This window comes from Monodelphis domestica, chromosome 4 (assembly GCF_027887165.1).
Source record: "Monodelphis domestica isolate mMonDom1 chromosome 4, mMonDom1.pri, whole genome shotgun sequence".
NCBI lineage: Eukaryota > Metazoa > Chordata > Mammalia > Didelphimorphia > Didelphidae > Monodelphis > Monodelphis domestica.
The window spans coordinates 432,736,066-432,792,940 of NC_077230.1; the positions used below are offsets into that span (position 1 = coordinate 432,736,066).

The following is a 56,875-nucleotide window of genomic DNA, read 5'->3' on the forward strand; positions in this document are numbered from 1 at the left end:
CCTGGTTGCAAATGGGTACAGTGCTGTATTGCTGCTATTGTCCTATAGGTTGTGAGACATGTCACTTTAATAGAGCCTTGCTGTGATTCCAGAACCTGTTAGTTTTTTTTGTTGTTGTTTTTTGGTCAGGATTTTATACACATTAGATTTTTATTTATTTTTTATCATTTCTGTACTTATTTTTATACAGAATTTAATTTTTACTTTTATTTTGGAATTTTTGGGGTGGTTTTTTGTTTTGTTTTTCTTTTAACAATTGTTTCATATACCTCATAATTCAGTCATGTATCCCAGTGTGATTCTGGTGTTGGTCAACCCCTTATTGGGGGGGGGGTAATTATCCTAAAAATCCAAGATTTAAAATATTTTGGAGAAATTTCAGGAAAAGAAACTTGCCAACACCCCAAAATCAAGAAAGTGGATCCTTTTGGAGAAGGTGCTATAAAGATGCCTGAAGAAGCCACACACTGCATCAAAAGATCCAGAATGAACTTTGGGATATAAAGAACTGAATTGAAGGGGGTTGAACATACTTATTCTAAATGTAAACTCTTAAGCCAACAGGGACTGCCCCCTAATTGGCATTTTGCCAATGCGTCTATCAATCAGTTTTTATATTTTACTTTCATCTCTAACTATTGTAACTCCCTCTTAGAAAAAAGTAATATTGTATGTACTTTTAGCTACAAGGTATTTAGAGTTATAAAATAGTTACATTTAAATGATCCATTGGGGAGACAAGTCTCCCAAAGGATCACAGGGGGATTGTGTTAAGGAAGTTTTATCCCCTCCCCCTCCTGAGGAGCTTTACCTGTCTATCAAACATTCCTGAGATAACACAGTTGCACCAGTTTTGCATCCCTCTATGTACTGTACATCAATAAAAGTCAAGGTTTTGGAAGAATCGGGGGAGAACCGAGAAGAGAACAGAGCAAGCAGGTGAGGAGGGGAAGTGAGAAGAGACATGCAGGCTAGGGGCCATATGGTCAGGTTACTTAGGAATGATTGTCTACCCTCCCTGATAAACTTTATAAAATATATATCTGGGTAGAAATATTATTCAATTCTTACATATGAAATGATGCAGAATAATTAAAACAGAGCAAGAATGTGCACTCTATGAAAACAGGAACATCACTGAAGACAATCCCCAATTTCAAAAGGTGACAGAAATAAAACTACTTTGCTTATGAAAGTCAATGTTACATATTTTGCTCAAGAAATTACAAATAATCAGTTACACTCTCAATTTTTGTTTAAATAGTTAAATATTCATATTTACTTGCAAAAAGTTTATCCCCAGGATGAATTCTCTTCTACTAGAAAGTTTTTTTCTCTAACCAAATGGGTCCCCACATTCATTTCATTCACTCTATGAGTTTCTTGATGCTTTATGAGAGTACCCCTTTCATTGAAAGTTTTCCCACAATTATTACATATAAAAGTTTTAATTGAAGTATGAGTTCGCTGATGATTACTAAGAGTTCCCCATTGCCTAAAGGCCTTCCCACATTCATTACATCCAAAGGGTTTCATTCCAGTATGAATTCTCTGATGGCTGATGAGGTGTCCCTTCTGACTGAAGGCTTTCCCACATTCATTACATGCGAAAGGTTTCACTCCAGTGTGGGTTCTCTGATGGCTGTTAAGGTGACCCTTCCGAAGGAAGGCTTTCCCACATTCTTTACATTCAAAGGGTTTCACTCCAGTATGAGTTCTCTGATGGCTAATAAGGGTACCCCTCTCACTGAAGGCTTTGCCACATTCATCACATCCAAAAGGTTTCACTCCAGTATGAATTCTCCGATGGTTAATAAGCGTTCTCTTAGCAGTGAAGGCTTTTCCACACTCTTCACATTCAAAGGGCTTCAGGCCAGAATGAGTTCTCTCATGGCTAATAAGGTATCCCTTCTGATTGAAGGCTTTCCCACATTCATTACATTCAAAAGGTTTTACTCCAGTATGAACTCTCTGGTGGCTAATGAGGTTTCCCTTCTGACTATAGGCTTTTCCACATTCATTGCATTCAAAGGGTTTCACCCCACTGTGAGTTCTCTGGTGGCTCACCAGGTATTCCTTCCGAATAAAAGCTTTCTCACATATATCACACTGAAAGGGTTTCATTCCAGTATGAGTTCTCTCATGGATGATAAGGTAAGCCTTTCCACTAAAGGCTTTCCCACACTCACTACATTCAAATGATTTCACTCCAGAAGATTTCTGCTGGTCAATCAGTGATCCACCATCACTGAAGCCTTTTCTACATTCATTATGTTCAAACAGTTTCACTCCACTGTGCGTTCTCTGATGCTTACTAAGTATTCCCCTGCTCTGGAAGATTTTCCCACATACATCACATTCAAAGGGGTTTTCTCCAGTATGAATGTTCTGATGGCCATTGACATTTGATTTCTGGTCAAAGATTTTCTTTCCAAATGCATTACACTTATGGAATCTTTCTTCCGTGTCAGCTCTCCAGTGGGGGAAAAAGAGTGGTCCCAAGTTAAAACGTCTAATAAGCGTGCTACATTCAGGTATATTTGCCATATTCAAAGTTCTTTGGGGAGTGACTGTCACTTGTGGAGACTGTCTCTCCTGATGGCCCTCCCATCTCTCTAACCTAACTTCCCATTGCTCTGAATCTCCAATCCTGAGATACCAATTACTCTCCACTGGCAATCTTTCTCGGGCCAATGTTCCTGGACAAATGCCCTCAGACAGAATGGAATCCTTATCCAAGGCCTCACAATTTGGGCAATCTGAAATAAATAAAACGGTGTCAGACAAGTAGGACAGGTTCAGTATATGGAATTCAAAGGAAGAGAAAGGTGTACACAGTAAGAGATCCTTGGGCGTCATTCACAATTCTGTATATAGAAATGCCCATTGTATTTGATTTTGCTTTGTTCAGAATAACCAACAAACTTGCAAAGAACTATAAACACATGAATTTTAAATAATTAACTTATCAATAATTATATTAATTATTAAATAAACTATCAATAATAAATAATTTAATAAATTTAAATAAAAATGTATAAGCAGTCACTCTCCTGTTCGGGTAGGGGGCAACTTTATGGTAAGTGTCTCCTGAAGTCTCTCCCTCGAAAGGTAAAAGTACTTTAGAAGTGCTGGCTAAAGTGCGAACGTTTAAGAGGTGAGATGAAAGGCACGCGAGCAAAGGGGAACAGCTGAACCTCGCAAGCTCCAGGGCAATGAAGCCCTCAGCGGCTACGTTCAATAGAGGAAATACTCTGCAGACAGATAGAATAGAGGAAGAAAAAGGAGAAACGGAGGAGATTACGCAACATGAAAACTATCTGCTGATCCGGGAACATTCCAAGTAGAAGCTATTTTTCTTTTAAAAGGAAAAACGTTGCCTTAAATATTGGAGAAAAGCTGAGCAGTGCGGCCCTCCTCCCGACAGCTGAGGTCTCGACATGCAGAAAGGACTTGTCCGGTTAAATGTGGCCAAGGTAGGAACTTGGCTTGGTTGACAAGTATCTGTGATAAGGGGGGTCTCCCATGCCTTTTTCAATGCAGGATGTGGGGTGGGGACATGTGAGGAGAGGAAGGCAACATGCTCGTTCGCTTAAAAAAAATCATAAAAGGAAAGGAATAAAGCATGAAATATGAGGTTCGTGAAAAGACACTGTGCCAAAACCCAAGGAAAATAGAGCATTCAGGCATCCAGGGAGCCAAGCAGGGGTACGAGTAGAACTCAAGAGATTCCAAAGCACTTCAGCCCAATTTCTGGAGCCAGAAGGCACTGAAAACAGGTCCAGGGACATACAAGAGGGGATACTGAGGCTGCAAACAAATCCTCCCACATCTTCCAGAAGAGCCCTCCTGTTTATGGGGGTGGGGGTGGCTTCATGGTGCTTCCCCCAAGTGACCGCTGACCAGCTTCTTGCTTCCAGTGACTCCCCTTCCCTCCTCTGTCATGCACCCACCTGGGTAGGGGCTCCTGAGGACTCCAGCCAGGGCCATCCACGGTGCTTCGCCTCTCTCCAACAAGGAGATCACATCGGGTTTGGATGCTGTAAGCCCTGCTCATGGGGAGAAAGAAGAGAAAGGATTGGGACACGGGCCTTCTCAGAGTCCAAGCCTGGCCTCTTCTTTCTTCCTCAAGGAAAAGAAGGAAGTATAAGAAGCTACAGAGAAGGAGCAGCTAGGAGCAGCCTGGCTCAGTGGATAGAGAGCCAAGAAGAATTAGAAGCAGCCGCTACAAGGAGGACGGTGTCAGGACCTCTGAGTTGCCGTCTACAAACTGGACACAAACCTGATTGGGCTCCAACAAGGCCCCAAGGTCTGTGAAGAGGGCAGGACCCTAGCAGTGCTCTGGGGTCTGTCTCATGGCTTTACAGAGAATCTCTAAGGTAAGGGAAAGGCCCAGAGGGAAGCCACTCGCTCAGGGCCAGCCCAAGGAAATCACGAGATTTCCCCTCATGGGAAGGAAAGAGACCTGGCACCTGAGAAAGGGGAGCAAAGCATTCGGGTTCCGGGCTCTGGGGATTCTGGACTCTCCTGCACATTAAGGAAGTCCCCCGGGGCGGAGGCCGTCCTCACCCACAGAGACCAGGTGCTCGTAGTTCTCCAGCATCACCTCCCTGTGCAGGGCCCTCTGAGCGGGGCTCAGGCATCGCCACTCCTCCAGGGAGAAATCCACAGACACGTCCCGGAACGTCACTGGATGCTGAAACGGCAAACGCAGGCCTGCTCAGCCGGGGACCATCACAGGCCCAGGGAGACGCCGAGAGGCCACAAGGGGTAAAGCTCTCCAGAGATTGTACAACGAACTCGGTCCTTTATGTCGACTCTTCCATGCCTGGGCCAGAGGAAGACGCAAGGAGGAAAGTACATCTTAAGCTCAGCGTATGCACACAGAGCTCGAGCTTCTCTCCCCTCTTCCCATTCCTGTGGAGGCTCCCCCTTTCTCCCGGTTACCCCCAGCTCACAACCCGTGTGTCCTCGTCTGCTCCTTCCTCTCTCCCCACTGAGGTCTGCGGATTTTCCCTTCATAACTTCTCTCAACTGTGCCCTATCACTGCCCAGACATCCTGCCACCAGCCTTATCACGTCACATCTGGACTGTGGCAAGAGCCAGACAACTCGATGCCCACTCAGACATCAAAGTGGTCCCCTTAAACCGCTGTGGCTCACTGTTACCCCTTCAAACTACTCTAAAAGCTTGCTCCGTGTTCAATGCCCTTCACAGCCTGCCCACAGTCCTTACGCATTCTACTTCTGCTCCTCCCAAACCATCCACCTTCAAATCCGGGCCTCTCACTTTGCCCCTCCTAGCCTCATCTCCACCTCCTAGCCTCCCTGACTCTTTCAAGCCTTTTGCAGAAGAACTTCCCAATCCCTCTCCCTTCCAGTGCCTTCCCTTGGTTCTTGCTCCCCAGTTACCCTAAGTACATCTCGTATGGATGGCTTTTTGTTCAAGTACTCCATCATGGCCAATTCTTCCTAAGGAGACTAGGGTGGTTTTCCATTTCCTTCTCCAGTTCAGTTTACAAATGAGGAATGGAGGCAACTAGTGTCTGGGGACTTGCCTGGGGTCACCCAGCTTATAAGTGTCTGAGGCTGAATTTGAACCCATGAACTGGAGCCTTTCTGACCCCAGGGCTAGTGCCCATGTATGGATGGTTGTTCATAGTGCCTTCTCAGTGGGGAGAGCAAAGCCTGGCTTGGGCACGAGCACACATTCCACAGGGAGGTACCAGATATCCCGTGAGGGGAAGCCAAAGGTAGGATGTGAGTTCACACTGAGGAAGTCAGGAAAAGTGAAGAGGCTCTGGGTCATGGAGGCCCTTGTGCAAAGGCCAAGAGGGAAGGGGAAGAAGAGCTCAGGTATGTGGCACAGAATTAAAGAGGAGGAAGGGTCCAGGCACAAAGAGCCCCCGTCTGTCCAAGGGAACCGCCGGAGATGGTTAAGTGGGAGGCTCCGACCTGCGCTGCCTTCAGACAGGTGAGGATTCGGAGTCACCAGGATAGGGAAGGCCGCAGACGCCCCAGCACCAAGTACATCTGCCCAGGCTGGGAAGAGAAGATGCAGGGAGGAAGAAAGAGGGGGAGAAGGGACATGCTACCCCCCACCGCCCCAGGGCAGCAACGGCCCGACTCCCTCAATGGCTCCCGACCTTTGTCAGAGGGAGATGGGAGAGTGTCAGGGAGCCCAGAAGGCAGACAAGGTGCAGGTGGGCCCCAACCCCGGAGAGCTCAGACCAGGCCGGGCCAGTCAGCCTTCTGCGCGCTCAGCAGGACTCTCCCCATTGGAGCAAACATGAAGAAATACTGCTAGTATTGAAAACTATACAGGATTTCTAGTAATAATCAAAAGAGGGAAAAGGAAAAGGCTTCTTCAGTCAAGTGAGCAGAGCAAAGAGAGCCAAGACTCACGGCTGCAGCACTTTACCGGAAGCGCACGCTGAGCTTCCAAACAGGAAAAGAGGCGTAACTTCAAAGGATGCTGGCAATGTAGCTCAGGCACTGCAGGTTTTCCATCAGCACGAGCATCAGGCCCAAAAGGTTCACAAGGGGGCCAGCAGTGGCCTGGAGGGCAGCACGAAGGTGGCCACAGACCTCCCGGAAGACCTAGGAAGAGCCAAGGAGCCGGCAGGGAGGCAGGGTTGAAATCCAAGAACAATTCAGGCGTCACTGGCCCTTGTGGCAGTGGTTCCTCCTTGGTACCAAGGGGAGCCAGTCCTGCCCTGCCCAGCCCCAGGGCGCCTGCAGGGTGTAACGAGGGGCTACTTCGAATGGTAGTTGATAATCTTCCTTTCTCCCTCTTGCCTCCCCCCTTCTGGGGGATCCTCCTTCTGGATTCTCTAAATCAACTCAGGGTGACTCTAGGATGTCTCCAAGGAAATCCCGTCTCTCTCCTCTATCTTCAGTGAGGGCTTGTAGGCTGGGGAGGCAGGAAGGAATGGAGGGAGGAGGTTGGGGTTTTCTATCACTACGGTGAGTCAGGTCGGATGGAGGAAGGTAGAATGTGGTTCAATTGGAGAAACGGCTGACAGGGTTGGAAGTTGAGTCACCCTCTCAGCAGAGCAAGTCAGAGAGGGAGGCAGGGCTGGACTTTGTCCTTCTTTCTTCTGCCTTCCAAGGCAAAGACCACCTTCGGACTTGTCTCCAAAACCCAACAGAGAACCAACTTCTTCCCTCTTTCCAGCCAGAAAGTTCCAGCCTCCAGATGGTTGCCTCCACCTGCTCTTCGGGTCACATGCCAGGTCGTCAGTCCTGGCTAGTCCAAGCTCCTGCTACAGACCATTCGCAATTTCTCACTTCCACAAGGGGCTTCCTGGTCACCTTCAGCCTGTGTTCAGCCCCCTGCCCAGAGCTGGGGGCCAGGCGGGCCACAGAGGGGTCTGATGGGCCCTGGAGGGAGGTCAGCGGGTCTCCCCGAAGCCCAGACACCCCACAAACCTACCTGCAACTAAAAAATGGAAAGCAATCAAAATGGTCAGTTAGGCTGCAAAAGAGAACTCGTGAAACCAGAGACCAAGGCAAGAAAAAGCCCCCAACCGCGGGGAGAGCCCAATCATTGTCACTCCGACATTCTAAAGACAAAAAGCCAAATTAGGCGCATCTAAACCCCAAAAGCTGAACCCAGAGCCAGTGGAGGGGGCTGTCAGGGCGCCGAGACTCTTCCTGAGAGGGAGGAAACCAAATTCTTCCCGCCTTGGAGCGGGCCCTGGTCCAATGCCCCCTCGGCCACTTCCCGTCTGGGAGACCCTGGACAAGTCACTCACCCCCTGGCGCAGCCCTTCCGAAGGACCCCCAAGAGGCTACAAGTTCAAGCCTAAGGAACCATCAGACCAGCCCATCAGACGGACAAAGATTACTTCAGAGAGCTGGAAAACCCCCGATAGAGGGGGGAGAATCAGGAAGACCCGGGGCCCAGGCTGAAATCTGGGGAACAAGGCAGGCCGCCCCCCACAAGGACCGCCATGGCCTTCTCCATCGCCCCGGGGCCCCCCAGTTTGCTCGAGGCAGAGACCCCTCCCCCAGGGGCCCACGGGAGTCCCCAGGAGTGATGTTTGGAGGGGAGAGCTGCGGGCCTTGAACGACAAACAAGGGCTTAGGGAGCAGGAAAGGTCCTTTCACAGCGCTCTGGGGAACAGAAGGGCGGGGCCTGTAGGGGCCGGAAATAAGTGACCTATCAATCCTCCCCCCCCCCCCCGCCTTTAGGGGTCCCAAGGGCGCCCCCCGGGGGCAGGGAGCCAGGGGATCCAGGGGCCCGCCCTCCCTCCCGGCCCGAGTCACGGAGGGGGCCAGCGCCTCGAAACCTAGCGGAAGGGAGAGGGGCGCCTGGGAAGGGCGGAGAGACAAGGCGGGGTGCCAGAAACAGGGCGAGCAGCGCCACCTAGGGGAGATTGCTTGCGGAGGCGGAGCCTTCACCCGCTGCCTCAACCCCCACGTCCCCCGCAGGATGACGTCACCTCTGCAGTTCATTTCCCCCTCCCCCCCACTAGAGGCCTGCGCTCTAAGGCGTCCGAGGCGCAGGGCACGCAGTGGGCGTTCTCACCCCAGTCACTGAGCGAGGGGCGGGCCAGAGGCTGCGCATGCTGTCTCACCTCCATCCTGGGCGCCGACAGAGGGCGCCCCAAGAGGCTCCTTCCAGGGTGAGCAGGTCAGTCTCTGCGCAGGCTCAGTCCCACCAAGACCACCCCCACTGGTGTCTGCACCTCTCAATCTCTCCTGCCCAGATTCCTCGCCCCCCCCCCCCCCCGTTTGATCTGACAGGACGCTGAGGCTCCCGCGCATGCTTAGTTTCATGCAGAGCACATTCCAAGGCCTTCCCGCAGAGTAGGCGTCTCAGCCTCTGCGCATGCGCTGACTCACGCAGGTGTCGCCTAAGCCGGTGCAGAGACTTCTCTCGTGAGTCCCCATCTCCCCTCCCGTTCTTCACCGAAGGGCCGAGGCTCCCACGCGGACTCACTAGGAGCCGATCTCCCAATCGGAGCAGGAGCACTAAGAGGCCAGCGAGGAAGACGCGCGGCGTCTCCGCCAATCAGAATCATCGATAGCTCTGCCCCGCCTCCAGCCCCGCCCCAACCTCCAAGCAGGTTCGGCTTCCTAAGGCGCACACAAACGCCCAATCACAGGCCCTGTTGCTCTCGTTTCCTCACCGCGCCACCGAATCACAGTCCTGGATCCTCCCCAAACTCCGCCCGCCCCGCCTCCGAGCGCAAAGCCCAGACCCCATCCCGCCCCCAAAGCCCACCTGAGAGGGCGGAGAGGTGGGAGCGTGCCATGTCCCTGGGGCTTCGGGGCCGGAGTCTCCCTCTCCCCAGCTCGGAAGAGGGGACGACAGCGGGGAGAAGGGGGTCCCCCCTGGATCTAGCACGTGGCGGAAAAGAGCGAGGGGGGCAGGAAGAGCCCCGGGCTTGGGATGGAAGAGCGGCGGATGGACGGGCCGCGGTGTCCCCCTCCTGGGGGATGGTCCCTGGGCAGCCCGTGATCCGGAGCCCAGATAAGGGCCACGGGTAGGAATCTGGCCGGGAGGAGCCCGCTGGAGCCTCGGAAAGAGCACATGACAGCTGCGCCGCAGCGAGGGGCCCAGGAGTGTCCCCTTCAGAGCCATTCCACCGAAGCAAGGAGCTTGTAGAGACGGGACTTAGGTGACTTACCCAAGGTCACACCGCCAGGAAGTGTCCCAGCCAGCATTTGAACCCAAGTCTGCTTGGCTTCAAGTATGGGCTCTACCTATTGCATCGCCAAACGGCCTGCAGTGGAGGCTGGGAAGAAGAGGGCAGGCAGGCAGTGCCAGAGAATGGGCAAAGAACAACTCCAGGAAACCGGCAAGGAGAGGGGGCCGGGGTAGAAGGCAGTCAGGAAGGGTGGAGCCTCAGAAAGTCCATCCTTCCTGGGGCATCCCTGTGCCTCCTCCCTCTGGCTCAAGGTGTGCCAGGACTTGGGTCCGGGGTTCATCGCCAGGCCCCTGGAGCAGTGGTTATAGGCGCATTCATCCCAGGCCTTCTTCGTAATTCCTCTGAAAGTGCCCATTTGGTCACTTCTGGTGGCCCCCCAAGTTCTCCAGTAGGGGGGCCCCTCCTCAGTTTCCAGTCTGGCTGCCCTGGAAAGATTTGTTGCTGCTGCCCAGCCCTCACTTTTGGAAGGCCCAATGGCAGCCTGGGGGTCATGCTTGTGCATGGACTGGATTTCATGGGGCATCCTCCTCCCTGCCCAGATCCTGTCTTCCAGCCCCCCTCAGCCCCTCTTCCGCTGCCCCCAGGGCCCCTGGATCCCATGCTTGGGTAGAGATCCCTCCTGACTGGGTCACAGAGGCCTGGCGGTTCCCCTCAGTCTGATGGGGGTATCTGAGTGGAACATCCAAGCTTTAATGGTGCTAAGTTAAGGCTGGACTACTCACCATCCCCAGCCTGTTTGTGTGGGAGCTGGAATGCAGTAGACAGGCCTTGCCCAGATAGGGAAATGTCGTGAATCCCCCAGGACTAACCTGGTCCTCAGGGCACAGGAACCTTTCTGCACCAGCAGAGAGCATCAACTTGTCATTGTTAATGTTCGCATATTCTGATCCTCCAAACTGAAGCCCTGCTAGTACTGGGGCCAATCTTCTGTTGTTCTAATCGCGAGCTTTATTATTCGCTGATTATTGATATTAATGGCCGGCTCTGCCTTTTGAAGCATTATATGGATCAGGAACAAATGAAGCCGTTTGGTGTTCTTCTTATTCATTATTATAGTATTAAATGATGCCACTTTCTTCCATTTAGCCTGACTCCTAAGCCAGTTTACCAGCGGGTGGCCACTGCATCCGCTTCAGCTTCTTGGAGCCACAGTGCGATCTGGTGACCCCAAAGGAGGATGAGCAGCCCTGAGAGAGCTCAACCGGCCCTCTGCCACAGGTACCCATCTAGCTTTGGGGGCCTCTTGGCGTTTTCTCCTTCCTTTGAACCCTTTGGTTTCAGATACATACAAAAACGAGAGCTGGGCGTGGGTTCAAGGACTCCACAGTTTAAAGAACTGAGGCAGGTTCCACTTTGCTCTCCAGATTGACTGAACCAATTCAGGAATCCCCCGACTGCACAAGGGTGCTCGTTTTCCTCCAACAGTGGCCACTTCCCCCTTTTGGAGGTTGGCCTTGAACCTTGGAGCAGCTTTGCTTTGTATTGTGATGTGGAGCATTTATTAAATGAGGTTATCGATCGCTTGGATTTCTTCCTTTAAAGCCTGCTTGTTCATGTCTTCTGCCCATTCACCTACTGGCAAATGGTTCTGGGACTTGGAAACTAGAAAAAACTCTCTGCTTTCCTTGGATAATGGAGAAACTTAACTGCAGATTCTTCCTTTCTACAGTAACCGGATGCAGCCCTTGTGATCCTTTGTCTGGAGATGCAGGGAGGGTCTTTCTCTCCGCAGGAAATGCGATGTGTTTGGCACAGTGCTAACTATAGATAACGGAGGCCCCGGCAGGCACTGAGTGGGCGAGAGGCAGTCAGCAGAGCAGCAGCAAAATGGAATTCTGGGAAAGGAGAGAAAGGACAGAGTCCAGAGAGTCCCACGCAAGGGCTTACATGATCCTTGAGGGACAGAGACAGAGGTCTCTGAGCATCAGCCAAGCCTGGGGGACAACTGAACAACCCAGGGGCCCTCAGCCATTGCTCTCCTGCCTGGTGGTTTCAGGGTGCTCTATCGAGTTTTTCTGGGGTGTATTTATTAGGCTGAAAGGGGGATGAGGAGAGGAGCATTCTCCCTCAATGCCCAAGCCACGCGGTCCTGAGGGGCTCCCCAGTGCCTCGGCGGTGCCAGCTCCATTCCCAGATGACCCCAGGGGTATACCATCAAGGAAGAGCAGAGCATGGGGTTGGGGGACAAGCAGCAAAAACAGCTAGGAAATTCCACAGCAAATGAAAACTGTCACCAGCTGAAGTTGCAGGCTGGGCCCCAATATTACCAGAAGGCTTGCAAGACACCAGAAAGTTCCCCAGTTTAAGACTCAAAAAATTTCATATCTGTGTGTGTGTGTGTGTGTGTGTGTGTGTGTGTGTGTGTGCGCGTGTGTGTGCGCGCACACACATCCTTTTCATATTAAGGCCAACCTCATTTGGGGGTTTATTTGTGGCTTGTTGGTTTCTTCATCTGATAGTAGATTATTTTTTTTAAACCCTTACCTTCGGTTTTGGAGTCAATACTGTGTATTGGCTCCAAGGCAGAAGAGTGGTAAGGGCTAGGCAATGGGGGTCAAGTGACTTGGCCAGGGTCACACAGCTGAGACGTGTCTGAGGCCAGATTTGAACCTGGGACCTCCCATCTCTAGGTCTGCTGATATTGGATTATATAGTCTTTTTTTTTTGTTAAGATAGTTTATGTTTTTATAAGTATTGATATAATTCCTCCAATTTATCTGCTTTGTGAGCATATAACTGAGCAAAATATATTCTAACTTCCTTTATCAAAAGAAGTATAATTGTGTACATAATGCATTTGTATAGCAATGAAAATTATAACTAACATCATGTACCTTGCTATTGTGAATCCTTTTTCATCCAATTTGATTTCTCATTCCAAAAAAACGATTGCCTAAAAGGTTGTCTGCTGTGTTGTGGTTTTGAAGATGCAGCCCCCAGACATGTCCGTTCAGTGGCTTCTGTGTGGCGGTTCCCCACGTTAACTCCCAGAATTTCTACGTTAGTACTTGGTTGGAGCTTTTTTGACTTGTTGTCAGTTGCATTCTTTATTAAATATTTCGTTTATTTGCTTCGTCTCTTCTGTAGCAATTCGAAAATGAAGTCTGGCCCATCACATACATTTCAGTGTGTCTCACGGTTGGATTCTGGTAAGGAGAGAGACTCCTAGAATCACCCGAGATTCCATTAGTGGCTGATTGGTACAGCACTGGCCGTCGTTTTCTGTTGCTGCCGTGATTTGTTCTTCAACATACCAGTTGTTCCAACTCATGTAGTTAGTCTACAATTTCTTCTTTCCCCCAGGGAACTTCTACTGAGTGTAATCTTTATTGCAGTAGGATCAACGAATGATGTACTTAGTATTTCAGCTTTCCTCCATTTTCAGCTGAGGTCTTTCAATATTTGAACTGGTCTTCCTCCCTCCCTCCTTTTATTTCTTCCTTATCTCCTCCCTTCCTCCCTCCCTCCCTTCCTCACTTCTTTCCTCCCTCTCTCCTTTTATTTCTTCCTTCTTTCCTCCCTCCCTTCCTTCTTTCCTTCCTCTTTCCTCCCTTTCTTCTCTCCCTGCTTCCTTCCTTTCCTTCCTTCTCAGATCTTTTTATGTTTGACTAAGAAGTTTTAGATCTGGACTATGCCGGTAATGGGGGGTTTCCATTTCTGGGTTCAACTCTGGCCTTAGTTACTTACTAACTGTATGACTCTGGGCAAGTCACTTAACTGTTTGCCTCAGTTTCCTCATCTGTAGAATGGACTGGAGATGAACATGGCAACCATTTCAGGATCTTTGCAAAGAAAGCCCCAAGTGGGGTTATCGAGAGTCAGACAGGACTTAACCACAACAGTTTAAGGGGGCTCATTTTTCCTCCCCAGCCATTACATTATATTTCTTCCTGGCATAGGTGCAGTGCTTATGGGTGGGATGGAACCCAGGCCCTGCCACCGCGCACACACACATGATGCTAGGATCAGTGTTTCGGGGGTAGCTGGGTGGCTCAGTGGATGGAGAGTCAGGCTCAGAGATGGGAAGGTCTGGGTTCCAGTCAGGACTCAGACGCTTCCTCGCTGGGTGACCCTGGACAAGTCACCCAACCCCCCTGGCCTAGCCCTGACCACTCTTCTGCCATGGAACGAATCCACAGTTCTGACTCTAGGACGGAAGGGGAGGGCTTGAAAAATAAGTCAATGAATGTTTCAGGGCGTTCTTGTCACCAGCGTGCAGTCTTGGGGCAAAGGGCACCTCCACAGCTTCTTCTGCATAGTCCCAGTTCCTTTCCTGGATGTCTGGACCACAGCGTGTCCGTGTGCCTATCAACAGCTCACGAGCGGGCAGGGCGAGAGGAGGCCATTCTCGGAGAACTTTGAGAATTTGTGTTGGGCAGCCGGGTGGGAGCAGACAGCCTGGCCTTGAAATCAAGGAGGTACACATTCGAGTCTTGACCCTGGAGAGCCCTGGGAGCCTCGGGGGTGATGGGAGGATCAGGGAAAGCCATGGCAACCCAAAGCGTCTGTGGGCAGAACCGTGCGCTTCGCGGTCCTCCGTGCAGATGGGCCAGTTCAATAAGCTATTTGGCGGTGAGCCTCTCTCATCCAGAAGCCAGCCAGGCACCAGGGCAGGCCCACACTGTCTGCTATGGGAGCTCACTGCCTAGTACCGCACTCTACTGGAGAAGGCCGTTCTGGGACCAGGTGGGCACCGTCCCCAGCACGGGGTCAGGAGCATTCGGCGGGCCCAGACCTTCTTCTTGCCGAAGGGGGATCTGAGCTGAGAGCGGACGGGGCAGAGGTGGAAAGGAGCCCCATGAAGACAGGGTGGAAAGCCAGAGGAGTTCTAAATGGGATCCTGGAAGTGAGAAGAAGCAAGCGAGAGCATGGAAATCATTCCCGGCCGTGCAGGTCAACCGATCCCCACTGAAGTGCCTGCCAGAGTCCCGGCTCTCAAAGAGCTCCCCGTCGACTGAGGAGACGATCTGCAACGAGGTACAGAGCAAACTACATACAGGACCAAAAGCCATCTACTAACGAGGAAGACCCTGGGAGGAAGAGGGATTGGCTAAGCCGCCGGCAAAGAGAAGCCAGGGACGTCAGGCAGAGTGGCGGAGAGACAGCCTTCCAGGCATGGGGTACAGCCTGAGAAATGCCCAGAAGGGAGACATGGAGCATCTCTTTCATGGACAGCTAAGAGGGCATAAGAAGACTGGCAAAGGAAGAAGGGCTCCATTATGAAAGGCTTCGAATGCCAAACACAGGGCATGGTATTTAATCCCAGAAGGAGTGATGGGGCCAGACTTGCCGAAGGAAGGGTGGGTTGGAGTAGGGAGAGCCTGGATGTGGGCCTGCACGAGGGTGGGAGCAATGTCAGACATGACATACACATAGGTAAAATGAACAGGCTTGCCACCATATTGGAGGGGAGGAGTGAGAGATGAAGACCCTGCGTTTGGGAGCCCAGGGAGCTAGGAAGATGGTGTTGGCCTCCACAGTAGTGGGAATGCTGCGTGTGGGGACAGTTTGCAGGGAAGACAAGTTCTGTTCTGGATGTGATGAGTTTAGGATGGCTACTGGCCATCCGGTCTGAGATGTGTGAAAGGCCGTTGGAAATGAGAGATTGGGGCAGGATGGCAGGCTTGAGAATCATCAGTGCAGACTGTAATGCGGTCCATTGGGAGCTGAGGACGTCACCAAGTGAGTTAGTATAGGAGAAGAGACGAAATCCTGAGGGACATGTGCAATTAGAGGGCACGATCTGGAAGAAGATCCAGGGAAGGAGAGGAGTGGTGGGAGAAGCAGAAGGAAAACACTGAACGAGATATCCTAGAAACCTAGCGAGAGAAGACTTTCCAGGAGGAGAAAGTGACTTGCAGACAGCCCTACCAAGGAGAGTGAGGATGGAGAAAGGGGCCATTGGGATTGACAACTAAGAGATGAGTGTGAACTTTGGAGAGAGGAGTTTCACAGTGGAAGGATGAGATGAAAATCCAATTATAGGGGGTTAAGAAGTGGGAGGGGAGCACCTCTTGTACATGGTCTTTTCAAGAAGTTTGGCTAGTAAGGGGAAAGAGATGCAGGGAGTTAGCAGAGATGAAACAATCAAGGGAGCATTGGTTGTTTTTAAGGAAGGGGGAAAGAAAGGCATGTTTACAAGCAGAAGGGAATGAACCCATAAGACAAGGATTGAAAATAAGGGATAGAATAGAGATGCCAAAGTGGAGAAATCTGCTGGGGGAAGCAGGATGGAAGGGGCTCACTTAAACAAGCAGGCATGTTAGCCTACTAACTACATGACAGAAGGCACCCGAGGGCTAGGAGATGGGGAAGAGGGAGTTCACTGTGAAAGGCCTCATTGTTTTCTATAAAATATGAAGCAAAGATCTCAGCTGGGGGTGGGTAGGATGGAAGAGATAGAAGGAGCCTTGGAAGGTTCGAGGAAGGAAGAAAAGGTTTGGAAGAGCCTCTGGAGAGTAGGAGATTGAATTGCTTAGCAGTACTGAGGGCCCAGTTGAGGTCCACACATTTGTAGTGGACCCAGTCAGAATGGCTGCATGATTTTCTCCATTTTCATTTAGCGATATGTGTATGGAAGCAAAGGTGGTAGGCAAATAGCGAGAGGGATCAAGGTTGAGGCTTGGCTGGACGTAATAAATATGAGGTGGCTGGGGATTCAAAAGAGGAAGACAGTTGAGTTGGTTCACCAACTCAAGATGTCAAGGGGTCAAGATGGGGGGAAAAGCAGTGGCTAGTGCAGGGGAGACGGCTTGGAAGACGATTGGGGGAGTAAATGGATTAGAGATCACAATGTAGAACATGGTTCTATAAGGGAAAGCAATGGGAGACACAAAACCCAAATGGCTATGGTCAAATAAGAGGATTTCAGAATTCTTGAACATGAAGGTGACACATCTGTGGGCGATGACAAGAACAAGGGTATGACCATCTTTACGTATGGCTAAGGGAGGAAGGAGAATAGCTCATGGGAAGTGAGAAGGTTGAGAAACTCAGTGGTTAGGGTACCCAAGGGAGAATCAGTGTGTATTTTAAAGTCCTATAACATGGAGGGCAGAATCTGGGGAGAGAAAAGTTGTGAGCCAAATATCCAACTCACTGAGACAATAAGTGGGGTGACCTTGAGGTCTACTAAAAAACAGCTACCTCGATTTTGACTCGGTGGTAGATATGAACCTCAAAGGAGAGGTTACTGAATGATGGAGGTAGGAAAACCTACAAGTGGCAGTGGGGAGTGAGGAGTATTCCAACTCCCCCACCACAACCAGTGAACTGAGGAGAATGAGTGAAAGGACAGCCAGGACTGGAAAAGAGGCTATGCTATTGGGGGAAGCCAGGTATCGGTAAGAGTTGACTGATGGAAGGAAGTCTGTTGTCTACGGAATAGGAAGTCTAGAGGGCACAGTTGGAAAGCTCAGTGGAGTTGGATTGAAACTTTGGAGTGAGAGGGTTGAGGGGCAATAGAATGAGGAATCGGGCTGTAAGGAGTGTGAAATGGAGTTTAGACGATGATCTAGACGACTTCAGGAATTGAGATGTAAAGATTTTGACCAAGTGTGAATCACTTCTCAGTTGGTTGGGAGCAATTATAATACAAGATTGCACTGGAAGCAGTTATAATATGAGATAGGAGGCATGTGGAGATTGGGATGGGAGATTCCTCGAAAGGGCCCAGGATGGAGCCTTGGGAGACAACCAGATTTAGCCAGTATAAGCTGGTAGAGGATCCAGAAAAGGGGACTGGCAAGGAATAGTCAGGTAGGAGAAGAACCAAGAAAGATTAGTATCATGGCAACCTAGAAAGACACACATATTAAGGAGATCAGTGATCTATAGTATCAAAGACTGCAGAAAGGTCCAAAAGGAGGCAGATAAAAACCAAAATCGAATTCACAATTAAGCTCTTCGTGAAAGAGTTTCACTTGAAGGATGAGGGTTAAAGTCGACCTAATAAGAATTAAGATGCTCTAAATGGAAGCGCCAGTTGTTGACAAGGCAACTAACCAGGAAGGGGAGGAAAGATAAAGGACAATAGTGAGCAGGGATGGATGAGTGAGAGTGAGAGAGTCACAGGTATGTCCATAAGCAGGAAGGAGGCAGCCAGTAGACAGAGATGGAAGATAAGTGAGAGCTAGACTGGAGAAGACGGGAAGAAATCAGATCACTCCCACATGTAGAGGGGTTTGCCATGGGCAAAAAAAACCCCACCTCTTCCTGTGAAAGCTGGGTGAAGGAAGAGCTAGATGCTAGAGGAGGACATCTGAGTGATATGAAGAGAGAAGTAGAAGATCTCAGGGAATGTCCTCCATTTTTTTTCCCCAGTAAAACACGAGGCAAAATTCACAGCTGAGATGGCAATGGGAATTTTGAAAACAGAAAAAGGTTTAGAAAAGCCAAAGTGGTGAGTTCATCAATCAGGAAAGTTTAAACAGATTGCTTTGCTGCAATGAGGACCCAGGAGAGATGGTGTAATGAAAATTATAGTGGACACTGTTGGCCCGGTTTCCTGATTTTCTTCTGACAGTGGTTGTTGGGTTTCCTCCCCTGGTTTCCTATTCCCTGAGTTCATTATTCCTCATGCTTCTTGTCAATTTTTTTACTTTTGTTAAATTTTGTTTTTTCTTTGTTCTGGTTTGACACGTTGCATCTCCTTAACTTTTTTGTCTTTCACTTCTGATTGCTGATTAAGACAATGTATAATTTCTGATATAGTTGTTTTTCCAGATTCCATCCTACATTTCTTTTCTGTTGCCTCTAATTGGGCAGGTTTTGTACTGTGTGTACCAGTTAGATACTGACACTATCCTCTAGTCCCTTTCCAGAAATAGCCAATAGCTCAGGCAAGATGCTTCCCCCACAGGGGTGTCTGACCTCTCCTTAGGAGTATTCTTTTCCTCCAATAGTTATATTACCATGTGTGAAAAGGGAATTTTGTTCCCTTTGTCTATTCTGAGTTAACATGAACTTGAGTACCTCACTAGATTGTGAAGACAGGATTCACTCTCCTTTGTCTACCTTTTGATTGAATCAACAAAAGCTTGAACTAGGTGGAGGAGCTCCAAACCACTTAGAGAATTCACACCTTCAGAGCTAGGAAACTGCAAACCTTTTTGATGAGAAATTGACCTTCAGAAGGTTAGAAGTCGATCCCACAGACACTGCCCCCCAGGCTGTGCTAGACAACTTGGAAACTATGATTGGCCCCTGTGAAAAGGGGGAGGGACAAGAAGTCATTATAAAAGGCCCTGAATTTCTGGGGCCAAGGAAGTGGACTTTAAGAAGGAAGTCAGCTTCAAGAAGAAGGTTGGCTCAAGGAAGAAAGTTGGCCTTAGGAGTCACCTTCAGCTTGAGTCACCATCTTGACTTTAAGCAATAATACTTCAAATTGGCAACCATATTACTATTTATAATCTTCATATAGCTTAATCAAACCATTAAAATTTAATTCTTACACATGGCAATAACTACTGACTATACTGTGGTGTTCAGGCCCTGAAATATTTTAACTCCCTACCAAGTAACTGGGAAAAGGTGCTGGTTTACAACACTTGTCTAGCTGAGTTCACATCACACTCAAAAAGGGCGTCTACACTATGCTCAGAACAATTCTGATTGTTGAAAATAGTATAAGAACAACTTCAGTATAAAGGAGAAATGGACTTGTGGAGAAAAAACATTCTGTCAGATAAAATTAAGAGAGACAGAGACGGCTAACTTAATAAATGTACTGAGAGGGTCTCTCAAAGACAGGCAATGACTGAAGGAATGATGCCTGCAAGGCACTGAGGTCTGCCTATCGACACTAAACTGTCTATACCCTTTGAATTGGAGACTCCATTACTTTGCATATACTCCAAGGAAGCCATTTTTCAGAAGAAAGTCCCCATATATTCTGTACTGTTTAGAGCAGCATTTTTGTGAGAAGAATTGGAAACAAAGACATGACCAGCAGTTGGGAAATGACTAAACAAACTGTGACATATGAATGGTACAAGTATTACTGAGCTCTAAGAAATGACTTGCCTGACAAATACAGAGAAGCATGGAAGAGCTGCACGAACTAAAGTGGAGTGGAATAAGTAGAGCCAAGAAAAGGATACACACCGACTACAACAATGGAAATGGAAAGGCCAACTCTACACCAAAAAGTCTTGGAACAGAGCAAAACTATAAAGATCAAGCAGGACCCGAAAGACAAGAGAACACCCCCAATCCATCCCTCTACAAGGCGGGAGGTCCACAGATGTTATACAGTGTACATATTCTGACGTTTTCTACTGTATCTATTGATTGTGCTCATTTTCCCTTTTCTTCTATCTTTAAAAAACATGTATTAATCTGAAGAATTTTCTAGAAAGAAGAAACTGGGGAAAACCACAAGGAGGTTTTTGTGGTGGCAAACAACTGGAAAATTGAGGGGATGTCCATTGATTGGGAAATATCTGAACAAATTGTGGTATGTGACGGTGATGGAATACTATTGTGCTATAAGAAATGATGAACAGGATGAGTTCAGAAAGAGCTACATGAACTGATGCGGAGTGAAATAAACAGAACCAGAACACTGTACACAGTAACAGCAATACTGTGGAATGATCAACTGTGAAAAACCGAGCTCCTCTCTACTTACTTATGACAGCGAATGCTATTCACCTCCAGAGAAAGAACTGTTAGAATTGGAAGGCAGATCAAAGCATACAATTTTCCACTTTTGTTTAACTTGAGTTTTTATTTTGGGGGTTTGGGTTTTATATGAATATTCTCTTACAACAATGAATAATATGGGAATGTTTTGCATGATAATACATGTATAATCCAGATCAAATTGCTTACCATCTCTGGGAAGGAAGAGGAGGGAAGGGAGAGAGACAATTTGGATCTTATAACTTCAGAAAACTTGTGGGAAGATTGTTATTACATGTAACTGGTTTTTAAAAAACTACAAGGAAGTAACAATTTATTTTTTAAAAATTTCAAATGGATGAGACGTTTCTGGATACTGAATGTTAAGAATGACATGTATGTTAAAGTCAAATCTGGACTATAGAAACATGGAGGAGTTCTATGTTTAAGCTGCATCTAGTTAGACAAAATCACTTCTAATATTCTTTATTCTCACAACCAAGACACAGTAGAAAGAGTCAGAACACATGCAATGCATAGCATTTGTGGACCCCCACCTTCTGAAAGGCTGGACTGGGCTTGTTCTCTCATCTTTTCAGGGTTTTGGAGTTGTCCTTTCCATTTACACTGTTGAAGTTGGAGTGCATATTTCTTGTGATGCCTACTTTTACATTTTTGATCCTGGCCATTTTGGCTTTTCTCTTCAACAGCAGAATGTTGGCCTTCAGGTAGGAAACATAAGTACAACTCCTGACTAAATCTGTTACAACTGGGTAATCCAGGGCAAGTCAATTAACCTTTGCTAGCCTGTGTCCTGATCAGTGAAAGAGGAATAGTAATAATAGCTGTCTAGGAAGTAACGGTTGTTTACCCAGGACCTGCCCATCATTTGAAATGTAGGAGAGGGTACCATCTCCAGGACAGAATTTTTCCTTGTTGGCTTTTCGACATCTTGGATGAAGGAAGTTAGGATTAGGACATGGCGGGTATTTATGCTTGTAGCAGGAGAAGCCCACAACAGCTGGAAAATGGCAGCCCCTATCACTATTACAAGTCTCTGGTCCAAAGTTCCTACTCTCCACTGACCCTTGGGCTCTTCCTTCCGCTGCAGCTCCTGGCTGGGAAAGGAGGTACCAATGAGAATCTTTTGGGCAAGAGGAAAGTCTTAGCCTTACCTCTGCAATGATACTATACCCACCAGACCCTGCCATCTGCATGGATGATGCCCCTAACTACCATAGGGCTTTGCCCCCTAATCAGCCTCTAAACCCTGTATGTAGAGAAGCAGTCATTATCATCCCCCCACTGGATAAAATAGATCACTTTGACTACATTAAAGCTTTTGTACAAACATAACCAGTACAACCAAGATTAGAAGGGAAACGAAAAAAATGGGGAAAGCTTTGTAGCAACCTCATTTCTCAAATACCCAGAGAACCGAATCAAATTTCTCAGAATCCGCGGCATTCCCAACTGGTAAATGGTCAACTGACAGGAACAGGCAGTTCTTAGATAAAGAAATCAAAACTATTAGCCATATAAAAATGTTCTAGATCGAGTAAGAAATGCAAATTAAAACAACTCTGCAGGACTAGCTAACCTCTATCAAAATGGCTAATATGACCATAAAAGGAATATGGTCACATTGTGGACACTAATATACTGTTGGTGGAGCTGTGAACTGATAGAACCATGCTGGAGAGCAATTTGGAACCCTATCCAAAGGGCCATTAAACTGTGCACACCCTTTAACCCAGCGAGACCAGCACTAGGTCTGCTTCCCAAAGAGATTAGAGACGGCAGAACAGCACCTACCTGTACCAAAAGATTTAGAGCAGCTCTTTTTGTGGTGACAAAGAACTGGACACCGAAGGGATGCTCATCAGTTAGGGAATGGCTGAACGAGCTGTGGTACATGATCGTAATGGAATACTACCATGTCATTAGAAATGAATGGGATGATCACAAAAACCCTGGATTTATATGAAGAGATACAAAGTAGTGAGCAGACTCAGTGGAGCACTGTACACCATAACGATAAAGCCCAATGATCAGCTGGGACAGATTTAACCATCAGCAATGCAGGGAACCAGGACGACAAAGATTGGCCACTGTTCTAGAAGGAAGTTACAGTCTGAATGCAGACTGACGCGTGCCATTCTTCATTTCCTTCATGAGATTTTTCCCTAGTGTAAGCAAAATGTGTCTGCTTTCCTAATGGGACAAGACATGTACAATCTATATCGTATATCTACTGGGTCAGGGAGGGAGGAAGAGAACATGGATCACAAAGTGCCAGAAAATGATTATGAAAAACTGTAACTACACATAATCTGGAAAAACATCATAAAACCCACCATCCCCCAGGAGTTCCATCTTCCTTTATATATAGGCTCCCCCAAACACAATATGAGCTGCTGGATGACACAGAATTTCCCTTTGCTTTTTTGCCCAAGTGAATTTGGCACACAGTCAGCACTTGATAAATCTTTGCTTCTTTCTATTCATTCTCTCTTATCAGAATGCAAAATTATTCTCCTGAAGCACTCATCTCTTTTCTCTTTCCAGTCAGCGGGCTCTGAAGACAGAACTGTCCCCATCTCATCTTTCCCATGACCTCCACCTACATGCTCTCTGCCTTGCTTCCCCACCCAGTTTCCAGCGTTCACTCCCATAAGTACACACCATAGCTCACTTTGACCCATTCTGCATTGGTTAAGTTATACACATCCAGAGCCAAATGCCCTCCATGGGCATCATCCAAACAAGTCTTGGGGATAACTCTGGGATCAAATTTGCTTCACATTGAGATTTCCTGATCCTCTTGCCTGTTGTTGTTTACATGAGATGATGCAGGATAATTAAAACAGAGCAAGAACATGCACTCTATGAAAACAGGAACATCAGACATTCCAATTTCAAAAGGTGACGGAGACAAAACTATTTTGCTTGTGAAAGTCAATGTTACGTATTTTACTCAAGAAACTACAAATGATCAGAGATTACACTCTCAACTTATTTATTTGTTATATTTAAATAATTATATATTCATATTGACTTGCAAAAAGCTTATCCCCAGGATGAATTCTCTTATATTGGAAAAGTTTTCTCTAGCCAAAAGTATTGCCATGTTTATTCACTTTAGTATGAGTGTTGATGCTTAGTAAAGTTCTTCTGTCGATGAAGGTTTTCCCTGCATTCACTGCATTCAAAAGTTTTCACTCCAACATCACTGCTTAAAGTGTCCTGACTTCACTATATCTAAAGAGTTTCACTCCATCGTGGATTCTCTGGTGGATAATAAGGTAATCCTTCAAAATCTTTTCCACATATCATATCGAAAGGCTTCCATTGCAGTCTAAGTTCTCTCTGGAATAATGTTGTACCTTCTCACTGAAGGCTTTCCTTTCAGATATTCTTTACATTCCATGGGTTTTATTCCATTACAGATTTTCCAATGGCTAATAAGGGATCTCTTCCAAGTGAAGGCTTTTCAACATCATTATATTCAAAACGTTTCACTTAGGTGTGGATCTTCTAATTGGTTGATAAGAGATGTCTTTGTGGTGAAGGTTTTCCCACATTCATTACATTCAAAGGATCTCACTCCAGTGTGGATTCTCCGATGGCTAATGAAGTTTTCCTTCCATATGAAGTCTTTTCTACATATTTCACATTCCAAAAGATTTCATTCCAGTATGAGTTCTCTCATGGTTAATAAGGTATGTCTTCTCACTGAAGGCTTTGCCACATTCTTTACATTCAAAGGGTTTCACTCCAGTGTGAATTCTCTGGTGCCTGTTCAGGTGTGCCTTCCGAAAGAAGGCTTTCCCACATTCATTACATTCAAAAGGTTTCACTCCTGTATGAGTTCCTTGATGACTATTAAGTTGTCCCTTTTGACGGAAGGCTTTCCCACATTCATTACATTTAAAAGGTTTCACTCCTGTATGAGTTGTCTGATGCCTATAAAGGTTGCCCCTCCGAAAGAAGGCTTTCCCACACACTTTACAGTCAAAAGGTTTCAGTCCAGGATGGATTCTCTGATGGCTAATAAGGGTTCTCCTCGTTGTTAAGGCTTTCCCACATTCATTACACTCCAAGATTTTTGCTCCAGTATGAGTTCTCTGGTGCCTATTGAGATTTCCCTTCTGAAAGAAGGCTTTTCCACATTCACTGCATTCAAAGGGTTTCACTCCAGTGTGAATTCTCTGATGACTATTGAGATTTCCCTTCTGAAAGAAGGCTTTACCGCATTCTTTACATTGAAATGGTTTCACTCCAGTGTGAATTCTCTGGTGGCTAATTAGGTATTCCTTTCGCATAAAGCCTATTCCACATATATCACATTCAAAAGGTTTCACTCCAGTGTGGATTCTCTGATGGTAAGTAAGGGTCTTCCTGGAAGATAATAATTTTCCACACTCACTACATTCAAAGGGTTTTGCTCCAGGAGGAGATTTCTGATGTCCAATAAGTGTTTCTCCATCAGGGAGGCTTTTTTCACATTCATTAAATTCAAACAATTTCACTCCAGTGTGAGTTCTCTGATGTTTACTGAATGTTTCCCTATCCCAGAAAGTTTTCCAACATACATCACATTCAAAAGGGTTTTCTCCAGGATCCATTTTCTGGTGCTCATTAAGATTTGATTTCTTGCCAAAGGCTTTCTTTTCAAATGTATTGGATTTATGGAATCTTTCTTCCATGTCACCTCTCCAATGTGGGGGGAAAAAAGGCTCCACATTAAAATGGCTAACAAACCTACCACATTCAGGTACACTCACCATGTTAAATGTACTATCAAGAGTCACTGTTACCTGTGGAGACTGTCTCTCCTGGTGGTCTTCTTGTCTCTCTAATCTAACTTCCCATTCCTCAGACTCCCCTACCTTGGAATACCAGTTACTATCCACTGGCAATCTTTCTTGGGTCAATGTTTCTGGGCAAATGCCCTCAGTCAAAACTGAATCCTTGGCTTCATACCTCGGCTCCCAACTCAGGTAATCTGAAACAAATAAAATTGCATCAGATTAGTAGACAGCCTCAAAGGCTATAGGACAAATATGTAGTTATGTACTAATTAAAAGGAAGAACAAGATGTACAGAAGAAGACATCCTCAGTGTCTTCTTTATTTGTCTCTACATAAGGAAATGCCCGTTTTATTTCATGTTTGTTATGTCCAGAAAAAAAAATACTTAAATTTCAAATGCATCAGTAGCCATTTTCCTGTTTGGTAGGACCAAGAAATGGCTTTATGATCATTTATTCATTAAGTTTCTTCCATCAGAGGTAAAGGTATCTCATACGCACTCAGCAAAATGAAAACTTTTAAGAGATAAAATGAAAGGCAAGTGAGCCAAATAAGAACAACTGGACGTTACCAACTAGACCAGAAACTTCTATCCCAGGTGTTTATTTTAAAAAGTCTCCATCTTGGTCTAGCACCAAAAAAATTGTGCACACCCACACTACACGGGCATGTGCTAGTCAATGACAAATCAGAAATAACTAACTGCCCACCTGGGCTGTCCTAAGCCAAGCTAGAGCCAACCATTGGATTTTGTGAGACACAGGAAGTGAGGTAGGGAACAGCCTCTGGAATTCGCTCACTTCCTGTGGAGAGAGCTAGACGGGAGTTGGTGTTAGGAGCTTGGACAGAGAGGACGCCCGGAGACAGCTTTCCTTCAGATCGGTCACGTGAGTTAAGGACTGATTCTTTCCACCTGGGCCTTTGGGCCTAAAACTCCCTCTGCCTTGGTCAGAGGTTGAGTAGCCCCTTTCCCTTTTCTCTTCTCTCCCTATCCTTTTCCCTACTCCCAGTGTGATTAAACCTCCATAAACTCCATTCTGACTTGAGTGTTTCATTTTTAGGAATTTCATAAGTAAATTCCTTGGCGGCCATTGTTCAATATTACATAAATCCTATAGCCACATTCTTAACCATTACAATATTATAACCTCTCCCAAAAGCCTTAAATTTCTACCATTACAGTATTGGCGAACCACTACGGGAAAAAGAACTATATCAGTCTTCTGATCTCCTTACTAATCACCTGGGAGAAGTCCCACCCCGGCTACCCCCTCTGGCTCTTGGCCCTGCCTTAGTGCTTGGAAGGTTTCTAGAACCTCAATAAATTTCCAGAATTTTCTTGCCTTTTCACTCCACTTATTACTCACTCCGTCAGTCCTTTTACCAAATACCTTGGCTTAAAGACACAGCTGCCAGAACAGGTGAGTATAAAATACCTTTTCTCTTTTCCCTTTACCCCTTAAGTTAAATTGGGGTCAACAGGATTTTTTTTCTTCTCCCTTTTTTGTCTCTCATTTCCGCCTCCTTTTACTTTAAGGAGGTGGCTCAGTAGATTGAGAGGCAGGCCAGGCTTACCTAATCAACTGATTAGCAACGAGGAATCTCAGAAGGAGCTCTTAGGAGCTCCTAGCCCGCAAAAAGCAAAAAAAAAAAACAAAAAAACCAGCTGAATACAGCTAGGGAGCTAACTTAAAACCCATTTTTTTCTGTTTCCTGGCCTTTCTAGTCTTAAAAATTTAAGTGGGCTTTGCTCAAGGAAGATAGCACATGGTCCTAGCGGTTTTAGCCTGAGGGCTAAAGAAGATTGCTGGGACCCACCCATACCCACTTTGTAAAAGAAGGAGGTTTAGTTTTGCCTTTTGTTTACGGTCTATTCACTCCTAATCAGCCCTTTCATAGCTTCTACCTTCCTGTATGAGGGTTTTTGTAACCCCTCCCAGAAGCTTGATAAGGAGAATTTACAACACAATAGGCCCTTAACCTGTATAGGGTTGTAGACTAGAAAAAAAAAGCTACAGGCAACCTAGCAATTGACTCAAAGAAAGAAAAAATGTGGCTACAACCAATGTCTGCTTTGCTTCTGAATTGGCTTATGAGTTCGATGACCAAGTGCATTGGATTTTTAGTAGGTGTTCCTCTAGGATGGTATTTTTCAGAAACTATAAACCTCTTCGTGACCATTATATTCATCTTCCTTGGGATTGTAATTGTTGTACTTACAATGATATACCTAACCTCTAAGAGAGAACACTCCCTTGTTCCTTCTATTACTAAACAAATTAAGGAATTACACACTTTTATGGAAAACCAAATCACGGAGCAATATAATATCACTGATCAACGTATTAGGGAACTCCACACTTTTATTGGGGAGCAACTTCAGGAACAGAATAATATTTTTACTCAAAAAGTTAGGGAACAGAATATTATAACTGATCAGAGAATTACAGAATTGCACACATTTATTGATCAGCAACATAAAGAATTGATTACTATCACTGTTCAAAGAATTCGGAACCAAAATGCTTGTATTGAACAAATTAAAAAAGAAATTACTCTTATTTATCAACAATTGATGGAACGGGATGAAGTTAGGGAGAAAACATGGGGAGAGATAAAAACTTCCCTGGCTGAACTTAATCAGGGACGATGGGGAGAGATAAAAACTTCCCTGGATGAAATTAAACAGGACAAATGGGGAGAGAGAAGAACCTTCCTGCAAAACATTGATAGGGAGTTAAAAACATCCCACAATAGGAGTGATTTAACTCTCCATCCCCCATCATTATCAGACTCCCTGACCAACCCTGCCCAAAATGATTTGGCTCAAATAGAAGCCCCTTCCCACCAACCAACTCCTCCCCATCCTGACCACCCAGCCCCTCCCCCTGCCATTCTTGCCCCTCCCACCCTGGTTCCTCCTTCCATTCATGCCTCTTACCCCGCCTCCTCAGCCCCGGATCCTCCCCCTGCCCTTCCCCCCACCCATGCTCATGCTCCAGCCCCACCCCCTGTTCCTGTCCCAGCCCTTCCCCCTACCCTCCCCTCCACTCATGCTCTAATCTCCAACCCCCATGCTCCAAGAGCCAATAATCCTAACATTGAAAATGGAGCAAGTAGCCTAGAAACAGTAACAGCAGATAGTTTAGACAGGAGTTTATTTCCATTGAGGGAAGTACCCACCTTTAATAAAGAAGGGAACTTGGTGTCTGTGAGACACTATACACCTTTTAAACCTGATGATTTAGAAAAATTCAAGCACAATGTTCAATCATTTGAGGCAGAACCAATGTTGGTTATAGAAAAATTAGAAAATATATTCAGAAACTTTGACCCTTCTTGGTTGGATGTGGAGAATTTGTTAGATACATTTCTGACAAAGAGAGAGAAAAATAATGTCATCTCTCTAGCTAATAAGAAAAGTGGTAGAGGAGCTCATCACTGGCCAACTGTAGATCCACACTGGAACCCTAATATTGTACAGGATCACACAAAACTAGCCCTGGCCAGAGAAGCATTATTAAAAGCCATGAGAGACTGCTCTGATAGCCCTGATGCATGGGAAAAATTTGAACAATCCCGGCAGGAAATTAATGAGACCCCCTCCCACTTTATGGACAGACTTATTGACGTAGGAAGTACATATATGGACCTTGATTTGTCCAGAGAAAAAGACATTAAACATATACGCAGACAATTCGTTAGGAATTGTTGTTCAGCAGTAAAAGACTACTTTGAAACCAGCTGTCCCAACTGGGAGTCTATGGACCTCGAAGAACTGAGGAAAGTAGCAGCATATGCCTATAAGAATCGTACAAAAAAACCTGAGACACACAATAAATCAGTGTCAGACTTAGAAAAAGAAATTGAAATTTTAAAGGAACAATTGAAAAGTAAGGGAGAGACCATGGCCCCTTTGCAGGAATCCACAGATAGATCATTAACAAACCCCTTAATATGCCTCTTCTGTGGGAAGAGAGGCCATGCAATGATAGTCTGTAGGAGCAGGCTACGGGAATGAAGCATTCAGAGATAGCTGCTCCTAAAAATTATATGCTGCTCCTGGTATAGATCCAACCAAGATGGCATCGTGATAGGAACCTTTGCAGTCCTCCAAGCAAAGGAAGATGATGCCTCAGGCCAAATTCTGGTGGAAAAGTTCTCCCAAAGTCTCAGTGAATCATGTGTCCAGCCCAGCGCAGCATGGGGAGCCAGAGAGACCAGCCTACCTACAACCCCTAGGATAGGAGCAAGGCCAGAGCCACAGAGTGCATGGGAGGGACCCTGGAGAGGACGTTAGCTCCCACAGAAGGGCTGTGCACTAGGATAAGAAGAGGTGTCAGATCTGCACCATCTTGGGACACTGTGAAGGGGCGAGGTGTAGCCTGGCAGCTCTCTCCCAGTCCCCAGTGAAGGTTCAGCAATCCAGGATAAAGTGAGAAGGGGACTGCACGGGGATAAAGCATGGTCAGGGAGAGAGGACTGAAGGTCAGAAGCCAAGAACAGCACTGGCCGGGCTTAGACCTGAAGCTCAGAGCAGGGTCTTGCCCCCACCATTTAGCCTAGCCTGAAGAGGAATAGCCAAGGCAGAGACTGCAAATCTAGGGGAGTCTACAATTCTGCCATTCTGAACCGGCAGAGTCAAGCAACAGTCAACTCTATCCCAAATTGAACCCAAGCCATAAACTCAAAGAGCTTGAACCCGCGGGGCAGTGATCAGATTTTGCTCTGGAAAGGAATACTGTGAGGGCACTGAAAGCTTGCCAGTCCTCAGCCCAAGATGTTCTTGAGATCCTGGAATAAGAGAAAGCAGCAACAGGACCCACCCAGGCCTTTCTCCCCAAAGCGCAGCAGAGACCAAACCTGACGTCGCACCCAAAGCCAGGAAGCAGCCTGGACACAGGAACAGACCAAAAAAGAAGGCCGCCACAACGACCTGTCCTGGTGGCAGACACATAGGAAAACACAGCCTGGACACAAACGCAACTAGAATTCCTGAGGCCTGAAGCAGGAGCTCACAGAAGTTATGAATGTCCAGCATTATCTCCAGCTAGTAGACAATGGGATGTTCTGCCATTGGAGAGGTGGCTATTTAAAGAGAGAGAGAATGAAGCAAAGCGCGAGCTAGAAGAGAGGAATGAGAGGTTCAGAAGCACGCCATTCCTTCTGCACTTCGTTTCCTCCGGGAGTCTTTCTCCAGGAATCTGGGTCTTCTTTCTCGACTCAAAGAAAGCACAACTACGTAACGAATGGGAACGCGTGTCAAAGTGGCACCACGTTACCTGCGGTCCTGGGGTGGGTGGGCAAGAGGGGGAAAGGGCACCGACGGCGAATGTCATAAAACGATGGATAAAACTGCATCGACATGCAAAAAAAAGAAGCTGCGAATGTCTTTGTGAAGAGAATGGAAGCGCCTAAGGAAAACGCTGGAAAAAGAACGAGGAAGAAAGTGAGCCACCTGGCGGAAGAGATACCAAACCTTCTCCAAGCAACGCACTCCCTGATCGTTCAAATGGCCAAATAGAAGCTAGGGACACCGCGAAATAAGAAGAAACGTGAAAGGCAACGTCAAAGGCTTGAGAAAACGTGTAAGAAAATGTAGAGTATTGCAGCAAAAAGGAAACGACCCGGAAAACAGATCTAGGAGAAAACCCAAGGAATAATCACTGGACTGAGGAGGGCTGGGCAGCACAGTGGAGAGAGGCCAGGCCTAGTCAGAAAGGCCTGGATTCAAATCCGACTCGGACCCTTCCTCGCCGTGTGGCCCCAGCAAGCGTGTAAGCCCAATTCTAGCCTAGAACTGATCCGTAGACAGGAGGGTTTGAAAAAAGGACTCCTGAACTACTTCTGTGCAGCCTCGTAGAACACTGCGAGAAACCTTCCAAGGAAGCTGCCAGGCCTCCGAGGACCCCTGCCTGCTGGTCAGCCCCGGGAAGCTCCCAGAGGGCCGCAGCAGTCAGAAAGAGGATCCGAGGAGGAGGGGCCAAAGGCTTCCCGGTATGGCCCACGAGAGGTCCGGAGCCGGCTAGAAGCGAGCCGCGGAATGTGCCTGTTGTGCCCGCTTTGGGCCTGGCGCGGGGCCGGAGGGTCACTGCCCGATGAGGGCACAAAGGCGCGCAGGCACGAACCAGCGGAGGGGAGGTCGGGCCTCCCGAGGGGGCTCAGCAGAGACCAAGGGGGAGACCGCCCCTTTGGGGAGGGTCAGGGCCGGCTCACCAGTGGGGGAGAAACGACGGGCAGCGGGCCGGCGACGCGGCCGTGAAGGCCGGAGCTCTCGGGTTCCATCCTGTGGACAAGAGGGAGCCGCCGCAGTGCGCTGGGCAGAGGATGGAGCCAGATGCGAGGCTGAAGAGAGGGGCCGAAAGGGGGGAGCCCGGAGGCAGGCAGAGATGACGGCAACAGGCCTGGCGCTGCAGTGGATACCGCAGCAGCGGGCGGGGGTGTCGGGGGCCACGGCAGGGACAGGAAAGACAAAGTGCCGCGTCGAGGGGCAGCCCGGGGACCCCAGAGGGATCGGGGCGGGAGGGGAGAGCCGCGCGGCGTCGGCGTGAAGGGGGCCGAAGCGAGGGAGCACGAGGACGAAGGGGCTCCGGGAGCCGGAGAGAGACGCTGCTGAGGCCCAGGAGAGCGAGGAGGCCCCTGGCTGTGTGCCCCGGGCGAGTGCGCACACAGGCCTGCGCAGGACCTCGGCGACGGGGGCCAGCCAGGAAGACGGGGGGCCCCAGCTGCAGGGCCTGGGCCGTCCGGGGACCCGAGGCGCGGCTGAAAGCCCAACGTGCCCTTGTGGGGAATCGGCCGGGCCCAGGAAGAGGCCGAGGCGCGGCTTTACTGTGTGTCGATGACCCGGAGAAGAGAGGCAGGAGAGGAGGCCGGGGGAGGGACGGAGTCAGGGGCCACAGCGGACCTCTGCAGAAAGGAGGCGGCGGCGGCGGCCCAGAGGAAGGCCGGAGGAGGCAGAGGGACAGGATCGGCCCTTTTCCTGGGCTGGACAGCCCTCGGGGCTCCTCTGCCCGTGGGGAGGGGCCGAGGACAGGACGCCAGTGTGGGTCCCGGCGGAGGCGGAGGGAGGAAGCTTCACGGTCCCCCCTCCCCCTCCACCGCGCTCTTTCGCCAGTCAGCGGGGAAGCAAGGCCACAGCACAAGATGGCGGCGCGGCCCTCACTCACCCGGGCCTCGGGGCGCTCCCGCCGGGGACATCGGTGGCGCCTCTCCTCTCTCTAGCTGCGAGATCACATCGGGTTTGGCCCCGGGAAGGCCTGCCGGGGGGACAGAAGAGAAGTGGTCGGGGTGCAGCCGGGCCCCCCCCAAGGACGAGAAGCTCAGGGAGAAAAGCGCCCCCCCTCGGCCAGGCCCCCCCCCCACCTCCCGCAAACCCGGGCGGAGGCCGTCCTCACCCACAGAGACCAGGTTCTCGTAGGTCTCCAGCATCACCTCCCGGTAGAGGCTCCTCTGAGCGCCGCTCAGCCGCCTCCACTCCTCCCACGTGAAGTCCACCGACACGTCGCGGAAGGTCACCGGACGCTGAAAGGGCAAAGTGTCCCGCTGAGCCGGGAAGAGGGGGGACGGGAACCGCCCGCAGCACCGAGGGGGCTCTGAGGGGGAGCTTTCCCTCCCAGGAATCACGAGTAAGCGCAGGGCCAGCATGTCCATCTGAACCCTCAGCAGGGTGGCACCGGAGGGGCCACTCCAGGAAAGCGGGGAGCCCACAAGGGCCTAGCTGGGGATCAGCCTGGGGTGGGGGAACCCGAGGCTCTCCGGCCAGACTCCGGAATCGGAGGCCCAAACTGGGTCTGGTTTTGGTTTTACACCCTCATCTTCCACCCGGGAATCCACACTGTGCACCGTCCTAAGGCAGGCCTGGGCGGGGCTCCAGTGACTCGCCCAGGGTCACCCAGGCAGGAAGAGTCTGAGGCCAGATTGGAACCTGGACCGGCTCTGGGCTCTCCAGCCACTGAGCCACCCGGCTGCCCCCAATGAAGGGGATCCTTCATTGTTAAAAAGGAGGCAGAGGAGCCGCTGTGCGGCCGGGCGGGGGAGGATGCGGAAGGAGACGCCCAGCGGCCCAGGCAAGAGGTCCGGAGGGGAAGAAGCCGCTGCCCCTCGGCCCTCAGTGGCTCTGGACCTTGGTCAGAGGGAGGCCGAGGGCTCGGCCACTGGCCCCCCTCCCCCTCCCCCATGGCCTCTCCCAGGCAGCCTGCAATGGCTCCCGGGAGGCAGGAAGCCCTCCATATGGGCAGACCCAGAGCCCGGGAAGGTTCCTGCCTCAGCTTCTGGCCCTTCCACGGGGCGCCCTCTCTCCCCCAGGGCCACCTCTTCTTCCCGGGCTCCTCTGCACTACTACGGCAGGAAGGGGCACCACAGACCAGGGCCGGGGCTCGAGTTCAAGTCCCGCCTCACACACCTACTAGCCATGGGGCCCTGGCTAAGCCACTGAACCTGCTTGCCTCAGTTTCCCCGTGTGTACAATGCTGGTGAGGCACATAGCAGGCCGGGTGACCAAGGTCTCCCCCCTCCACCCCTCCCCCGTTAGGGGTGCCCCCAGGGCGCGGGCACACGGAGGAGGGGTGGGGGAGGCATGCAGGAGACCTGGAGGGGGTGGAGGGAGGGCCCTGCAGGGTGAGGCTGCACACACAGGCTCCAGGGCTGCTGGGGGCAGGGGAAGGGAAGGGGGCGCTGGGGAAGCATGGGAGGGGCAGGCCATGGCCACCCTCCTCACAGACTCAGCGCCCCCATTCCTCTTCCCGTCCCCACCACCCCCAGGAGCCCAGTGCCCACAAAATGACGTCATCTCTGCCGCTCACCCCGCCCCCCATAAGAGTGTGGCTCCGCTGCTCTCCCGGGTCCCCAGGGATTCACACACAGTGAGATCTCCCACCTCCCTGCCCCCACCCCCAGGTCACCGAGGGGCGGACCAGAGATCGCGCATGCTCAGCCTCACCTCCATCCTGGGCTCCGACAGAGGGCGCCCGGAGAAGCTCCTTCCAGAACTGGAGGTTCAGCCTCTGCGCATGTCCAATCTCACCGAGACACCCTCCCACACACACACACACACAAGTGTCCACAGCCCAAGCCTCCGCGCGCAGGCGCAGTCTCCCCCATCCAGGGACCCTGGGTCTGGGCTCGGACTCGGCCCGGCGCTGTGGCTCCAGCGCATGCTCAATCTCAAGCGGATGTGACTGCAGAGACAGGCAGGCAGGGAGCAGCGCGACCCTCCCAGAAAAGGTCCCCAAAACCCTCCCGCAGCAGGGTATTCTGCCTCCGCGCATGCGCAGGCTCACCCCTTCCAGTGGCCGCCCGATCCCGGCGCTCAGCCTTCTCTCCGGGGCCCTCATCCCCCTCCGACCGCCTGCGGCGGAGGACGTTTCCAAGAGCTGAGAAGCCCGATGCAGATGCCGACTCACCACGACCAGATTTTGGAACCGGAGGAGGCGGAGCCGCTCTCAGGGAAGAGGAGTGATCTCTTGGCCAATAAGAGTCCTTTATGGTGTCCCTCAGCACCAACCCGGGTGCCCTCCGGCCTTCTCTGTGTAAAGCAACCAATCACCGGTCCAGTTCCCTCCTCTGCCCCGCCTCAGCCTTTCAAGTGACAGCCCCAGGTACCCTGATTCCCCAATTACAGGCCCCGCTCTCCTACCTGCCCCTCCCTAATCCTCTGTTCCATTTCGAGCCCGCCCTCGCTGTCCTGGATAATCCTCCAATTATGGGCCCCGCCCCTTGCTCGCCAACCAACCCCCAAATCACAAATCCAGCCCTCCCTTGTTGGTTTGCCTCCCCTTTCCAATCGTAGACCCCCGCTCCTAATCCTCCAATCACAGGCCTAGCCCCCAGCCCAGCCCCCAGCCCAGCCCCCTGATCCTCCAATCAAAGGCCCACCCCCTTGTTGCCCTGTCCCAATCCTCCAATCACAGGCCCAGCTGCCTTAATTCCAATCAAAGACCCCGCCTTCAGTTCAGCTCCCCAGTTCTACCATCCTAGGCTCTTGTCGCCAGCCTCCGCGGGCCCGGGAGAGCCTTCGTGCTGAGCCCAGCCTGCCCCCGCCATAAGGGCGCCCTGACCAGGGATTAGTGACGGGCAGCCAGGTTGGCAGGCGGCCCTCCCATCCTTTTGCTGAGGTTGCAGCACCCACTGGTGACGCTTTGCAACATCCATTTATGTGTGCCTGGCAGGCCTTTACAGGGTTCTGGCCCGGGAAGGTCAGCGTGGGCTGAACGATGCTCCCGCTCTCACCGTCCGGCCACACTCCAGAAGAGGGGGCGGGCAGCCGTCTCCTCCCCTTTTAGAAGCAGGCTGTGGGGGCGGGCGGGGGGCGGGCTCTATCCAGGCCCCTCCCCCGTGTGTTTGTTAGCAAATCTGCTTCTTTGCAGCAGAGTCCTGGGCCAGCTGGCTTTCTTCCAGCGGGGGGTGGGGGGGATGGGGGGATTGGGCGGGGCCGTCTTCGGGGGGCGGGGCCTCACTCTGGGGGAGCCCCGACCCCTCTGCAGGCCTTTGGAGGGCCAGCGCCGCCAGGCACCGAGGGAGGTGCCCTTTTGGCCCCTTCCTCGGCTGGGGGGGGCTGAGGGAGCCCTTTAGCCTCCTGTACCTCTAGGGGGCCTGCATCAAATGGCTTTTCTCCGAGAGCCCCCCTTTGACCCTGAGCAGGGAGGGGGGGCCTTTTCCACCGCCTTGGCCCAGAGGACCTAAAACAGCTGATGGGTGCCTCCCGATTGCCTGCTGTGCAGTGGTTTCAGGCCGTCCTCTGGGGTTTTCTTGCAAACATCCTGGAGGGGTTGGCCATGTCCTTCTCCAGCTCATTTGACAGACTGAGTGAAATGACTGGCCCAGGGTCACCTAGCTAGACAGCATTTGAAGTCAGATCTGACCTCAGGAAGAGCCTTTTTCCTGAGTTTATTGCTCATCCCCGCGGCACGTGGTGCAGCTCCGAGGATGCCTTTCCCAGCTCTCTCACACTGGTCACACCTGGAGGCTGGGCTCACTCCCTCCCACTCCTCTTCCTCTTCCTCATCCCTTTCCTCTGGGGCTCACATCCCTGGGTCTGGAACCTCAGATTGACAGGAGCTCCTTCGGCCTGGCACAATTCCAGGCTAAAGTACAGAGATGGTTTTTTTTTCTCCTCTTTTTAGCCAAATCTTTCATTCATCGGAGGCTGTAATCTGCAGCAAGGAGCACAATGAAGAGAGTGCTGGGCCAGGTGTCAAGAAGACCTGAATTCAAATCCAGTCTGTGGGGTCCCAAATCTGCAGGGCCCACAAGGGAAGGGGTTCTCCTTTGTGGTGGGGACGCGAGGAGAGGCAGGGAATCCGAGAACCCGGGTGAAGAATGACAGACACAGACAAATCCGTGTTTAAATAGGACAGGCAAACCCCTATGATATTCTCCTTGGAAGGAAAATAGGAGAATCAATGGAACACGAGGTAGAGGAAGAGATTAAGGCAGAGAATGCAGCCGAGAGGGGCTAGAGCCTCCAGAGAGAGGAGAAGGTTTACTAGAGAGAGAGAGAGAGAGAGAGAGGGAGGAAGGGAGGGAGAGAGAGAGAAAGAGAGAGAGAGAGGGAGGAAGGGAGGGAGAGAGAGAGAAAGAGAGAGAGAGGGAGAGAGAGAGAGAGAGACTAGAGAGACGGAGAGAGAGAGAGAGAGAGAGAGAGAGAGAGAGAGAGAGAGAGAGAGAGAGAGAGAGAGAGAGAGAGAGGGAGAGGGAGAGGGAGAGACAGAGGGGGGCAGAGACAGAGAGAGGGAGACAGAGAGACAGAGAGGAAGAGATTAAGGCAGAGAATGCAAGCCGAGAGGGGCTGGAGCCTCGGGAGAGGAGAGAGACAGATAGACAGACAGAGACAGAGAGACAGAGAGAGGGAGGGAGACAAAGAGAGAGACAGAGAGACAGAGAGAGAGAGAGAGAGAGAGAGAGAGAGAGACAGAGACAGAGAGAGAGAGAGAGAGAGAGAGAGAGAGAGAGAGAGAGAGAGAGAGATTCCTAGAGCAGAGTGAAGATCCAAGAGAAAATTCATGGGGCCGCCTTCTGTTTTTATTGCAGGCTGTAAGTGGGTAGCACTCTCAAGCACGTAGCAATCACGATACAAAGCAGAGACAATTCAGATTGGATGGCGAGGTGAAGGTGACACCTTGATGGGCGTGTAGATTTCCACCTGCGCTTTCGACTCCGAGCCAAAATGTTCATGAGTTTGTCTTAGGCAACAGCCACGGGACCAGGTCAAGATTCCCCTCACAAATATCAGAGTATCACCTTGTGTCTGGACACAAGGAACCATACAATCAATACACATACAATACCATACAATACACATACATACCATACAATACAAGACACAGTAACCATACAATCATTTATATTTCATAGATGTGAATATGCTTGGAATGCTACATATCCCCCTTTTTTGTTTTAAAAATCAAATGAAGTGAAAGGTGAGTGATATAAAATGTAACGAAATTTCGGAGTAAAATTAAAAATAGAAAAATCATGTAGCATCATCAATTGATACTTCAAGTGATTCAAAGTAAACATCCAAAATATGTAGCCAAACCTCTGGCTGTGAAAAGTAATTGTGATTGTCAACAATAAGAACAATTTCACTCTCACCTTATTAATAATATTGTAGAGATAAAAATGATCTCAATGCTTAGTAATGAAAATCGAAGATAAAAGTCTCATCAAAGTTTAAAGTAATGATAAAAATAATAAGAAAATGATCTTCCCTCGAATTATCCTGAAGTATTGAGGTAGCAGTCCCATAGATCATAGGACAGGTGCATTAGCAGATAGTGCCCACACACAGTTAGGATTAGAAGAAGGTGCCAGAGCTTTCATAGCCAAAGAAAAGATGACTGTATGTGGATATGAAGGGGAATTTCCCTTCTCTCCCTTGTCCTGATTATTCATTTTAGGGATATACCCGCCCAGATGCCTGCCACATGGCAATACGGTTGGACTTTGATACTCGAGCCACCTGCGAAGGAGGGTGTCAAGAGGGTGTCAAACACCGTGTCCCAGTACCTCCAACCTCAGCAGCCCACATCCATCCATCTCTTATGGAATATACGTCTGTGTGTGGCTTTGGCTGTCTGGCCCATTGAGGTGTCCTCTGCATTCCCTTTTCATGCAATCAGTGATGGTCTCCCAGGATAGTCACCTGCAACTTACCAAATGCTGTCATGTTCTCATAATCGCACACTGTTGGGTACATATCAAGAGAAAAAGTTTTGCACCTTCATTGCTCAGGATCAGAGTGTTAAAAGTACTTCAAATATATTTCAAAATGTAAGAAAAGAAAAACAACGGAGGAGAATCAAAGTATTCAGAGAAAATAAAGTGAGAGCATCAAATCAAGATTGCTCAATAGAATGAAAAGTGATATAAAATGGTATAAAAATGTTCTTAAAATACTTTCTCTCTTATCCCCTTTTTGTTGTTTTTGAATCGCATACCAAATATATTCGCATCTTTTACATTTTCCAAACAGCAGTGCAAACATCAATTCAAGTATCAATGTTCCCAAAGACATGACATTCTGATTTGTAGTAGACATAATAAGAATGAAGCTACTGAAGGGACCTTGCACCTTCTGGCTGCGTGTTTCTTATATGAGCCTTATTTAAATCTCTGCTTCTGGGTAAATGAACCATTCAATAGAATAACCCAGAATATACCGTAACCAATGTTTGCAAAATTCATTCCACCAAACCAACATTTGGATTAACAGAAGCTTGATTTGCTTTCGATGTAGAAGCAATTTCTACAGCTTCTTGTTCATATAGAGTTTGATGTGACTTATTTTTCCTAGTTGTCAATGAATAATATTCAACATGCTTTTACTACAAGCTTATTAGTGTGTATTTTTTCCTATTTTCAATACATACTCCAAAAGGGGAAACTGAGGGAATACTTTGCCCTTGCTCCATGTATGTGTGCAATAACCTATTCCACCCAGGAGGGTCAACAACTGCGCATCCACAGACATTGTCCAACCTAGAGCACTCAGTTTACCTCTGAGGCTTTACTTTCATATACCAGAACCTCTTCCAGTACTTGAAGTGGAAGCTAATAAACCACGAATCCAGTGGCCTGCCTGAATTCTGGGACTGGTATTAGAGAGCCAGAAAGAATCCCCATAAAGATATTCCCCAAGAAGATGGGGTTCCAGGACTAATGATCAATAATGATATTAACATGTAACTACAGCAATGGTCGTTGGCACATAATGTCTACATAGGCATTGCCAGGAACATAATCTATACATGGATGTAGATGATCAATTTTCAATAACTTGGGTTCCTAATTAGAATTTCAAAGTGCATTTTGCCTGACATCTCATCGCTTTCCTAAGAGCAGGAGGAGCAGTGGGTTGGCTAGGAGGGTTAATGTCCAGAGCAAGTTGGGACAGAGATTTTGATAATGTTCTTAACTCTCTTTTAATGTTTCTTATGAAAGCTACAATCTCTCCCTGACTTTCCTCTATAAGCTCAAGCCGAGTATTTAGTTCTGCATTTTGTTGAGTAGTAGAAGGAACATTCCGTTGGTTTGACTGAGAAGTGGGTTTTTTAAGGAAATACAATATTACAGCTATAACAATCAAAATCCAAGGGGGAGTACTGTGTTGATTATATTTTGCCATAAATCGCATGGTATGAGAAATTTCAGAGAGACAAAGAATGCGAATTTTACAAGCTTGGTCATAGAGCTGAATAGCCAGTTGTTAAGTATGTTGTGAACTGGCTGTAACCACATATTTCTAAAGTAAACACGTGGGAAGCAGGACAAGGCCAAAAGCTTTCCCAGGTTTTTCTGGTCCTAATTTAGGCAGCTGCTAGCCAGGACCTTAGGACCCTGTTGCTAAGATCTAAAATAGCTTAATTTAAGGAGATTCAAAAAGGTTTTTTACTCAGCCGTTCTTGCAGCTGTATTTTTGAAGTCAAGTTAAAAAAGAAAACAAAACTGACTGATAGAGCAAGTAATAAATCAAAGAGAGAAAGGAAAAAGATTTCACAGAAACTTTTTGAGGGTTTTCTCACCAACCTCATGGTCAGCCATAAACTGTAATGATTAAAATAGTGGAAGACATAAATTGTTGTAGATATAAGAGTGGGTGAGTAAATTGTGACCGCAGAAAATATGGTTTCAAGACAGTGTCTTGTTTTAAAATCAAATATATAAGGTGGTCACCAGGGAAATATTCCCAATTATGAAATATACCCAAGTCAACTGGGTTTTATAGAGATTTTAATTCATCCAATGAGGAATTAAAGAAAGAGAGAAAAAGGAAATAATGAGAAAAGGATAGGCTAGCCCAGGGCAGCTCTGGCCAACCCAGGCCTTAAGCCCTAAGAGAAAGATCAGTCAGTCCTTAATCACTCACCACAAGATTTGTTCAAGTAAGGATTCTAGTGACACCAGGCCAGCTTCATCTCAGCTGACTTCACCAGCTCAATCCTGAATCTGAATGTCTCTGAGCTCCTATTTAAAGGGAATTTTCTCCTATGTCACCTCCCCTAAGTTCTTCCATCTACCAATCACAATAGACGTTTTTCAAAGGACAGACCATTCTTAGTTCACACCTAAGGCGGCTTAAATTTTTTTATTAAGTTCACACCAGAAAACTTCTGAGTAAGTTTCTCACCTCTTTGCTCCTTGTAAATTCACAACTTGCCTGACCTTTATAGGTACTTAGCACCCTTTTGTATTATATCCAAAAATAGACATAGCTTAAGAACTTTTTGTCTTACTATAAGAATGGGTTTAAATACTTTTCATTGTTCAGCAAAGAGTTTACAACTTTATCTTCCCCTAAAGCATGCTTAAGTATGGTGAAGTAGAGTTCTCACATTCCTGATCAAGTACCTTCACTGCCCAAATGAGGAATGGTCCCAATGGGGAATGGTCTTAACCCAACCTTATGAAGTAGGGTCTGAGAATTTTTAAGGTTCACACCCCTCTAGGGTAAGCCGAGGGTTCCGGGGCTCCAGATCCACTCTAACCCTCTCACTGTCCAGGACTAGTCAGGGAGAGTCAGGCCCAGAGCATGGAGATCATGCTGGGCCAAAGGCACCTCAGGGAGAGCAACAGCCTGTGGCCCGGCTCTCCAGAGTCCCTTTATAGGGGGCCCTGGTGGCTCCTGGAGGTTCCCCTGAAAAGGCAAAGGGGGCCTGGGGAGGCTGCAACAGCCTCAAGCTACAGCCCTGCTCAAAGACTTCAGAGCTTTCCCCACAGCCCCTGCCTAGAATGGGGGCTGCCTGTCCTTCCCTCTCCAGAGCAAGCTGAGCAGCGGGCCTTGGGCTTTGGCTCTAAGCTCTGCAGGAAAGGCCCCGGGGCGTCTCCTGAGATAGGCCCAAACTTTCGGGTGGCCCCCCCACACCCCCTTTGTGTCCAGGGGCTGGAGAGGGCCTTCCTCCAGGGTGCTGCCCCCTTCTTCCTTGTCCTGCCTTGCATGGGACCCGGGGAATGCTGCCAGCTGGCCCCCCCACACCCCCTTTGTGTCCAGGGGCTGGAGAGGGCCTTCCTCCGGGGTGCTGCCCCCTTCTTCCTTGTCCTGCCTTGCATGGGACCCGGGGAATGCTGCCAGCTGGCCCCCCCTGACCCTCCTGACCCATGCATGAGGTCACAACGGGGGCCTCCTGGCTGTGTTACGCCTGCGAGGCTGCCCCTTCTTAGCTCAGCTGTCCCAGAGAGCCATAGCCAGTCTGCCCTCCCCGCAGAGAGTATCCTGGCCCTCCTCCAGCAGCCCCCTCCACCCCCACCCCAGAGCCCTGATCTTCAGGCGCACCGAGACTCCCTGAGCCCAATGAAACCCCGGAAACCCTCACCAGGTGGGGCCCCGGCCTGGGGGGCTGCAGGGATGCAGGGGAGCCCGCGGGGGCCGGCCAGCCCCCAGCTCCGGCCTGCTTCCTCCCTGCTCGCAGTTGTTCTGCCCGGAGAGCTCCACCTGCCGGAAGTGGAAGCGAACTATCCTTCCCGCTGTGCTTCCCCAAGCCTGGCCCTCTACAGAGAGCCGTGGCGGAGGGCAACTACCCGCCCCTCGGGCCGTTCACGGCCATGTTCGAGAGTGACTTTCTGCAGGTGACCCCAGACAGGCCGATGGGCCCGGCTGGGGGAGGACGGGGGAGGGCTGGGAGGCGGCGGCGGGAGGGGGGGGGGTAGTGGGAGGCAGTGAGGGGGTGGCAGGGGGCCGTGGGGGCGGGGGCTGTGGGGGATGGCAGGGGTGGTAGGGGGCGGCGGGGGGGAGGGAGGGGCGGTGGGGGGCGCCAGGCGGAGGTCAGGGTGCTCCCGGCTGCCCCGCCCCGGCCTCCCCAGGTCACCAACAAGGGGGAGCCTGTCTTCCTGCACAAGAAGGAGAACCCGGTGACCATGGCTGTGGCCTCCTCCTTCCCGGGGCTCCTGCTCCCGGACCTCGTCCTGCTGGCCCGGCCCGTCCAAAGCAAGAAGCAGCCTCCGCGGCTGGAGCTCACCAGGTGACCGGGCGGCCCGGCCCTGCCTGCCTGCCCCCCTCTCTGTGCCGGGCCCGGCTCACCCCGTGCTCCCCACAGGCTGCTGCCGGCACAGCTGGTCCGCCTGTTTGTCCACAGCGAGGCCGGATGGAGGCTGAAGCTCCGCCTGGCCTCCGGCCGCAGTTTCTACCTGAGGCTGGTGGCCGAGCCGGCCGAGGGCTGCCTCCTGTTCAACCGCTGGCGCTTCCTGATCTTCCTGATGCAGGGGCCCATCCCGGCCTGGGCCCGGAGCCCCGACGAGCAGGCCGCCCAGGTGAGGGCCGCCCGGAGCCCCCTCTGACGCCGGGAGGCGGCGCGGGCGGCCCGTGACCCCCACTCTTCCTCTCCCCCAGGACGAGAGCGCCCCGATGTCCGCAGCGGGTGAGAAAACCCTCCTCCTGCCTCCTGCCCCGGCGCCTCCGCCTGGCTCTGGGTTTCTGAGGCCCTTCTGGTCCCTCCACAGAGGCCCCCCCCAAACGGAAGGAGGTGGCCTTCCCTCCCCAGTACCCCGTCCCGAGGACCAAGGGGAGCCCGGGCTGGACCTGGGACAAAGCACTGCACTACCCCGGGCCGCTCTCCCAACTGATGGACCAGCAGAGCGCCCAGGCCCTCCCGGAAGTGATGTCGAGAGCGGAAGCCGCCCCCATGTCCTTCCGGTCCCAACAGAAGCTCCCAGTCAGGAGAGAAGAAAAGCAGAAGTGGGCGTGGCCCCGAGCGTGCGGGGGGGGAAGGGGCGGGGGCGGGGGCGGGCACAAGGGCCTGGAGGAGAGGGAGGGCTGGTCCTGGACACCCAGCAGGCCAGAGTGCGGTGGGTTGCTTCCTTAGATCAGAGCCCACCCTTTTCAGGAGGAGCACCCCGGGGAGCCTAGTGGAAGTGGAAGGTAAAGGACGCCCCCCTCCCCCCTGCTCCCCTGCTCTCTGGCTCGGGGCTCTTCCGGAGGCCTAACCCGGTCCCGAATCCCCCCAGGGCAGCCGAGAGTCACCATCCGGACTCTGTTCTCCACAATTTCCGGGTCTCACCTGTCTAAGGTACTAGGGAGGCTGGGACTGACTGTCAGGCCAGCTGGGCCCGGCCCAGAGGCCCGGCGTGACTCCTCCCCCCTGCCCTTGCCAGGCTGCCTCACCAGCGGAGACGTCCTCTTCAGGGCCCTCCAGGCCACCCTCCCAAGAGCACCCCCAGGAGCCGGGCACTGCCAACAAGCTGCCGCTCCCCCAAGAGCAGCCGCAGCCCCAGGAGCTCCCCCAAGAGCAGCCGCAGCCCCAGGAGCTCCCCCAAGAGCAGCCGCAGCCCCAGGAGCTCCCCCAAGAGCAGCCGCAGCCCCAGGAGTTCCCCCAAGACCAGCCGCAGCCCCAGGAGCTCCCCCAAGACCAGCCGCAGCCCCAGGAGCTCCCCCAAGAGCAGCCGCAGCCCCAGGAGCTCCCCCAAGACCAGCCGCAGCCCCAGGAGCTCCCCCAAGAGCAGCCGCAGCCCCAGGAGCTCCCCCAAGACCAGCCGCAGCCCCAGGAGCTCCCCCAAGAGCAGCCGCAGCCCCAAGAGCTCCCCCAAGACCAGCCGCAGCCCCAGGAGCTCCCCCAAGAGCAGCCGCAGCCCCAGGAGCTCCCCCAAGAGCAGCCACAGCCCCGAAGGCTGTGCAAATGTCAGAGAATACAGGAGCCGCCACTGCGGGTTAAGGTTCGGGACACCTTAGGGGAGCCCAGAACCCTGGCCGAAGGCCTTTTAAAAAGAATAGAGGCCTGGGATGCCTGGCGGTTCGGGTGGGTCCGCTGCCAGCCTCCGGAAGCCGCCCGGGTCGCCACAGAGCAGCCCAAGGACAACCCGAGGGACGGTCCGGAGCCCACCCAGGCCTCACAGCCCTGCGCCAGTTTCAAGGCTCTGAGGAAGGCTATCCAGAAGCCACCGAGCTGGCTCACCAGAGCATGGCAACAGGGCAAAAAGGTGGTCTGCACCTGTACCAGGGGCTCCAGCTAATCCCCTGCCCAGGCCACCTAACTGCATTAGATTTTTTTTTTATTTTTTTTAAATATATTTTATTTGATTATTTCCAAGCATTATTCATTAAAGACATAGATCATTTTCTTTTCCTCCCCCCACCCCCACCCCCCATAGCCGATGCGTAAGTCCACTGGTTATTACATGTTTTCTTGATTTGAACCCATTGCTTTGTTGATAGTATTTGCATTAGAGTGTTCATTTAGAGTCTCTCCTCTGTCATGTCCCCTCAACCGCTGTATTCAGGCAGTTGCTTTTCCTCGGTGTTTCCACTCCCATAGTTTATCCTTTGCTTATGAATGGTGTTTTTTCCTCCTAGATCCCTGCAGATTGTTCAGGGACATTACACCGCCACTAATGGAGAAGTCCATTACGTTCGATTATACCACAGTGTATTAGTCTCTGTGTACGATGTTCTCCTGGTTCTGCTCCTCTCGCTCTGCATCACTTCCTGGAGGTTGTTCCAGTCTCCATGGAATTCCTCCACTTTATTATTCCTTTTAGCACAATAGAATTCCATCACCAACATATACCACAGTTTGTTCAGCCATTCCCCAATTGAAGGGCATCCCCTCGTTTTCCAGTTTGGGGCCACCACAAAGAGCGCAGCTATGAATATTCTTGTACAAGTCTTTTTCCCCATTATCTCTTTGGGGTACAGACCCAGCAGTGCTATGGCTGGATCAAAGGGTAGACAGTCTATTAGCTCCCTTTGGGCATCATTCCAAATTGCCCTCCAGAATGGCTGGATCAGTTCACAACTCCACCAGCAATGAATTAATGTCCCTACTTTGCCACATCCCCTCCAGCATTCATTACTTTCCTTTGCTGTCCTGTTAGCCAATCTGCTAGGCGTGAGGTGATACCTCAGAGTTATTTTGATTTGCATCTCTCTGATTATACGAGATTTAGAGCACTTCTTCATGTGCTTGTTAATAGTTTTGATTTCTTTATCTGAGAACTGCCTATCCATGTCCCTTGCCCATTTATCAATTGGAGAATGGCTTGATTTTTTGTACAATTGATTTAGCTCTTTATAAATATGAGTAAGTAAACCTTTGTCAGAGGTTTCTATGAAGATTTTTTCCCAATTTGTTGTTTCCCTTCTGATTTTAGTTACATTGGTTTTGTTTGTACAAAAGCTTTTTAGTTTGATGTAGTCAAAATTATTTATTTTACATTTTGTGATACTTTCTATGTCTTGCTTGGTTTTAAAGCCTTTCCCCTCCCAAAGGTCTGACATGTATACTATTCTGTGTTTACCCAATTTACTTATGGTTTCCTTCTTTATGTTTAAGTCACTCACCCATTTTGAATTTATCTTGGTGTAGGGTGTGAGGTGTTGATCTATTCCTAGTCTCTCCCACACTGTCTTCCAATTTTCCCAGCAGTTTTTATCGAATAGTGGATTTTTGTCCCCAAAGCTGGGATCTTTGGGTTTATCGTATACTGTCTTGCTGAGGTCACTTTCCCCTAGTCTATTCCACTGATCTTCCTTTCTGTTTCTTAGCCAGTACCAAATTGTTTTGATGACTGCTGCTTTGTAATATAGTTTAAGGTCAGGGACTGCAAGGCCCCCATCATATGTGTTTTTTTTCATTATTTCCCTGGATATCCTTGATCTTTTGTTCTTCCAAATGAACTTTGTTATGGTTTTTTCTAAATCAGTGAAGAAGTATTTTGGTAGTTCAATGGGTATGGCACTAAATAGATAAATAAGTTTGGGTAGGATGGTCATTTTTATTATATTGGCTCGTCCTATCCATGAGCAGTTAATGTTTTTCCATTTGCTCAAGTCTAGTTTTAGTTGTGTGGCGAGTGTTTTGTAATTGTGTTCATATAGTTCCTGTGTTTGTCTTGGGAGGTAGATTCCTAGGTATTTTATTTTGTCTGAGGTGATTTTGAATGGGATTTCTCTTTCTAGTTTTTGATGCTGAGCTGTGTTGGAGATATATAGAAAAGCTGATGATTTATGTGGGTTTATTTTGTATCCTGCAACTTTGCTAAAGTTGTTGATTATTTCAATTAGCTTTTTGGTTGAATCTCTAGGATTCTTTAAGTAGACCATCATGTCATCTGCAAAGAGTGATAACTTGGTCTCCTCCTTGCCTATTTTGATGCCTTCAATTTCTTTTTCTTCTCTAATTGCTACTGCTAGTGTTTCTAGTACAATGTCAAATAGTAGAGGTGATAATGGGCATCCTTGTTTCACTCCTGATCTTATTGGGAATGCATCTTGTTTATCCCCATTGCAGATGATATTAGCTGATGGTTTTAGATATATACTGTTTATTATTTTTAGGAATGACCCTTCTATTCCTATGCTTTCTAGTGTTTTTAATAGGAATGGGTGTTGTATTTTATCAAATGCTTTTTCTGCGTCTATTGAGATAATCATGTGGTTCTTGCTGGTTTGCTTGTTGATGTGGTCAATTATGTGGATGGTTTTCCTAATGTTGAACCAGCCCTGCATCCCTGGTATAAATCCTACTTGATCATGGTGAATGATCCTTCTGATCACTTGCTGGAGTCTTTTTGCTAGTATCCTATTTTAAGATTTTTGCATCTATATTCATTAGGGAGATTGGTCTGTAGTTTTCTTTCTCTGTTTTTGACCTGCCTGGTTTTGGAATCAGTACCATGTTTGTGTCGTAAAAGGAGTTTGGTAGAACTCCCTCTTTGCTTACTATGTCAAATAGTTTGTATAGTATTGGGATTAACTGTTCTCTGAATGTTTGATAGAATTCACTGGTGAATCCATCAGGCCCTGGGGATTTTTTCTTAGGAAGTTCTTTGATGGCTTGTTGGATTTCATTTTCTGATATGGGATTATTTAAGAATTCTATTTCCTCTTCTGTTAGTCTAGGCAGTTTGTATTTTTGTATATATTCATCCATATCACCTAAATTGGTGTATTTATTGCCATATAATTAGGCAAAGTAATTTCTAATGATTGCCTTAATTTCCTCTTCATTGGAGGTGCTGTCCCCCTTTTCATCTTTAATGCTGTGAATTTGCTTTTCTTCCTTCCTTTTTTTAATTAGATTGACCAGTACTTTGTCTATTTTGTTTGTTTTTTCAAAGTACCAGCTTCTTGTCTTATTTATTAAATCAATAGTTCTATCACTTTCGATTTTATTAATTTCTCCCTTAATTTTTAGGATTTCTAGTTTGGTTTTCTGCTGGGGGGTTTTAATTTGATCGCTTTCGAGTTTTTTCATTTGCATTTCCAATTGATTGATCTCTGCTCTCCCTTGTTTGTTAATATAAGCATTCAGGGATATGAATTTACCTCTGATTACTGCTTTGGCTGCATCCCAAAAAGTTTGAAAGGATGTCTCGCCATTGTCATTTTCCTCGATGAAATTATTAATTGTTTCTATGATTTCTTCTTTAACTAAACGGTTTTGGAGTATCATATTGTTTAATTTCCAATTGGTTTTAGATTTGGTTTTCCATGTACCATTACTAATCATTATTTTTATTGCCTTGTGATCTGAGAAGGCTGCATTCATTATTTCTGCTTTCCTGCATTTGTGTGCTATGTTTCTGTGACCTAATGTATGGTCAATTTTTGTGAATGTGCCATGTGGTGCTGAGAAGGTGTATTCCTTTTTCTCCATATGTCTATTAATTCTAATTTTTCTAAGATTTCATTCACTTCTTTTACAACTCTTTCTTATTTATTTTTTGATTTGATTTATCTAAATTTGATAATGGTTGGTTTAAGTCTCCTACTAATATGGTTTTACTGTCTATTTCTTCCTTCAATTCTCCTAGTTTCTCCATTAGAAATTTGGGTGCTATATTATTTGGTGCATACATGTTGATTAATGATATTTCCTCATTGTCTAAAGTCCCTTTTAACAAAATATAATTACCTTCTCTATCCCTTTTGATCAGGTCTATTTTTGCTTTGGCTTTATCAGATATCATGATTACCACTCCTGCCTTCTTTCTGTCAGTTGAGGCCCAGAAGGTCTTACTCCATCTTTTAATTCTGACCTTGTGGGTGTCAACCCGCCTCATGTGTGTTTCTTGAAGACAACATATGGTATGGTTTTGGATTCTAATCCATTCTGCTATTCATCTACGTTTTATGGGTGAGTTCATCCCATTCACGTTCAAAGTTATGATTGTCATTTGTGGACTCCCTGGCATTTTGATATCCTTCCCTAATTCTAACCTTTTCTTCTTCGGCTCTACCTTTTAGTCCAGTGATTTACTTTGAATCAGTCCCCCTTGTCCCCTCCCTTGATGTTTCCCTTTTTAGTCCCTCCCTTTTTGTTCCCTCCCCCTCCCCCCTCTCTTTCCCTCTCTTTTTGTTTACCCTCTCCCCCTCCCCCCCCTTGGTTTTCCCTTCTCCCTACCCTTGTTGGGTAAGATAGAATTCAAGATCCCAATGGATCTGGATGTTTTTCCCTCTCAAAGTTGATTTCCCTGAGATTAAGATTTAAGTAAAAAACCCCTCTCTTCCTCTCCTTCTTATAGGAGTTTTCTTCCCCTCCCCTTCCCATGTGAATCTTTGTGTGAGAAAGACTATTCTATTTGGTCTTTCTTTACCCCCTATTTATACATTACATTTTCCCCACGTATTAGTATACATAGATTGATAGAAATGTAGTCCTTATAGAAGAGAGTTTGAGTAAAAGAAGAAGATAACATTTCCCCCCCTTTCATTAATATTTACCTTTTCAGGTATTCCTTGCTCTTTGATTTTCGGTATCAAACTTTCCATAGAGCTCTGGTCTTTTCTTTGCAAAAAGTTGGAAATCTTCTATTTTGTTGAATGCCCATACTTTCCCTTGGAAGTATATAGTCAGTTTTGCTGGGTAGCTGATTCTTGGTTGGAGACCCAGCTCTCTTGCCTTTCTGAAGATCATGTTCCATGCCTTACGATCATTCAGAGTAGAACTTGCAAGGTCTTGTGTGACCCTGATTGGCATTCCTTTATATCTAAATTGTCTTTTTCTGGCTTCCTGTAGGATTTTTTCTTTTGTTTGATAGCTTTGGAATTTGGCAATTACATTCCTGGGAGTTGTCTTTTGGGGGTTTAGTGTAGAAGGTGTTCTGTGAGCTGTGTCAGTGGCTGTATTGCCCCCTTGTTCTAGAATCTCTGGGCAATTTTCTTTGATTATATCTTGTATCACAATGTCGAGTTTGGTGTTTATTTCTGGCTTTTCTGGAAGTCCAATTATTCTTAAATTATCTCTTCTCCCTCTATTTTCCAGATCTGTCACCTTGTTGGTGAGATATTTTATGTTCTCTTCTAATTTCTTGGTATTTTGGCTTTGCTTTATTAATTCTTGCTCTTTTACACGATCGTTGTCTTCCAGCTGCCTGATTCTGGCCTTTAAAGCCTGGTTTTCCTTTTCAGTTTGGTCACACCAGTTTTGTAGATGTGTGAATTTCTTTTGCATTATCTCCCACTTTTCCTCCCAGAAGGCTTCCATCTTTTTGGTCATTTCTGATTCAAATTTTTCATGGGTTTGTGGAGAGTTTCCATTTCCTTTGGAAGGTTTCGGAGCATTTTCTTGCATATCGTCTTCTATCTCCTCTGTATTTTGTATTTTGGCTCCATAGAATGTGTCCAAAGTCGCCCCTTTCTTCTTATTTTTCTTGCGATTTTGGGGCTTCTGTGCTTCTGTGGAGTTTGCCATCTCTGAATGGGGAGGATTAGCTTTTCTTATCTCTGTCTGGTGTTCAGAGGCTTTAGTCCTGGGCAGATTGTCGGTTCTATGAGGTTTCCCTGGGTTAAATTGAGTATGCCTCACTGGAACTGGAATGGAAGGGTCAGACCAGGGAGCCACACTCTCCCCTGGCTCTCTGGGTCGGGTTGCTTTCTGGAAGTTGCCTTCAGAATAGCTGGCCTTGAGGCTGTTTTGTCGGCCCTGAGGGTTGCTGTTGTTTCAGAGGACCCTGCTCTCTGAGTGGGGTGGGGCTGCGGCTTCCCGGAGCCTTGGATTCTGCGCTCCTACCCCTTAGGTCCGAGTGATCTCGGGTTCTGGCTTTTGAAGGGGGCCGTACCTTTTGATCCAGGTCCAGGTCCAGGAGGAGGATTCCCAGGGTCTATGCTGTTGATCGTTTTGAATTTCGGCGCCTTAGGAACTTATAGTTTGAGATCGGTCGGGAAGGGTTTTCCGGAGATCTGAACTTTAGCTTTCTCTAAGCCGCCATCTTGACTGGAAGTCCCCACTGCGTTAGATTTAAAATAGTTTTGTGTTAAATAGTTGTAGATAAGAGAGAGGGAGCCATAAACTGTGATAATTAAAATGTTTGGGAGCAAGGGAAATATATATATCAATTATGACCGCTGAAATATGTTTTCTACTGTGTCTTGGTTTTATATAAATATAAGATGGTCGCCAGGGAATATATTCCCAATTTATGAATATGCCCAAGCCAACTGGGTTTTATAGAGAAATTTAATTTATAATACACTGATTAATCAATAAAAAAAGAGAGAAAGTAAGAAAGGAATGAATGAATAAATCAGTCAGTTGGTTTTATCACTCACCCAAGATCTCTCTAGGTAAGGCTTCTCATGCCAACCTCAGGCTCCACCTTCAAGAGAGCCTCCTTTCAAGAAATGTTTCCAGAGAATTCTCCTCCCTCAGTGCCAGCCTTCTCTCCTGGTCCTCCCACAGAGCAACCTCCTCAGTCCTCCTTCAGAGCCACCTCGCTCAGAGCAAAACCTCTCCTTAGAGCAAAACCTCTCAGAGCAAAAAACTCCTCCGACCCCCTCCTATCTTCAGACTTTGCTATCTTTAAGGACACCATCTAAGTCCCCTCCCCTCAGTTCTCACATCTACCAATCACTGTTGATGTCTCCCCTGTGCCAATGGTGGCTCTAGCTTAACCCAGGACCACCCAGAGGTCTGTTTCCTTTGCACATGTCTGTTGTAGGTCATATTATCAAATAATTAAATCTTGATCTTTGCTGCAGCCCTTCCTAAATCCTGTTACTCTGAGTAGGGTGGAGATTGTAAGTTCCAAGACCTGGTTCTGTCATTCCAAGTATCTCTATTGTATCAATTCTAAAATCAATCATGACTCAAAGAACTTCCTATTCTACGCTTAAGCATAGGTCAAAGCCCTTTCCATTATTTAGCAAAAGGTTTCTGTCCTAAAGTAGCCTTAAGTAGGGAGGAGAAGGACCCTCCCATGCCAAGGGTTTTCACATTCCAATAGAGTTCTTACTATCAGTAGGAAATTTTTTCCAAGTATGAAATTTCCCAATGGTGAAATTTCCAACATTCATAAGTCTAAGAAATTTTAAGGTTTACAACTGCTGGCTCATGCACACAGAGTACCCCAGGCACAAACACCCCAAAAAGTCTTCCTCCCCCACCCCTGCCAAGGCCTCCCCCGAGCAGCCTCCTGGGAGCAGCCTCCTGGGAGCCCAAAGAGCAAGAGCTCCACCTCACCCTTCTCCTTACCACCCAGCAGAGCCTCCTCCTCCCCTTCCACCAAGGCCGCACTCCACTCCAGCCTCGTGAAGCCTGGCCAGCCTGGAGAGCTCTCTGCCCAATGGCTTTAGGCCTACCCGAAGGACCGCCTCCAGGAGTGCTGGTAAAAGTTGTGCCCAGGCATCCATCCCACCCCCACAGCATTTCAGCTTCCCCCTCTTCGGTTCTCACTTGTCTCTGACACCAAATACCTCTTCCCAAATCCCCAGCCCATCAAGGCTCCTCTCTGCCTCTCTCCCTCCCCAGTGCACCCTAGCTCAGACCCAGGACTCATAGTCACCGAGTCCATAGTAGGAACCTGAATTAAGGCAATGCGTGATCATGGTCCCAGGACGCCAAGTCTCCATCCTTTTGTCCCCTTGGAGACTCTGTTTTCTTATTTATTCTAAGACAGAAGAGTAACAAGGGCTGGGCAATGGGGGTGAAGGGACTTGCCCATGGTCACCCATCTAGGAAGTGTCTGAGACCATATTGGAATCCGGGTCCTCCCAAGTCACTGTGCTACCTAACCATCCTGACAGACACCCAGGCTTTAAACCCCATTAGGGCCCAGGTATCCAGGTCCCCAGGCCTTTACTCCCTTCCACTGTCCAGAGTCTTGGCCTTCCTGAAGGACCTGGGCATCCAGACCCGCTCCCTCTCCCTCTCCTCTCCATATATGTTCCTTGGTGTTGGGGAAATGCCTCCTCTCCCTGTCAGCTCACTGGAAGAAAAGAATCAGACACTCATTTGGAACTGCTGAGGGGCTCGTGGCCCCTGGATTCACCTATTAAAAGGCTGTGAATGAGAACAAAGGAGAGGCCCATGCGTGTGTCTCCTCCCACTCCCACCAGTGTGTGTGTGTGAGACAGAGAGAGAAAGTCACATTTCCCAGAAGCACCAGAGGCAGCTCCACTGACCTGGGTCATTTGGAGCAGCAATAAGAACAGCAGTCCAGAGTCCACAGGTTGGAACTTGTGTAGGCATGACTTAGACAGAAAAGGGGACACGACACGCAGATTAGGGGAGCACAGAACAGCCTGCCTCTTAGACCTAGAAAGGTCTCGTGTCTCAAATGACGAGAGAATTGGTTTGCAAACTGTAAGGACTGAATACTCTTTTGTAGCAGTCCAGGCCATATATATAATTAAGATGTAAGGATTGCGTGTGGACACATGGCCATTCTTGCACATGGCAATGAACTCCCATCCCAGCATTGCTAAGGTTAAGGTGCAAAACTTAGATCCCTTTGTCTTATCCACCCTGGGATAAACTCCACCTTTACCTTGTTCCAATCTACCAATCAATACACTCTGTATTCCTGATTATGCATTCCGCATCTTTGCATATCAAAGACATTAAAAGCAGCAGCCCACAGGCACCTCCCTCTCTCTCTTGGATCTCAGGCCTTGCCCAACACTGTCTCTCTCTCTCCTCCTCTTCTCTCTCACCTGGGACCTGGCCTTTGGCCAGGCACTTTCCTTTTCCAATGCTAATACCTAGCTCTTTCTAATTCATCCTATTATCTACACCCTATTCTCTCAGCCATAGGGTTCCTGCTTGGCAACTAGCCCAAGGAACCTAGGCTAATTTCTCAGCTAAGCTTTAGCATTCCTCTGACCTGAGTGGTGTTAATTGTGGACGCCTGGATGGTTCTTTCCTTTGAGATTTTCAGTGGTGGGAGGAGTGCTGTGGGCTCCATCAAAATCAATCCGGCATGCTTTCTGACTCAATTCGTCTCGCCCCGGCGGAATTCAAACTACTCTCCTTTCTCTCTTCTTGAGCCATTCGCGGGCGAGTGCCTCATCTTTCTACCCAGATATTATATATTTTATAAGGTTTATTGGAAAGGGTAGACAGCCATTCCTCTAAGTAACCTGACCACGTGGGCCCTAGCCTGCAAGCCTCTTCCTCCTTCCCTTCACCTGTTCCCGGCTTCTTCCTAACTCCTTCTCTTCTCAGTTCTCTCCCTCTCAAGCCCCAAAGCCTCGACTTTTCTTGACCTACCCTAGCATGTAGAGGGACCAAACCTGGCACAACTGTATTATCTCAGGAATGTTTGATGGACGGGTCAAGTGACTCAGAAGGGGGAGGGAATGAACTTCCTTGACACAAAACATACAAGAAGACAAGTCATTCCCCAAATGATAAACGGTCAAAGAAGAAGGTCAGGGAGGTTTGGAAGAACTCCAAGTGATCTAGAATCATGGGGAAAACTGTTCCTCAATCACTGCTGATTTGAGAAATGCACATTAAAACACCTCTAAGGTATCACCTCACACTTAACAGAAATGACAAACACTGGAAGGAGTAATGGAAAAATAGGTAAACTAAGAAACTGCTGATGAAGGAGCCAACGGATCTAACCAATTTGGAGAACAGTTTGAAACCAGGCCCAAAGGGCCATCAAACAGCATATCCTTTGACTCAGTGATACCACTCCTGGGTCTGTATCCCAAAGACATCAGAGAGAATGGAACACATGTGGACACAAATATTTCTAGCAGCTCTTTTTGTGGTGGCAAAGAACTGGAAACTGAAGGGGTGTCCATCAACTGGGAAATGGCTGAACTAATTGTGGTAAATTATGGTGATGGAATCCCGTTGTGGGTTTTAAAAAATCTTTACCTTCTGCCTTAGTTTAAATCCAGCCTCAGTGATGCACAAGCTAGCTGTGTCATCCTAAGCAAGTCACTGAACTACTCATGGCCTCAGTTTCCTCATCTGTGACTTTGTGAAATTCAAAATACCATCACTACACTACAGCTGTATCCGATTAAAATGAAATCGAGGCCCTTCCTCCGTGACATCTTGCACCCTTTTACTGTTACCTCTTTTACCAACTCATCCCACTCTCAAAGCCCTCCGAATGTGCCCCTGCCCCCCACCTCCCATGGCTCCCCCTCGCACACCCCTTTCAACTGAGATTCCTGCTTCATACTTTACAGGAAAAGAATCGAGGATGGGGGCGGCTGCTCTCATTGTTCATCGCTCAGCTGCCTTCTGCCACCGTCTCCTCCTTTGTGACTCACTACTGCAGCCAACCCCATCCTCCCCTCGGTCGTCCCCCTCATCTCTCTCAAGGACTTCTGTCGGGAGAGCCTCCCTGACTGCCAACGCCTGGACCTTTCCTGGTCTCTGTGGCGAAACTCCTTGAGGGGGCAGCCATGGCCGGAGGTCCTGATCCCTCGGCCTCTGCTGCCTCTTCCGTACCTCTTGTAACCCGACTCCCAACTTTATGGGCCCCCAAACTTGTCTCCCAGAGTTACCATTAATGGCCCTCTTTGAACCCTTCCCCTCCCATCTCAGAATCAGTCGATCGCTGAGCGCCAGGCAATGGGGTGAAGCGACTTGTCCAGCTGGGAAGTGTCTGAGGCCACACTGGAACCCAGGACCTCCGGCCTCTGGGCTCAATCCACTGGGCAACCCAGCTGCCCCCACTGATCTAATTGCCAGATCCAGCTGCCTTTCCACAAACCTCATTTTCTTGACTCTGCAGCCTTTCACACAGCTGATCACTTTTCTCCTTGATACATCATTCTAGTTTTGAAGACATCTCGGTCTCTCTCTCTGTCTCTCTCTCCCTCTCCGTCTCTCTGTCTCTCTCTCTGTCTCTGTCTCTCTCTCTCTGTCTCTGTGTCTCTCTCTCTGTCTCTGTGTCTCTCTCCCTCTCCGTCTCTCTGTCTCTCTCTCTGTCTGTCTCTGTCTCTCTCCCTCTCCGTCTCTCTCTCTCTCTGTCTCTCTCTCCCTCTCCGTCTCTCTGTCTCTGTCTCTCTCCCTCTCCGTCTCTCTGTCTCTCTCTCCCTCTCCGTCTCTCTGTCTCTCTCTCCCTCTCTCTGTCTCTCTCCCTCTCCGTCTCTCTGTCTCTGTCTCTGTCTCTCTCTCTGTCTCTGTGTCTCTCTCTCTGTCTCTGTGTCTCTCTCTCTGTCTCTGTGTCTCTCTCCCTCTCCGTCTCTCTGTCTCTCTCTCTGTCTCTCTGTCTCTGTCTCTGTCTCTCTCCCTCTCCGTCTCTCTCTCTCTCCCTCTCCGTCTCTCTGTCTCTGTCTCTCTCCCTCTCCGTCTCTCTCTCTCTCTCTGTCTCTCTCTCCCTCTCCATCTCTCTGTCTCTGTCTCTGTCTCTCTCTCTCTCTCTCTCCCCGTCTCTCTGTCGCTGTCTGTCCCTCCTTGGCTGGGCCGTGCTCTAACTAGCTCACTCGTCGCCGGGGCTCCTTTCCAGGCCGGCTTCCCTCGGCCCTTCCGAGCGCTTCCCCGGGGAAGCTCCTCCGGTCGTTCCCGCGGAAGCCGTCGGGCCGCATCCTCTTTCGGCTCCTGAACGGCGCCCCTCCCCCTGGTCCTTCCTCGGCTCAGCCACCAAAACGACTCCGCCCATGCCGGCGCGCCGCAGGGAGGACGGCAGAGGGCGCTCGCGGCCTTTGCTTGAGTCCGTCTCCGGCGCTCAAGGTCCGCGGCTTCCTCTGGCGGGGCTCCCCCTGCGCTCGAGGCTCCTGCGCCGCGGGGTGCGGGGCAGCCTTCTTCCCGGGGTGCGGAAGGCGAGCCCTCGCTTTTCCCAAGTGCCTGACTGCGCCGAGCCGCAGGTGCGGGTCTGGGTTCCTTTGCGCATGCGCGCCGCCGCCAGCTCAACTCCAAGTGCGTTGGGGCCGCGGGCCCTCGGAAGGTGTTTGCTCAGTAGCTCCCCGGGGGCCCTGCCGGGCGGCCTGAGCCAGCGCTGCTCCTGGCCTAGTGAACAGGCCGCCTGCGCCCTTGTGGCTCTGCGTCGTCTTCTCGGCGGGTGCTGGCTGCCCCACTGCTGGGTCCCCGGCGGGAGACTTGCTGGCCCGGAGCCCCGCCATCCCCCGCCGCCAGGAGCCGCTGTCTCGTTTTCCTCCGGGGATGG

General features: G+C 49.1%; 3 protein-coding genes across 8 annotated transcripts; 1 reads left to right on the forward strand and 2 right to left on the reverse strand.

The window, feature by feature from the left end:
* Nucleotides 1–1,095: 1,095 nt before the first annotated feature.
* Nucleotides 1,096–9,029, reverse strand: LOC100025408 (zinc finger protein OZF-like). Of its 5 annotated transcripts, none has more exons than XM_007492441.3 (4): nucleotides 8,851–9,029; nucleotides 4,570–4,696; nucleotides 3,954–4,049; nucleotides 1,096–2,759 (listed from the first exon to the last, which is right to left on the reverse strand). In XM_007492441.3, exons 1-4 carry the CDS (start codon nucleotides 8,896–8,898, stop codon nucleotides 1,294–1,296), a joined length of 1,737 nt encoding a protein of 578 aa, XP_007492503.2. In that variant the 5' UTR covers nucleotides 8,899–9,029; the 3' UTR covers nucleotides 1,096–1,293. The 5 variants fall into 5 exon arrangements, with proteins under 5 accessions (XP_007492503.2, XP_056681583.1, XP_056681580.1 ...); XM_056825605.1 differs by lacking the exon at nucleotides 8,851–9,029 and adding an exon at nucleotides 6,406–6,556; XM_056825602.1 differs by lacking the exon at nucleotides 8,851–9,029 and adding an exon at nucleotides 6,406–6,556 and having other exon boundaries at nucleotides 4,570–4,828.
* Nucleotides 9,030–20,368: 11,339 nt separating this feature from the next.
* Nucleotides 20,369–34,716, reverse strand: LOC130458808 (zinc finger protein OZF-like). The gene is made up of 3 exons (XM_056825611.1): nucleotides 34,375–34,716; nucleotides 32,491–32,617; nucleotides 20,369–25,290 (listed from the first exon to the last, which is right to left on the reverse strand). Exons 1-3 carry the CDS (start codon nucleotides 34,426–34,428, stop codon nucleotides 23,954–23,956), a joined length of 1,518 nt encoding a protein of 505 aa, XP_056681589.1. The 5' UTR covers nucleotides 34,429–34,716; the 3' UTR covers nucleotides 20,369–23,953.
* Nucleotides 34,717–42,046: 7,330 nt separating this feature from the next.
* Nucleotides 42,047–44,605, forward strand: LOC130458806 (cell surface glycoprotein 1-like). 2 transcript variants are annotated; one of them, XM_056825606.1, is made up of 8 exons: nucleotides 42,047–42,157; nucleotides 42,392–42,549; nucleotides 42,625–42,838; nucleotides 42,918–42,945; nucleotides 43,028–43,262; nucleotides 43,390–43,445; nucleotides 43,532–43,593; nucleotides 43,679–44,605. In XM_056825606.1, exons 1-8 carry the CDS (start codon nucleotides 42,134–42,136, stop codon nucleotides 44,531–44,533), a joined length of 1,632 nt encoding a protein of 543 aa, XP_056681584.1. In that variant the 5' UTR covers nucleotides 42,047–42,133; the 3' UTR covers nucleotides 44,534–44,605. The 2 variants fall into 2 exon arrangements, with proteins under 2 accessions (XP_056681584.1, XP_056681585.1); XM_056825607.1 differs by having other exon boundaries at nucleotides 43,411–43,445.
* Nucleotides 44,606–56,875: the final 12,270 nt, after the last annotated feature.

Excerpts from the sequence above, each read along its gene's own strand:
- LOC100025408 (XM_007492441.3), bottom strand. The coding sequence starts at position 8,898 with ATGGGGACTCACGAGAGAAGTCTCTGCACCGGCTTAGGCGACACCTGC. Across the intron at positions 4,697-8,850 it reads CCGGCTTAGGCGACACCTGC|CATCCAGTGACGTTCCGGGA; the intron begins GTGAGTCAGCGC and ends TTGCCGTTTCAG. Across the intron at positions 4,050-4,569 it reads CGAGCACCTGGTCTCTGTGG|GGCTTACAGCATCCAAACCC; the intron begins GTGAGGACGGCC and ends CCCCATGAGCAG.
- LOC130458808 (XM_056825611.1), bottom strand. The coding sequence starts at position 34,428 with ATGAGGGCCCCGGAGAGAAGGCTGAGCGCCGGGATCGGGCGGCCACTG. Across the intron at positions 32,618-34,374 it reads TCGGGCGGCCACTGGAAGGG|CGTCCGGTGACCTTCCGCGA; the intron begins GTGAGCCTGCGC and ends TTGCCCTTTCAG. Across the intron at positions 25,291-32,490 it reads CGAGAACCTGGTCTCTGTGG|ATTACCTGAGTTGGGAGCCG; the intron begins GTGAGGACGGCC and ends TATTTGTTTCAG.
- LOC130458806 (XM_056825606.1), top strand. The coding sequence starts at position 42,134 with ATGTTCGAGAGTGACTTTCTGCAG. Across the intron at positions 42,158-42,391 it reads TCGAGAGTGACTTTCTGCAG|GTCACCAACAAGGGGGAGCC; the intron begins GTGACCCCAGAC and ends CGGCCTCCCCAG. Across the intron at positions 42,550-42,624 it reads CCGCGGCTGGAGCTCACCAG|GCTGCTGCCGGCACAGCTGG; the intron begins GTGACCGGGCGG and ends TGCTCCCCACAG.